Source organism: Lactuca saligna, chromosome 5 (assembly GCF_052625555.1).
Source record: "Lactuca saligna cultivar CGN05327 chromosome 5, ASM5262555v1, whole genome shotgun sequence".
NCBI lineage: Eukaryota > Viridiplantae > Streptophyta > Magnoliopsida > Asterales > Asteraceae > Lactuca > Lactuca saligna.
This window is the reverse complement of record NC_136421.1, coordinates 250,192,296-250,264,384: the sequence shown is the minus strand read 5'-3', so window position 1 is coordinate 250,264,384 and position 72,089 is coordinate 250,192,296. Positions and strand designations below refer to the sequence as shown.

Below are 72,089 nucleotides of genomic sequence, written 5' to 3'. Positions count from 1 at the left end.
AAGTCCTGGATCGGGAAGTGCTTCGCTATGAAGGACCTCGGAGAGGCTTCCTATATTCTGGGAATAAGGATAGTGAGAGAACGAAGTAAGAGACTAATTGGACTTAGTTAGAACACTTACTTAGAGAAGGTACTAAAACGTTTTAGTATGGAAAACTCATAGAAGGGAGAATTACTGATACAAAGTAATGCCAAGTTGAGTAAGACTCAAAGTCCAAGTACCGAAGCTGAGATAGCTGAAATGAGCCGAGTTCGATACGCTTCCGCAGTTGGCTCAACCATGTACGCTATGACTTGTACTCGCCCTGATGTAGCCTTTGCTTTGAGCATGGTTAGTTGATATCAAGGGAACCCTGGCAGAGCTCATTGGATTGCGGTGAAGAATATCCTTAAGTACCTTCGGAGGACGAAGGAATGGTTTTTAGTCCTCGGAGGGAGTGATGACTTGAAGGTGCAAGGGTATAGTGACGCCAGCTTTCAAACCGACAGAGACAACTACCATTCGCAGTCGGGCTGGGTCTTTACCCTGAATGGAGGAGCAGTAACTTGGAAAAGTTCCAAGCAAGAAACCGTAGTTGATTCAACGTGCGAATCAGAGTACGTCGCAACGAGCGAAGTATCGAAAGAGGCAATATGGTTATCGAACTTCATTGAGGATCTTGGAGTAGTACCTACCATAATGGAGCCCATGGAGATTTTCTGTGATAATGAAGGAGCGGTTGCCTTGACCAAGGAACCGAGGGATCATGGTAGATCTCGACATATCGACACAAAATATCATTTTGTAAGACATCGTGTAGAAGAAGGACAGCTCGTGGTGAAGAGGATATCATCAGAAGATAACCCAGCAGATCCGCTTACGAAGGGACTGAGCAGGGTTAAGCACTTCCAACATGCTAGGAGCATTGGGCTGAAGGATGATATTAGTATAGATTAGATAGTTTTAGAAACGTATAATAGATAAATGTAATTAACATTTGATGATTAAGTAAAAGAGTATTATTTATAAGTAAAGTTACTGTCCTATGTTAATCATTTAACTATTGTTTCAATTTGCATGTTTTGACTTCCAGAATAATTGAGTTTATTAAGAATAATCAAATTATTCAAATTGTCCGCAATCGTTCATATGTGGGAAGTAGATATGAATGAAGATTGTCATGAATCGGTGTGTAGATTGTCTAAATGGTTTTATACATAGCAAAGGGTTGCTGCAACGTTCATGAGTGCTTATGAACTAGTTTTGAGCATTGGAACAAACCCGCGCTTGCTGGAATCACCTTATGGAATGTAATATAAAAGGTGATCACAAGACGATAATATCATATAGTCTTAAAAACTAGATATATGGTTTGTTATTTGTTAATTGATTGTACATTGATAATGCGAAAACGCATCAGTAACTCGGTGTTATAAAATGCATTGTTGTGTATAGTTGATTAATGAATAAGTAAATGCATATAAGTCAAAGTTTATCTGTAACTTTTATCCTAAGAGGGTAAAAGCGATATCTCGGGCGCTCGATGATTTGATTTGACTTATGTGCCGAGCCCGGTCAGAACTGAATTGATGTGTTCGATTAAGTTCTATGTCAAATAAATCGGAGATTGAGAAACCAAATGCTAGACAATTGTTTCCATGAGAATTTCTGCATGATATCTATACAGAGGACTGTACAATCCCTTATCTAAAGGACAAGATTGATTATATCAGAGTTTGACAGCATCTTTGAGAGCTACGATTGCAAACCGGATTGTAGTTGTGCATATAGTTATTAGACTTATCCAAGTGGGAGACTGTTGGAATAGTGTCTTAGGCTGCAACTATATTAGGCAAGTATTTGACCCGATTGTGCATGGTCCTTTTGGGTTTCCTTCACCATAGAAACTTGACAGGGTGATTTATTATGAGAGAATAAATATTATTAATATATTATGAGAATAATATAAGGAATGATAACATTATTATTTGATTGATATAAGTCATAAATTAATTAGGAATTAATTTGGTGACTTAAAGAGATTAATTAAATAAGAGGGTATAAACTGTCAATTGTTTGATAGTTACACTTTGGGCTGTAAATCCTTCATGGATAGGGTTGGACGATTTCTAGGGCTTGGGATAAGCCACAAATCGTCCAAGGGCTTATCTTGGAAAGGATTTGGATTGCTTTGAGTAAAAGTTATCCAATTAGGGTTTAAGGGTGAAACCCTAGGAGCCTTACAAGTATAAATAGACCTCTTGAGGTGGGGAAATCGGCATCTGTGTCTTTGGAAGAACCCTGGCCGATTTTTGTCCTCTCTCCTTTTTCTCAAATCATCCTCCTTGCTAGTTGGTGTTTGTAAGCCATTAGAGGAGTGACATTTGTGACTCTAGAGCTCCAAGAACAAAAAGATCAAGCAAGTGTTTCAAGGTAAACTTCTAACTCTGATTTTGTATTGTTCTTATACCTTATTAGCCATTAGAAGTCGTGGATTGAATGCATGTTTAATTAAAGAAACCTAGATCCAAGGATTAGGGTTTGCATGTGCACATAAGAACGTTCATATGGCCAAAACCCATCAAAGCCTAGGATGTAAGCAGCATAATTCAGTAGCAGTAAAGTAACTTGGTGGAGTCAAGGCAGTTCTTGAGGAAAGTACGGGTAGATGTGGAAGGTAGTATGGGCCCGTACTACTGAAAGCAGAGGATCCGTACTCGAATCAAGGAAGGCTGAGATGAGACCTAGAAGCTTGTAGTAGCAGCGATCCCTTGAGATATTTCAGTGTACATACGTTTGCCATGATATGTTTTCAGAATGGTGGTTTTGTGACCTAGACCAGCAGCCGGCAGTTCAGGTGCCGGAGAGGGATCCGGATCAGGCTCGGGAGTCGGGAATCTAGATGAGCAGACTAGAGAGTTTTTCACTTCCGAGGTGACCCGTATCATTCTTGAGTAGACTCGAGTGATCTTTGGTTCGATCAAGGAGGGTATACTAGAGTTGATGGAGGAGAGACTAGGAACATTTCATGCTGAGGTGGCGGCCATGATGGGGTCGCGCACACTTACATTCCGGGAGTTACAAGCATGTGGAGCTCCAGATTATCACAGGGCACGGGACCCCATAGCGAGTACTAGATGGTTGGCAGATGTGGCCAATGCTTTCCGCACGAGCAGGTGTCCCGAGGGGGACAAGGTCAGATTAGCGTCCTGTCTTCTGAAGGACAGGGCACGAGATTGGTGGGAGGAGGTTGGACATGTCATTGGAGATGACGTAGCGTTGGATGCTATGACCTGTGCTGACTTTACTTCCAGGTTCAATGTTGAGTTTGCACCGGTTATTGAGGTGAAATAGTTATCCAGGGAGTTTCAGGATCTCACCCAGACTACAGAGACATTGGCGGAGATTACCGCCAAGTTCAGGTAAAAGGGTGCTACTCGTTCCTCAGTACGCAACTGATGAGGAAATGAAGAAGGCCTGTTATCATGAGATGATACAGAGTGACATCCGTCAGTTTGTGAGCCAGTCCAACTGTAAAACGCTAGATGACATGATTGCTAGGGCTCGAGAGAGAGAGAGAGATTGACCTTGAGATGGAGAGAAAAAGGAAGCCGGAGGCGGCTTTGGGTTTAGGGAGTTCGGGAAAAAAGCCCAAGGTTTCAGATCACAGATCCAGGAGTCAGCAGAGCCACGGTCAGTGTGGCAAGTGTGGTAGATTGCACGACGGGGCGTGCAAGGCAGGGAGTTCCAACTGCTACAAGTGCGGTCGGACTGGGCATATGAGCAGGGATTGTACAACCACTACTACCGCCATTGCGGCAACAGATCTGATTTGATTCCAGTGCAATCAGAGGGGGCATAAAAAGTCCTAGTGTCCGAGTTTAGTTGCTGCAGGGAAGGTGTCAGCATCTGCTCCTGCTACTTTGAGGATTATAGACGGCCGCCAGGGCCGAGCTAAGATGCCAGTGGCGAAGAGTAGAGCTTTTCAACTGACAACAGAGGAGGCGAGAGCGACTCTTGACGTGGTGACGGTATGTATTTTCCCCTTATCTCTGCATTTATTATTGATTGTTTCTTATGGTTATATGTTTAGTATAGGGTCGTTCTCAGTTAACGGAATTTTAGCCACAATATTGTTTGATTCGTGGGCTACCCGATCATTCGTCTCTCTTGTGCTTAGTAAGATGTTTAGCAGAGCTCCAGGGGATCTAAATTGTCCACTTGAGGTTGAGATAGCAGCTAACAGGACCATTAGGGTGGCGAGAGTACACAGAGGATGTTCTCTACAATTATTCGATGAGCAATTTCCGGTGGACTTGGTCCCTATTCCCCTGCGAGGGAATAAGGTTATAGTAGGCATGGATTGGCTGAGCCCCAATAGGGCAGTGATAAATTGTGAGCTATAGTTAGTGAGGGTTGATATGGGCATATTTAGTTATAAAAATCATGCATTATCTTAATACTCTTTGTTAACTTTATCTAAAATAATGAACCAAAGGTGCTTAATTAGCTTAAATATTTCATTTTCAGTAACAAAGACATGCTCGGGTGGAAAAGGAAGCGGAACTAGCTATTGGAAGCTTGGATCGTGGATTTTGAAGAAAGAAGGATGTTGTTGGACAGCTTGACCCCTCGTCAGTGTTTTGGCTTCCAACTTGAATTATATGCATTTTGGTACCCGGATGGTTTGTTGTGGTAGTTTTGGAATTCTCCTGTGGCATTCACATGCTCTGCATCTTCTTAAAGGATGGGACACATATCCGTAGGATGTCCCATGGTTGCGCATATTCCACAAACCATCACTTGTGGAGTTTGTCCCATGGCTAGCTTTTGGATGACAGATGTTAGATCTTTTATTTGAGACTCAAGATTCGATGTTCCCACTTCATTAACTTTATGTTGTGTGTCTCTCTTCATGTCTTGGCGAGGGCCAAAATGTTGTGAATTTGCGGCTATGGTGTTGAAAAGTTGTCTTGTTTGTTGTGGGGTTTTACTAAAGACATCTCCACCACTTGAGGCATCAACTAGTCTTCTCTCCATTGGCAACAATCCCTCATAGAAGTGTTGAATGAGGAGTTGTTCCGGAATTTGGTGTTGTGGGCAACTATAGCACAAGTTGTTGAACCTCTCCCAATAATCATGGAAAGTCTCATTTTGACCTTGGCGGATTCCACAAATCTCATTTCGAAGACTTGAGACTCTTGAGGCGGGATAAAACTTGTCGAGGAAAGCTCTTGCCATGTCGGTCCATGAGTTGATCGACCCCGGTGGAAGATAGAATAACCAATCTTTTGCTCTATCGGCCAATGAAAAGGGGAATGCCCTTAGCTTAATTTGGTCATCGGTTGACCCTTGTGGCTTCATGCTAGTGCAAATAATGTGGAACATCTTCAAATGCTTATGAGGGTCTTCATTCTCCAATCCATGGAAAGTCGGTAGGTGATGGACTAAACTTGACTTCAACTCCGAGCAACCTTCCAAAACCGGGTAATTGATACCGGTTGGAGTTTGTGTAACATCGGTCTCCATCATTTGCCTCAAAGTTCTTTCGGGAACTTCTCCTCCGTCCGCCATTTCAATTGGTTCAATAATGGGTGGATTTTGTTGTAGGGGTGGTGTTTCGGGAATTTCTTGGCGAAGGTCGGGACAAGAATCAGGATCTATGTCGCTTAATGAAGCGGTTTCGACCTCCGGATCCCCGTGAGGATTAGAAGTTTGACCACGTTCAATTCGCTTCTCCTTCGCCAAACGCCTTGCTTCTTTTTCGATTTCTGGATTGTAAATCAAGTCACCTGTACGCTGAGATCTGCGCATAGAGAAATAAATTGATTAAAAATAAACCAATCCCCGGCAACGGCGCCAAAAATTTGGTGGTTGTCGAGGCCAACACAAATAATAACCCTAATTATTACACACTAAAATAGTGTATAGTGGTAAAGGGATCGAATCCACGGAGACTGGTTCAATTTGATAACTCTATGAAAAATCTCTTTGTAAAATACTTGGAATATGACAATAAATTAAAAATGGGGGTTTTGATGTTTTGAAATACTTGAAACAAACTAGAATTAACTATTATTTAAATAGATAATTGCAACAAAAATAAGAATTTGATGTAAAATCAATAAGGGAAAGATGGTTGACTTAAAGTTTTCTCACTTTGACTTTTGATGAACATATCATTAGAATTCAATGGTGCAATACTTGTTTTAAATCCTCAATTTGGCTATAGTAATCCAAGGAGCTTGAGATTACCTAGACTTTTCTTAATTGTTGAAATGGCTAGAGAAGCTCATAACAATTTCCTTAGTCAAAGTCACTAATTCCAAATAGCATGTAATTAGTGAAAGTCAACTAGCATTAAGAACCAAAAAGTCACCAAATCCAAGAGGGGTCAAATGCTTTCACCACCATGTTGGAGGAAATGTTTTTATGATTGTGTGAAGCAAAAACAACACAAAAATCATTTGTTGCTTGCTAATTTGAGGATCCTTTACTTAATCAAGAAATTAGCCAACTAATCACCACAAACACATTTAAACTCATGAACTAAAACATACAAGTAATGATAAGATGTTAAAACACAAAACATTTCCATAAAGATTCAAGAACATGTTCATGGATTCTTCAACATTCAACAAAAGTTCAAAGGATTAACCAAAAGTCAACCAAGATTAGCTTAGCCAAGCATGGCTAAACCCAAAGAAACAAAGTTAGAGAAATTTGTACCAAACATTAAGCAAGAATCAAGAGGTAAAAATATGATGTTATTCAAGGGTTCTTGGCCTTCAAAAGTCTCCAAAACTCCAGAGAGAATCTTCAAAAATCGGATGTCCAAGAGTATGCAAAAGATGGGCACCAACCTTCCTCAAATAGCTCAAAAGAAGAATTTCCGAAACTACCCCTGCAGGGCCTTGCGCAACCCGCGTGCTGCTACGCGGGTGGGTTGCGCGGGTGGTGCCTGACATGGGCTTCTTTGAGATTTTGGGCCTCTAAAGCATATCCCACTAGCCCAGATCGAATCCAATCACCTCCTAGCCCATTTTCTTCAAGTTTTTCTTCATTTAAAGCCCAATTTGACCTCTCCAAATCCTCCAAAGCTCGTGAAGTCGCCCGATTAATAATTTTCATACGCTTGAATGTTCCCCCGCATCTTGCAAATTTAAAGTTTATTTCTCTCCAAGTCTTCAAATAATCATCAAGATCACTCCATGCATCATCTCCACTACCCATCAAGCCCAACGTCATTTTTGTCTACCAAATCTCATCGCCTCCTATACGTCCCGAACACTCCCGCTCCGCTAGACCCGAAAACCTACAATTATGCTCACAAGATTCGAGAGTACCCGAAATAGTCATAAAATAACAAAAAGGAAAATATGCATGGAAATTATCTAAATTATGAATGAAATATGCTAAAATAAACTATAAAAAGAAGTAAATAAAATGAAGCTATCAAATCACCCCAAGCTTAAACCTTACTTGTCCTCAAGTAAGACAAGACTAAATGAACTTGGGATGAACTACCCTAGAAATAAAAAGAATGGATAGAACCATGGAACCTGTTCGACGTTAGTCAACATGGTCAGAATTGATTTCGCTGCTATCTCACAACTTTTTCATCCGATGACAATGGAACCATAAACCACAGCCAGGACAACTCCTTTAGGTGAGTAAGGAGGGATGAGCAGTCGCAGCCTCAATGGAACATGTATACAATGAAGAACATCTGTAGTAGGGAGAAAGCAACTGGATGGGCTCGGGTGGAGCTCTTCTTTAAGTGCACACTCTGATCTCACATCTGCCGGTTTCTCTCATGTGTAACTAGGTTTAATCGCTCGGGCACCGTTGTAGGAATCAGTTCACTTAGTGTTGGCCCAAACCTCCTGTAGTATCCGACTCGACAGTCTCTCTAACATCACCAATTTGAGAGAAAGAAAAAAAAAATAACAACTCGATCTATATACAATAAAACAGATCTATACAAATGAATATCAAACGTCGGGTGACTAAGATGTTGGGAAATTTGTTCAATAATTGAATCGGCCACCTATCTAAGATAGTTGCAACTGAAAATTTGCATGCTTCATTTTGTTTTTGTTTTTTATTTTTTTTGTTTTTTGTTTTTTTTTTTTTTTGTTTTGTTTTTTTTTTTTTTAATCAAGTAAACCCTTTGACTCAAAATTTGGTTCCCAAAGGTGTGTAGGTGGAACCGAAAGGGTAATGATATAATCCGAATGGCCTAAGTGTGAAAATGACCATGTGTGGAGCATAAAGATGTAATGTAAGCTCCTTTTCAAACTTGTGGTTTTTCAAAGATAATGAAAATGTCCAAATGTGGACTAAAAGACTCTCTAAATTCTAAGAAAATCGCAAAAAGATATGGTGATGTAAAGAGACCGGATATGGATTCTACTCGGGGACAAGCACCAATGCTTTATCCTAACAGTTCAAACATGATCAAGTGTGATCCTCTCCGCGGTAGTGACCGCAAGGCTAAGAACACCCATTGCTATAGTATATCCTACAGTTGTTAGTATTGTATGCATAATTCTTTATGAAAACTACCTGTCCATGATCACTTACCCCTTTAAGCTACCAGCATCTGATCCCAAGTATGAAATCCCAAACTGCAGCTAGTGGTCCCGGTTCGATGGGTGAGATAGCAACAAGATCCTGGACCAATAATGATACAATAACTATGAACCTGTTCCATGGCATCCAAGAGAGGTGAGAATAAACAGACAACAAAAATGCATGAATGCTAATGTCTTAAGCTAAATGTTATGCAAAAATAAAAAGTAGAAAAGAAGAAAATAAAATCTTTTTAAATTTTAATAAAATAAAAAAAATGAATGCAAATTAACTTAAACTAATATGTTATGCAACCTAACTAAAAATGCATGAAAAAGAGTAAGAAAAAAAAAAGGGAAATGCCCCACCCCAAGCTTAAGAACAAGCATTGTCCTCAATGCTTAAGGAAAGGGCAGAGAGGACCTAAATCGGGGGGTCGGGCGGCGGGAAATGCCCGTGGCGATGGTGGTAGTCCCACATATCCTGGAGCTGGCGGGAAGTGTGAGAGGAGGACTGCTCCAATCGATCAACACGACTTGCCACATCTAGGATGGCTCTCGAATTCTCTTGCGTTTGGGCGTCGATACGCCGCACCGTGGAGAACATTGTGGTAAATTGGTCAAAGAACGTGGGGGGGAAATATGGTGGGACTTCGTGTCCCTCCTGCTGATGCGGCTGGTCAAAATGTTGTGGAGGGGCCTGGAACTGATCATGCTGAAACATCGGCTGCTGCATCGAGGGCTGGTCAAAATGGTCCTCAGCTTCGGGCATCTCGTCGTCCTCTTCATCATCTTCTTCCTCTTGTTCCTCTGCGTCATCACCCTCATCATCACCGAATTCTGGGAATACACCTGCTTGGGTCAATTGATCTGGAGGAAGCCAAGTGTCGGGGTCGCCTGTATCGAATGAAGAACCAATCCAACTTGGCAGGATGTAAACCGGGGCTTTGTCAGCGTCTAACCAACTGTACGTGCGGGTTCCCCGATCGAGCAACATCTCCATCCGGATGAGAGTGTCACAATCTAGCAGGAGGTTCGGTGGGGTGTCGACAGGTATGTACTCGGGATCTGGGAAGTCTAGGCCGACGGCTCGACCTATGATCGTGATAAGTCCCCCGATGAAAATTTCCCCTGAGGAACGTTGGCGTATGGAGTCACATTTGTCTAAAAAGAAGCCTGAAAAACTGAGGGAGAGTGCACGCCTCATACTTCGGAGGAAAAATAGCTCACATCTGTTGATTTGACCGGGCTCGAGACGCCCGAAGATACTCGTCGTAAGGACTCGGTGAGCAATTCGCCAACAGGGGTGAACGATGTGCTTGGCTCGCTGTCGGCTTGGGTTGAAGGTTGGGAGACCGGAAATTTGCATCCAAAAGTTTGCATCAGGGCAACGTAGAAAATCTTGGTACTATTGATTTTGGGGGCTGATGCGGAATGGATCGTCTATACCCATGATAGAAACAAGCTCTTCGTATGTGAGTCTATGATGCTCCCCTTTCAACTGGAATGTGAGGACTTCTGTGTCATCATCTCGTGCATATGTGCTAAGAAATTCCATTGTGGGTTCCTCGTAAGTTCTGTCACAAAGTCGAAGAAAACCACGCCAACCGAGTTTTATGAACAAATGGTATACACCATCATGCACCCCAAGCTTTTTCATGGACTTTTTATGTTAGAATTTTGTCGGCCGGATTGCGCGACCCCGAAGATTGGAGCGATAGGTTTTGATCTCAGCATTTGTAAGGGAAGGATCGCTTCCCTCTTCTCCTCTTTTTTTTCGTTTACCGGCTGCTTTGCGTGATGGACCGGCGACATCCTTTTGCGGGTTAGGATCGATCGATGATCCATGGGTGCGTGTCCGAGCCGTGGTTTTGCCCATTTTCGAAATCTACAATATCAAAAACAACTTCACCAACGTAATCCCTCACCTCACCACTCTCAAATTAATGCAACTATCTTTAGACTGAACACAAAAAAAAATCCAAGAAATAATGACACCCAACTTTTGACAATGTAAAATGATTTCAACAACACCACTCGGTTAATTTGATAATCCCAACAAAAATTCGGCAGCAATACGAGACAAAATGAGAAAATCCCAACCAAAGTTTAAACAATTTTTGAACAAATTCCCAAGCAAATTAACCAATCTCAACCTTTCTCAAATCAATGTTTCCAAATAAACCGGGCAACAACTAACGATCTTAGGCAATTTCCAAAGCATAATTGGATGCAATTATCGAATTGAAACAATGCAATGTAATAAAAACCAAGGAAAGAGAATACCCGTATTATCCCAAAATTGAACTTGAGCCCGGAATCCGCTACCGTGCACCCCAAGCTTTGGTTATTCGTGGGTGCCTAAACGCAAGACTTGTTCATTGAAGGGATATTTTCAACTTGATTTGTGTGAAAAATCCGGCGGCGGCTCGTGGTGGCTCAAAAATTATGGGAAAATTTTTGGTGAGATTTTGAGGTTTTGTTTGGTTAGATGTAAAGATCCCTGAAAAAGAAACACTTTGGTGGTGTCGGAATTGCGAGAGGTGGTAGGAGTTGGCCGGAAAATGGCCGGAAAGTGGCGAGTTGGGTGGTGGTGGCGCCCCTAGACCCGGCGATCGATCGGAGTAAACTTCAGGTGGGGTTTGTAGAGCATGGAAAATGGTGAAGAATGGTGGTGGTCTCGTCGTATTCCGACCGGTGGAACTCCGGGAAATCAAATTTTTGTGAAAAGTGGGTGTATGTGTTCTTGAGAGTTTGAGAGAGAATGAGAGGGTTTTGAGAGAATGAAATGAAGAAGGAGAGTTGCTGGAGGTTTTCAATCCATATTCAAGTGTGGTCAACACCCGGTCAATGTTGGTCAACTCATTAAACCACCTGGTCAACGAAAGTCAAAGCTGGTCAACAAATTATGGGATGATCGTCAAGGCAGCACGCGGGTCGCGCAGAGGGGGCGCGCGGGTCGCGCATGTCATGCAGTTTGGTGCTTATTTTTTGTTGCATGTTGAAGACCAGCCGCGCACACCAGTCGCGCAGACCCCTGCTCCTGGAAATCGATTTTTCTCTGTTTTCTTCCGTTTCTTCACAAGTTCTTGATCCCAAATGCCCCAAACACCTAGGAACTCTTGGTTTCTTCAAAAATGACTTCAAAAGACACATCAAAACATTTTCAAAACTTCTTTATTCGGATGTAGAAACACGAAAGCATAAAGCTTTTCCAAAAATGCCTCTCTTTAACGTCTTAGGCGAGACGTCCTTCTAGCTTGGTTCAACACTCCGGGACATCCAAGTGGATGACTTCAATAACACTTGCATTAAAACTTTCATAGAATGGCTTTAATCGGTGCCCGTTAACTTTGAAAATATGTCCCATTTCTTCACTTTGGATTTCCACCGCTCCATGGTCAAAAGTCTTTATTACAACAAATGGGCCAATCCACCTTGATCTTAATTTTCCCAGGAATAACTTCAACCGTGAATGGTAAAGTAAGACCCTATGTCCCGGTTCAAAATTCTTCCGGGTGATGGACTTGTCGTGGAAGAGCTTCGTTTTCTCCTTATAAATCCTTGCGTTTTCATAGGATTCGTTTCTCAATTCTTCTAGCTCTTGGAGTTGAAGTTTCCTATGCCTTCCAGCCTCGTCAATGTCGAAGTTGCATTTCTTGACCGCCCAAAATGCTCGGTGCTCTAACTCGACGGGAAGATGACAAGATTTTCCGAAAACTAATCTGAAGGGCGACATTCCAATCGGGGTCTTATAAGCGGTCCGATATGCCCATAAGGCATCGTCAAGTCTCAAACTCCAATCCCTCTTTGTCGGATTCACCGTTTTCTCTAGAATAGACTTCACTTCACGATTCGAGACCTCCGCTTGCCCATTCGTTTGAGGGTGATAGGCAGTGGAGACACGATGAGTCACGTGATACTTCTTCAATAGAGCCTCCATCATTTTGTTGCAAAAGTGCGTCCCTCTATCACTAATCAAAGCCCTAGGCACACCAAATCTCGCAAAAACATTAGACTTTAAAAACTCGATAACCGTTTTGGCATCGTCCGATCTTGTGGCTTTGGCTTCAACCCATTTAGAAACATAGTCAACCGCGAGTAAAATATAAACGTTGCCAAATGACACGGGAAATGGGCCCATAAAATCAATCCCCCATACGTCAAAAATTTCACAAACAAGGATTGGATTTTGGGGCATTTGGTTCTTTTGCAAAATGTTTCCCGTCCTTTGGCACCGCTCACAACTTTTGCAAAACATATAACAATCGTGTGACATGGTTGGCCAAAATAATCCACATTCAAGGACTTTTCTCAAAGTCCGGCTAGGTCCGAAGTGTCCCCCACAAGCAAATTCATGACGGAATTGCAAAATGGATTGGTGCTCTTGTTGGGGCACACATCGCCTAATGATTTGATCAGGACAATGTTTCCATAAATAAGGTTCATCCCACACATAGTATTTTGCATCACTTTTCAACTTGTCTTTCTGAGCACGCGTGAATGTGTCGGGATACCTTTTTGTGACCAAAAAGTTAACGATATCGGCATACCAAGGAATAGATTGGGTAAGGGAAAAGAGATGCTCATCCGGAAACTCGTCCCGCAATGGGAGAGGAGTTTCATTTGAAGTGATCCGACTTAGATGATCGGCAACGAGGTTCTCGCATCCGCTCTTGTCCCGGATTTCAAGTCAAATTCTTGTAACAGTAGGATCCACCGGATGAGTCTCGGCTTTGCATCTTTCTTCGTCATCAAGTACTTAAGAGCTGCGTGATCTGAATACACTATGACCTTGGTACCAAGTAGGTATTGTCTAAATTTCTCCAAGGCGAACACTATGGCCAATAGCTCCTTTTTCGTGGTAGAGTAGTTGCTTTGGGCATTGTCTAGTGTCCTTGATGCATAACAAATCACATGGGAGGCCCTCCCATTCTTTCAATGCATCTTTTTAAAAATTTTGTGAGATTAGTCAAACATTCTTGAAAAGAGTTGCCATGTACCGTGAAATCATCCATAAAAACCTCAATTATGTTTTCAACATAATCTGAAAAGATACTAACCATACAACGTTGGAAAGTGGCCGGGGCGTTACACAATCCAAATGGCATTCTCCGGTATGCAAAAGTACCAAATGGGCATGTAAATGTTGTCTTTTCTTGGTCCTCTGGTGCCACCGGGATTTGGTGAAAACCAGAGTACCCGTCTAGACAACAATAATAGGATTTCCCGGCTAACCTTTCTAACATTTGGTCAATGAAAGGCAATGGGAAATGATCTTTTCGTGTGCTCGCATTGAGTTTGCGGTAGTCAATACATACTCTCCACCCGTTTTGCACACGGGTGGGAACCATCATACCTTTGTTGTTCTCGACCACCGTGATTCCCGTCTTCTTTGGAACGACTTGCACCGGACTCACCCACTTGCTATCCGAGATTGGATAGATCATCCCCGCATCAAGAAGATTTAATATCTCTTTCTTCACAACTTCCATCATTGGTGGATTTAGCCTTCTTTGCGCGTCTCTACTTGGCTTGCATTCATCCTCCATTAAGATCTTGTGCATACAAGTGGAGGGGCTCAAACCCTTGATATCTGCAATCGTCCAACCCATGGCTTCTTTATGCTCCTTCAACACCTTGAGGAGTTGCTCTTCTTCAAATTCGGTTAAATGAGTTGAGATGATAACCGGAAGGGTTTCATTCTTTCCCAAGTAGGCATACTTCAAGTGTTGAGGTAAGACCTTTAATTCCAATTCGGGTGGTTGAACAAGGGATGGAGACAATTTTGTATGAGTTGGGGACAATTCAATTTGCTTGACATCTAATCTTGTGGATTTTTTCATTTCCATTTTATTTACCAACTTCTCAAGTTCCGGATCCAAAGAATAAAGCTTTAATTGCTCGGCTAGCTTCCCACAATCGAATCCTTTGCTTAAGATCATCTCCAACATATCACCGTTAGATAACTCAAACAATTCTTGAGTAATTGGCTCAACAACATCAACAAAGTACAAAGATGAAACATCACTAGGATATCTCATGGCATCATAAATATTAAAACTTATTGTTTCACCATCAAACTCCATTGTCAAGCTTCCCGCATACACATCGATTTTTGTCCTAGCCGTCTTCAAAAACGGTCTCCCAAGCAAGATTAGAGCCGATTTGGAGGACACTTGCTCATCTAGATCAATCACATAGAAATCCGCCGGGAAGACTAATTGGTTCACTTGCACTAGGACATCTTCTAAAACACCTTTAGGAAAGACACTTGATTTATCCGCAAGAGAGATTATAACACCGGTTTCACTTAAGGGTCCGAAATTTAATGATTCATACACTGAATAGGGCATGACATTGATAGAAGCACCAAGATCAAGCATAGCACTACTAAAAGTGACATCTCCAATCTTGCAAGGAACCGTGAACATTCCGGGATCTTTGCATTTGGGTGGAAGTTTCCTTTGTAAAACCGCGGATGCGTTTTCATTCATCAAAATTTTCTCATTTCCCTTCAACTTCCTCTTGTTGGTACAAAGTTCTTTCAAGAACATTGCATATCTCAGGATTTGCTTGATTGCATCAAGTAGAGGGATGTTTACTTCCACCTTTCGGAAGGTGTCCAAAATCTCTTTCTCCTCCATATTCTTCTTTGAAGTTGCAAGTCGAGAGGGGAACGGTGGTCGAGTGGCTATTGGTGTTACTAGAGGGATGGACTTCTTTGGAACTCCGGTTGGTGCATCATTCTTGACTGTAGGTTCTTCAATGGGAATGATCTCCATTTCTTCTTCTTCTTCCCTTGGCTTCTTCTTTGAACTACTTTCTCTGGCTTGCTTGTCACTTCTCAAGGTCACCACATTGACATTTGGGTTCTTTTCGGTTTGAGAAGGGAGTTTACCACGAGATTCCAACTTGCTTATAGATGTAACTATATCTCCCATTTGTGCTTCAAGGTTGGAGATACTAGTCCTTGTCTCTTTTTGGAATTGTTGGGTACTAGTGGCTAGAGATTTGACAATGTCTTCAAGAGACATTCCGGAGCTACTTGGTTGAGATTGAGGAGATTGTTAATGATGATGTGGAGGGTGCGGTTTGGATTGACAGTGTGGTTGTTAATGTTGGTATTGAGGTTGTGGTGGTGGATAAGACGGTCTAACCAATGCATTGTGAGGCAATGGTCTTGGGTTGTAGCTTCCGTTGGGATTTGGCTTCCAACTTGAATTATATGCATTTTGGTACCCGGATGGTTTGTTGTGGTAGTTTTGGAATTCTCCTGTGGCATTCACATGCTCCACATCTTCTTGAAGGATGGGACACATATCCGTAGGATGTCCCATGGTTGCGCATATTCCACAAACCATCACTTGTGGAGTTTGTCCCATGGCTAGCTTTTGGACGACGGATGTTAGATCTTTTATTTGAGACTCAAGATTCGATGTTCCCACTTCATTAACTTTATGTTGTGTGTCTCTCTTCATGTCTTGGCGAGGGCCAAAATGTTGTGAATTTGCGGCTATGGTGTTGAAAAGTTGTCTTGTTTGTTGTGGGGTTTTACTAAAGACATCTCCACCACTTGAGGCATCAACTAGTCTTCTCTCCATTGGCAACAATCCCTCATAGAAGTGTTGAATGAGGAGTTGTTCCGGAATTTGGTGTTGTGGGCAACTATAGCACAAGTTGTTGAACCTCTCCCAATAATCATGGAAAGTCTCATTTTGACCTTGGCGGATTCCACAAATCTCATTTCGAAGACTTGAGACTCTTGAGGCGGGATAAAACTTGTCGAGGAAAGCTCTTGCCATGTCGGTCCATGAGTTGATCGAACCCGGTGGAAGATAGAATAACCAATCTTTTGCTCTATCGGCCAATGAAAAGAGGAATGCCCTTAGCTTAATTTGGTCATCGGTTGACCCTTGTGGCTTCATGCTAGTGCAAATAATGTGGAACATCTTCAAATGCTTATGAGGGTCTTCATTCTCCAATCCATGGAAAGTCGGTAGGTGATGGACTAAACTTGACTTCAACTCCGAGCATCCTTCCAAAACCGGGTAATTGATACCGGTTGGAGTTTGTGTAACATCGGTCTCCATCATTTGCCTCAAAGTTCTTTCGGGAACTTCTCCTCCGTCCGCCATTTCAATTGGTTCAATAATGGGTGGATTTTGTTGTAGGGGTGGTGTTTCGGGAATTTCTTGGCGAAGGTCGGGACAAGAATCAGGATCTATGTCGCTTAATGAAGCGGTTTCGACCTCCGGATCCCCGTGAGGATTAGAAGTTTGACCACGTTCAATTCGCTTCTCCTTCGCCAAACGCCTTGCTTCTTTTTCGATTTCTGGATTGTAAATCAAGTCACCTGTACGCTGAGATCTGCGCATAGAGAAATAAATTGATTAAAAATAAACCAATCCCCGGCAACGGCGCCAAAAATTTGGTGGTTGTCGAGGCCAACACAAATAATAACCCTAATTATTACACACTAAAATAGTGTATAGTGGTAAAGGGATCGAATCCACGGAGACTGGTTCAATTTGATAACTCTATGAAAAATCTCTTTGTAAAATACTTGGAATATGACAATAAATTAAAAATGGGGGTTTTGATGTTTTGAAATACTTGAAACAAACTAGAATTAACTATTATTTAAATAGATAATTGCAACAAAAATAAGAATTTGATGTAAAATCAATAAGGGAAAGATGGTTGACTTAAAGTTTTCTCACTTTGACTTTTGATGAACATATCATTAGAATTCAATGGTGCAATACTTGTTTTAAATCCTCAATTTGGCTATAGTAATCCAAGGAGCTTGAGATTACCTAGACTTTTCTTAATTGTTGAAATGGCTAGAGAAGCTCATAACAATTTCCTTAGTCAAAGTCACTAATTCCAAATAGCATGTAATTAGTGAAAGTCAACTAGCATTAAGAACCAAAAAGTCACCAAATCCAAGAGGGGTCAAATGCTTTCACCACCATGTTGGAGGAAATGTTTTTATGATTGTGTGAAGCAAAAACAACACAAAAATCATTTGTTGCTTGCTAATTTGAGGATCCTTTACTTAATCAAGAAATTAGCCAACTAATCACCACAAACACATTTAAACTCATGAACTAAAACATACAAGTAATGATAAGATGTTAAAACACAAAACATTTCCATAAAGATTCAAGAACATGTTCATGGATTCTTCAACATTCAACAAAAGTTCAAAGGATTAACCAAAAGTCAACCAAGATTAGCTTAGCCAAGCATGGCTAAACCCAAAGAAACAAAGTTAGAGAAATTTGTACCAAACATTAAGCAAGAATCAAGAGGTAAAAATATGATGTTCTTCAAGGGTTCTTGGCCTTCAAAAGTCTCCAAAACTCCAGAGAGAATCTTCAAAAATCGGATGTCCAAGAGTATGCAAAAGATGGGCACCAACCTTCCTCAAATAGCTCAAAAGAAGAATTTCCGAAACTACCCCTGCAGGGCCTTGCGCGACCCGCGTGCTGCTGCGCGGGTGGGTTGCACGGGTGGTGCCTGACATGGGCTTCTTTGAGATTTTGGGCCTCTAAAGCATATCCCACTAGCCCAGATCGAATCCAATCACCTCCTAGCCCATTTTCTTCATGTTTTTCTTCATTTAAAGCCCAATTTGACCTCTCCAAATCCTCCAAAGCTCGTGAAGTCGCCCGATTAATAATTTTCATACGCTTGAATGTTCCCCCGCATCTTGCAAATTTAAAGTTTATTTCTCTCCAAGTCTTCAAATAATCATCAAGATCACTCCATGCATCATCTCCACTACCCATCAAGCCCAACGTCATTTTTTTCTACCAAATCTCATCGCCTCCTATACGTCCCGAACACTCCCGCTCCGCTAGACCCGAAAACCTGCAATTATGCTCACAAGATTCGAGAGTACCCGAAATAGTCATAAAATAACAAAAAGGAAAATATGCATGGAAATTATCTAAATTATGAATGAAATATGCTAAAATAAACTATAAAAAGAAGTAAATAAAATGAAGCTATCACACACATCAAGGGTTCACACTCCTAGTGGGAGAGAGTTAGTGATTCAGGGCGAGAGGCCACAACACGGACCAGTTCTGTGTTCAGCAGCGAGAGCGAGGCACTATTTCTAGCAGGGTTGCATCGGTTATATTGCCAATGTTTTAGATGCCCGGGAGAAGGGCAAGATGCCGGTTGACGATGTTCCGGTAGTGTGAGACTACTCGGATGTATTTCCAGATGATTTGCCTGGAATACCTCCCGAGAGACAGGTCGAGTTCAGGATTGACCTGATCCCTGGTGCATCTCCGATAGCTAAGGAACCATATCGGTTGGCTCCCCCAGAGATGCAGGAGTTGTTTACGCAGTTGCATGAGCTGCTAGACAAGGGTTTTATCAGGCCGAGCAGTTCGCCCTGGGGAGCACCGATTTTGTTCGTGAAGAAGAAGGATGGGTCGCACTGTATGTGTATAGATTATCAGGAGTTGAATAAGGTAACGGTGAAGAACCATTACACACTCTCGAGGATAGATGATTTGTTTGATCAGCTGCAGGGAGCCTCTTGGTTTTCCAAGATCGATTTATGCTCCGGGTATCATCAGATGCGAGTAAGGGATGAGGATGTGCAGAAGACTGCCTTCACGACCCGGTATGATCATTATGAGTTTGTGGTGATGCCGTTTGGGCTCACCAACTCTCCAGCCTCGTTTATGGATCTCATGAACCGCATTTGTCGGCCGTTGTTGGATCGGTCGGTGATAGTATTCATTTATGACATCTTGGTTTATTCTAAGACTCAGGAGCAACATTAGGAGCACCTGAGGGAGGTGCAAGAGATTTTGAGGAGGGAGAGACTTTTCGCAAAGTTCTCCAAGTGCGAGTTCTGGTTGCGTGAGGTGCAGTTCCTTGGGCACCTCATCAACCAGAAGGGTATTTTGGTAGATCCAGCCAAGATAGAGGCCATGATGAAGTGGGAGGGCCCGAGATCTCCATCTAAGATTCGAAGCTTCCTAGGGTTGGCAGGGTACCATAGGAGATTTATCAAGGATTTCTCCAAGATAGTTGTACCGCTCACCCGACTGACTAAGAAATCGGTGGTGTTTCGCTGGGAGTTGAGAAGTAGGCAACATTTGAGACCCTCAGGCAGAGATTGTGAAAGGCACCGATCCTTACCCTGCCAGAGGGAGTAGAGGATTCTGTAGTCTACTGTGATGCTTCGATCACATGTGTGGGAGCAGTGTTGATGCAGCGAGGCCGTGTGATAGCTTACACCTCGAGACAGTTGAAGCCTCACGAGGCTAACTATCCTACGCATGATTTAGAGATGGGGGAAGTGGTGTTTGCTCTCAAGATTTGGAGGCATTACCTTTATGGGGTCTGTTGTACCATCTACACGGATCATAAGAGTCTGAGGTACCTCATGGATCAGCCGAATCTTAACATGAGGCAGCAGTGGTGGTTAGACGTGGTAAAGGATTATGATTGTGAGATCCTTTATCACCCAGGGAAGGCCAACGTAGTGGCCGACGCCCTAAGCCGCAAGGCGGCAGCGGCCCCGATCAGGGACATATGTTTGAGGATGACAGTAGTTACTCCATTGTTGGAGCAGATCAGAGAAGCGCGGGTCGAGGGCCTCAATGAGGAGAGGCAGAAGTGTGAGAGGATTATGGGTCGGGTAGCTTCCTTCGACTATAATAGTCGAGGATTGTTGACCCTTCATGGGAGAGTTTGGGTACCTTACTGGGGCAGAGTACGGCAAGTGCTGATGGACGAGGCTCATAAGTCTCGATTTTCCATCCATCCAGGAGCAACAAATATGTATAGGGATCTTCAACCCGACTATTGGTGGCCCTGCATGAAGCAGGATGTCGCCTGGTATGTGGAGAGGTTCCTGACCTGCAGGAAGGTTAAGGCAGAGTAACAGAGGCCTTATGGCAAGATGCAACCGTTAGACATTCCAGTGTGGAAATGAGAAGATATCACCATAGATTTTGTCACTAAGCTCCCCAGGACCGCACGTGGAGTGGATTCGATTTGGGTTATAGTGGATCGGTTGGTGAAGAGTGCTCATTTTATACCGATCCAGGAGAGCACAATGGCTGAGAAGTTAGCCGATATTTATATGCGAGATGTTGTGGCACGACATGGGGTGCCTATTTTAGTGGTATCAGATCGAGATGTGCGTTTTACTTCCAGATTCCAGAAGCGGTTTCATGACAATATGGACACTCGTCTCCATTTCAGCACCGCTTTCCATCTTCATACAGACGGGAGAGCGAGAGGACGATTCACACTCTTGAGGACATTCTCTGGGCATGTGTCCTAGATTTTGGTGGCAATTGGGATACGTATCTTCCGTTAGCAGAATTTTCGTATAACAATAATTATCATGCGAGTATTGACCGCCCTCCCTTCGAGATTCTCTATGGGAGGAAGTGCAAGACCCCGATCTGTTGGAGTGAGGTCGGTCAACGTGTCATTAGGAGCACCGAAGTGGTGCTCAAGATGACGGAATTGATCCAGCAGGTTCGTAGTAGACTGCATATTGCGCAGAGTCGGAAGACGAGTTACGTCGACAGGAGGCGATTAGACTTGGAGTTTCAGGTAGGCGATATGGTCCTCCTGAAGGTATCACCCTGGAAGGGTGTCATCAGGTTTCAGAAGAGGGGCAAGCTGGGCCCTATGTTCATCGGTCCTTTTAGGGTTTTGGCCCGGGTGGGTCGGGTCGCTTATTAGTTGTATCTTCCGACAGAGCTTAGCCAGATCCACAACACTTTCCATGTTTCCCAGTTGAGGAAGTGTTTGGTGGACGACTCAGCAGTTGTACCCTTGGAGGATATTCAGGTTGATAGCAACCTGAATTATATTGAGAGGCCGATTGCGATTTTGGATCGAAAGACGAAGACCTTTAGGAATAAGGTGGTTAAGTTGGTAAAGGTGCAGTGGCAGCACAGGTTGTGGTCTGAGTGGACATGGGGGGCAGAGGAGGAGATGAGGGAGCACTACCCAGAGTTGTTTCTAGATGCAGCAGCAACAAACTTCAAGGACGAAGTCTAAAATAAGTGGAAGAGATTTGTAGCACATGGTTCCTGGTATGTATTTTTAATCTAAGTATTTTTGCATTTTTGGCTAGGACTTGGCGAGTTGTAGGACCAACTCGCCGAGTAGAGACGAGATATTAAGCACGTTTAAGTTGGCAACTCGGCGAGTCTATATCCTACACTCGGTGAGTCTGCCAGTCTGGAAGAAACCCTAGATCCATGGGTTTTGCAACCTATTTAAACCAGGTTATGAGCCCCAACCTCGCCGCCTTCACCCTCAGAGGATCATTTAGCAAACCCTAACCATTCCTTGTGCATTTTGAGCATTTCTTGTGTGAATTTTGAAGTTTTGAAGAGAAAAAGGAAGCTAGATCCAAGGGAGTAGAAGGAGATCCAAGATCTTGCACCCACTACAGAGTTTATTGAGGTAATAATCAGATTCCTTCAGTTTCTATGATTGATTCTCCATTATAAGCACATTTAGGCCATTTTATCCATTTCTTAGCTTGTTTATAGTAGAGAGATCACATTGGGTTTATTATCCTTTGGATCTAGCCATGTTTCAGTTCCAAAAACGTAGATCTAACACCTTTATGGAGCCATTTTGCATGAAAGCCCTAGATCTACTCTTTTAAGTGCCTTTTGAGACTTTAAATCCTTTTTCATGCATATGTACACGTAAATTTGGAAACTTTACGTGGTAAACAAGCCTTAAGAACCTAGATCTATAAGTTGTATGGATTGGTTTTGAGTAGAATCAATTGTATAGAAGTTGCATGCAACCTACTCGGCGAGTCGTTCTTCAGACTCGGCGAGTCCGGTCGCGAGTCCTCGAGTTTTCCCCCTTTTATGTATTATGCCGAGTGGAACCAGTGAGTTTTAGGTGGACGCAGTGAGTCGAAGATCAGACTCATTCATGTAGAGACTCGGCGAGTCAATGCCTTGACTCGACGAGTCCAAGGAAATCTTCATATCCCAAAAACCGACTCGGCGAGTTGTTCTTACAGCTCGGCGAGTCACAGTCGGAGTGTTCATATGTTGAAGGAGACCTCGGCGAGTTGTTCATACAACTCAGTGAGTCGGATGCAGATTGACTAAGTGTTAGTATTAATGAGGAACTCGTCAAGTCTATGCCAAACTCGACAAGTAGTAGCGCGCAAAAATGAGAAGTGAGAGTAGGGACTCGACGAGTTGATGGCCCAACTCGACGAGTTAGGTCAAATGCATGTTGACTTTGACCAGGGGTAAAATAGTTATTTTACCCTCAGTATAGTTATCAGTATTTGATTGACTGTACTTATAGAAATTGTAGCCCAGGTGAAACCGGAGCAGCAGCAGACAGATTCCAAAACAGTTCATCCAGCAGCTAGACTACGAGGTGAGTCTTCCTTCTAGTAGGAATGGGTCTACGACCATAATGTCGGCCCGTTTAGTTAGAGTAGTTCCAGACCTTGGTCCGATGCAATAGTTAGATTGCTTGATGTCTTTTTGATTCAAGCATGTTTGTGTTATGTGTTCCGGACGTTGGTCCGATGCAGTATGGAGTAAATGCGTCTATGCTAGTTAATATGTTTATGCTATGCCATGTTATGCTCAGTTAGTTTCCGGACTTCGGTCCGATGCAGGGGACAAGGTCCTAGTCAGTTCCGGATTTCGATCCGATGCAGTTAGTTCCAGACTTCGGTCCGATGCAGGGGACAAGGTCCCAGTTAGTTCCGGACTTCGGTCCAATGCAATTTCCAGGCTTTGGTCCGATGCAGAGGGCAAGGCCCTGGTTAGTTCCGGACTTCGGTCTGATGCAGTTTCCAGACTTCGGTCCGATGCAGTGGGCAAGGCCCAATATGTGTTTATATGTTATTGTATGGTATGTGGTAGTTTGGGGGAGCTCACTAAGCTTCATGCTTACAGTTTCTGTTTTGGTTTCAGGTATTTCCGCTAGTAAGGGGAAGAGCTCGGGATGATGGCATCGCACACACCACAGCTTTAGTTTTTGTCCTGGGAGTTAATTTAGCTTTTCATAGATATGATTGATACAGTCTTGATACAGTTTTCTCATGATACCTTGTTATGGTTTTGAGATATTGATGTATGGGTTTTTATTTTATGGTATTGATCTAATGATTTTAGTAATGATTAAACAAAAAATTTTGGGTCGTAATTTGGGATGTTACATTTTGCTTCAATTTAGATCCGAGTAGGGACTCCATCGCCCCTTTGTCTCCTTTGGCCATGGATCTTCCCCCACCCCTCTTGCACCGTATCCCCTTTAATTTGTTATGATTTCTATATCCGGTTCATCTTCAAATATGGTAGTTGTGCTCTAGTTTTCTGCAAGTGGGTACAACACTAAAGCATATAACGAAGCATTGTGAAAGTCTACATTATGGGTTAGAGCGGGTGGGTTTTTTTGTAGTTTTTATTAAAGGAACCATTTTCATGTTAGATTTCATAATTAAATTTTCTTGATTGTTCCAGACATTATTTCTAGTTTCAGGTGTTCGTTTCCGGTGGTGGTGGTGTAATATTAATGGTGGTGGTGGTTGGGGTGAAGAATAGTACAATGAATTCACATATAGGATACTAGATCTAGCCGATCCTAATATTTACCAGGATACTCATTAAAGATGATGTTGTTACAATGGAGTTATTATAGGAGTATACATGTGTGATATCGCATCTGGGGAATAATTTGATTGAAGAAAAGGGAGTAATTTGATGCTCGGTTTAAGAGAAGAAGCGTTAATGGTCATCAGTATGTGTTTGTGTGTGTATATGTTGGTTTAAGAGAAGAAGCGTTAATGGTCATTAGTATGTGTTTGTGTGTGTATGTTTAACATCCAATATGAGAGAGAGAGAGAGAGAGAGAGAGAGAGAGAAAGAAAGAGTAGGGCCCAAATTAATTATTTATTTTCTTTTTCATTTTAATTAAATAAAAAACCCATAAAAAATATATCAGAAGAGCATTACAGTTATTTCAACTTTACGAGGGATCAAATCTACGTATAAACATAACCAAAAGGATCACCAATCCAAAAAAAATCGTAGTTTTGATTAAAACCCCAAAAAAATGCATACCACAGGGATCATTTTTGTAGTTTTGTCTATACTTTATTAAAGTTTAAAAAAAAAATAAGAAACACTAAAAATACTACCACTTTCTATTAAATGCTAAAAAAATCACTAATGAGGCTATCAGCTAAAAAAAAAAAAAATAAAAAATAAAAAATAAAATAAAATAAAAAAAATATGTGGCAAGATACTAGAAATACTACCATTCCTTTCAAATTAAGACGTTATGCAATTGGAAAAGGTTTATCGTCAAATAAAGAATTAATGAGGTTTAGTGTCAACGTTTTATCATGTTAATCTTCATTTTAATTTTTTTTTTCCTTACAGTTGTCATAACAATTTAGTGATGATTATCTATATTTGAATATCTTCGAAGTATACGAATAAATGATCTATCGTCAAATCAACGAAAAAAATACATGTGGTTTGTTTCGTTCTTGTTCAATATAAAATTTTGGTTTCGTTTGAATGAACAGCTCAGGTTGATTTTTCTAAAAAATTGATAAGATCCTAATTCTAATAAATAAGTAGAACTCGGCCACGTGGCATTCTTCCAGCCCCCAAAATAGAGTTTTTCCGCTCATTTTTTCTTCTATATTTACGTAAATGCCATTGAATCCGAAAATTGAATAAAAGTTCAAACTGATGTAATATATCAGGAAATTTTAGCTGTCAACTGCATTCAAAATATTCATGCATTAATTTTAAATGAATAAAGATTATGGAAATAATTTGAAAAAATATGTTAATGAATAATCAGATTCGAAAATCACGATTAAATTTGAAAGTTTGTTTATTTTGATTGCAAATCTCCCTATCTAATAAACAAAACCAACTGGACACGTGTCATTACAATCATCCATTTTTCGCCCTATGTTAAATTACTCTATTACCCCTTCAGTATCCTTTCACGTATCATTAGGTAATAGATAAAATAGGTAATTAGGTATGGAATTGAATTAGATTAGATTATATATGGAATATGGAATTTCACGTAGCATTACAAATTGAATATGGATGGAAATAATGATATTGTATCGAAATCTTTGGAATATTGAATCTAGAAATATCGATATTTTCTAATTTGAAATTTGAATATGGAATATCTGCTGTATACATTAAATCAATTCCGTTACATGCCCGATTAAGAGCATCTAAAAATGGTATGCATATCAATCAATTATTATGCGCATAACATACTATATCAATCATATTCCGCTTCAATTACATAATTCAATCTTTACGACAGTCTATGCATCTCGATTCTGCTTCTTAATTTCGAATATTCAATCAGCAATTTCAATCTTTCGGTGAGTTTCTCATGATTATATATGATTGCTTCTCAATGTTTGTGTTAATCGTATAATTGAAATTTTTTTTCTTCTTCTGCGACTTCAATTTTGCTTCTCATTGAATTTGTTAATCAAGGTTTCTATTTATCTTTGATTCAGAAGTTGTTTATTAATTATTTTCGTCTGATTTATCAAACCGTTTATATAATAAACAAAAAAGTATCAATTTCTTTTTGAAGTTCCTGTTACACTATATCCCATTTTTAGTAATTTATTCTCAAAGAACAATGCTATAATCTGTAATTTATCATCTTTTAGTTTAATTTTCTAAATATATGTGTGGTTGTCTATGTGTGTGTATCTCTTTAAAAATTCTGCAATTTCATCATTTTATGACCCCCATTTGCGAAGTTGAGTATTTATTTCCAAAAATGCGAAACTCCAGGGACAATATTTGAAAATTTCTGTTTTCTTCCCCAATTCGCATTCTACTGTGAAATACTTCGCATCTTCATTCTTACACCCTTCGCATCCCTTCGCATTAATCACCTTCGCATTTTAACCTAATTAATCAAATGCGAACCACAAAATTTTCATTCCAGATGCGAACACAGTTTAGTTCTTGAACTCTAAACTTGCGAAATCAAAACTTTCTGTTTTATGGCTGTTTATAGCATTTAACTTTTATTTTCTGTCAAATTTAGCATCTTACTTGGTTCCTATTTTTATGATTTTCCTGTTTAGGTTATGTTTTATCATTGTTTAAATCCATTACTATTGCAAAATTTTACATCGATATTTTTTTGTATTATTCAGTTCGTTCTTATATTATTAGTACTCGATACACATAATTGTAATTATTTTGTGTACTTTTCTGTTATAGTGACAATGGCAGAAAGAAAGATCACTTTCATTAGAGACTTGGACAATATGAATGATGATTACACACTAAAAGTGTCTATTATCCGGCTGTGGAAATCGCTTTCAGATGGCAACCCCACTATTGTCAGATCAATTGAGATGATACTCATGGATGAAATGGTAAAATCTACTATTTTCATAGCATTATTCAAAACCATTTTTTTTATTTGATCATTCCAATAATATTATTCAAACTCAATCATTGAAGATGTTATCTTCAATGTGGACCAATTTATATTTATTAAAAATTCCGTTTTTAACATTATATAATATTCTTACCCTATGTGAATAGTGTACAAAAATCCGAGCAAGTGTGTATCCAAGAGATTTTCAAAGGTTTGAGTCCAAATTGAAAGAAGATCAAGCTGTTTACATCCGGTCCCCCACTATCGCTCCTAACAAATACACTTTTAAAATAAGTGATGTAACCTCCAAGTTAAATTTCCATAGAAGAACAACTGTTAACGAGTGTCTACACTTTCAATCCAAAACAAAATATGGATTTTCTTTTGTTTCTTTTGAAACAATTATCTCTGCAACAGCTACATCTAATGAATCAATTGGTAATTTCCCTCCTTATTGATTGTATATTATATTTAATTCTTTAAATTCACATCATTTTCACATTCTGTATTATCATTTTGTAGATATTATTGGTGAAGTTGTTTCATTAGGAAAGCTTGATTTCCGTGATGTCAGCAAATCTCTACATAGGCTGCCTTTACAAATAAGAAACTTAGAGTAACCAAAACTTTTTTTATATTATATCTTATATCTTATATCTTATATTCATTACTTTACAACTTGCATGTAGAATTTTAGTATTATATATTCATTTAACCATTATTATTTTTGCAGAGGTTTACAGGTTAATGTTACGTTGTTTGGAGATATTGCATACCAGTTAATTTCTTATCTTGAAGCTCATAAAGAAGTTGGTCGTGTGATTGTCCTTTTGCAATTTGCAAGAATTAATGTCTATAACGGTAAATTTTTTATACCAATCAACCTTATTTTAGTCTTTTATATTACTCATTCTATTTACTATTTTATTTTGTTTCATCAGCAACACCTTCTGTGAACAGTTATTTTGAACACACACGGATGTTCATAAATGCTAATCTTCCCGAAATGGTTACATTCACAGATAGGTAACTGTACCTTTTAATAATTCATCGTTTTGTTGTTTCTGTTCAATAATTTTATAATTTTATTTTCAAACTCCTAAATTAAAAACAGCTTGGTTGGATTAAGAGGACTTCAAAACCCTTCTGCTTCTTTGACTGTTGAAAGCTCTAAATCATATTCGAAATTTGATGACTTTTTGAATAACTACAAAGTTAAAAATGTTGTCGATTTGATAGAACCACAAGAGGTATGTGAATATTTTATCTGTATTGATGTCATATTGTTTTCTATTTAACAGATAATAAAATTATAATGTTTTTTATGATCGTTTTGATTTTATTTTAGGTCGGCCAATATATCATTGTCGGGACCATTTATGGTATTCGCCAAGATATTGATTGGTATTATGATGCGTGTACAAACTGTGGAAAGAAAGTTCAAACAGAAGATTTGTTCAGTGGTGCAGATAGTGGTGATGCAAGTGTCGTTTTAAAATGCAATGGTGATAATTGTAAAAATAAGACGATCTCTTCTGTTCCAAGGTTTTTTTACATTTAAGAAAATATCAACAGAACAACTTAACTACATTATTAACCATTAAACATATTTAATGTTTATTTATCTGGGAATTTTTTATAGGTATAAAATACCTATTCGTGTGCAAGATGATTCTGGAACAATCACTCTAACTCTCTTCGATAGAGATGCTTATAGAATCGTCAAAAAACGCGCACGTGATCTTATAGATAAAATCAAACAGGTATAACGTAATTTTAATTTTTGTTTTCTTAATTGTTGTTATTTGTTGTATTTTCTTTAGTTTAATGTGCTTTTAAACATAAATATATTATATAACACATTTATTCCAGGCTGGGGATAATCCAAGATTATATCCTTACGACCTCAAATGTTTGGAGCATAAAAAGATGGCTTTTAAGATAGATGTTAACAGTTTTAATGTATCCAATAACTACAATCGGTTTGGGATACTTGGCTATACGGTTGATAGTAACGTTATCGATGCTTTGGAAAAAAAGTTAGCTGTCGAGGTATTTATATATTATTTTTATTTGTTTTTTTAATATTACTTTTTATGATGCATATTTTTTTAATGATCTTCACTAATAAATTGTAAATCTATATTGATTTAGACCTATGTCCCACAAATTATATAAATATTTAAATTTCTGATTCAGGCAGGTAGTCCTGCAAATGATGATGATACAGAAATCGCATCTCATGAAGTATCTCAAGAAACAAAGTCCTTAAAGGTTATATTATAAATTTACATTATTTAATTTTATATAATCTATTAAAAAGATTACTTTTTCTTAATATTTTATTACTAAACCTATTTACAACATTTTGTTTTAAGGATGCGATATCGCAAACAGGTGATAATTTGACCCCAACATTGCCCGACAAATTTGAAGCTACAAGTCCGTTCAAGTATAATTCCCCAACAACAGTAAAAAAAACGAAATGTTGGAGATACCATTGATGTTGATGATTATGATAATGTGAATTCATCCACCAAGGTCCCTCGATTGAATTCTAAAGTTGATGGCAACACAGGTCTATTAATACCAAAGCTTGAAAAGTAATTTGAGATTGTCCTTTTTTAATCAACAATGTTCTTGAATTTGGATTTTTTTTTGGATTCTCTTTCACAGTATTGCTCTTTGTGGTGTCTACTGTTCAAACATTGATACTTCTTGCTTTATTTTCGCTGGTATTCTATATTTTAATACGATTATCATTTTATGGTTATCATTGTAATTAGACTAATCTTCTTTTAATAAATGTGTGGCATATATGTTTGTGAATTTATGTGTAAAATAAGCAAATAAATATGTTTCTAAAGAGTCTTATCAGAAATATACTAATTATTTAACGATGGTGGTCTTGATAAGTATTAGTTCGTTTCAAGCATATACAAATAAGTATATTACATACAACTAAATTACATTACATGTATTTACAATCATATATACTAATAAGGCATATTTTTTGGTTCTGGGCAAGGATGTATTCATTTTAACCTCATAAATAATTTTTCTGATGAAATTAAAGTGATAACATAAATAAAGTACATACCTCTGGAATAATTTATGGGCAACATTTGGGGTTTCCATCAAATACACAACCAACTAAATGCCCACCAGTAACAACCAACATAACTCTAAAACGTGTGTTGTTTCTAGGTTCATCTATCACATTCAGATTTTTTTACCAATATATTTGCAATAAAAAATAAAAAAAATTACATTCAATAACATTCTACTTTTCAATTTCGTGTTATAAGATATCAGTATATTTGCTTTATAAAAAAGATGTCTCAAATTTGAATACATTCAATAAATTCCTGTTCAAAATAATGATCATTTTTTAAACATGGACATATTCGTAATTTTCACAATAAAATGGTATATTGGTGCATGCATTCTTGGGAATGTGCTTTGATATTATTTGAGGTATTGTATTAAAAAAGATTCTAATCAAGCTGTCAAATGAGATTTCTCATAATATTGAACACGCAACAGAATAAACAATGCATCAGATGTCAATTTTGCCCTTTGTCAATTCTTTTGATGAGCTCTAAAATTTCAATCATTTAAATTCCATAAATTAAGACTACAACCAACAGAAGATTATCATTAGCTCATGCAACTCCTAAACCGGATATCAATTCCAAAACTACCCCTATTACTTCCCGTCCTACCAAAAAATCGATGGATTCCGCAAGCCTTTTTCTCCCATTTCTTCCAAAACTACCCCTAATGTCACAACATAAGCTGAGAAAAAACACGACATCCTACAAAAAACATTTCAAAATAACAATAACAATATGTCGCCATTTACTACCCCTACTAAAACTACAATATTTGGTTTACATGATGAAAATACAAATAGAACTCCAAAAACAAATTTAATTCCGATTTTACCCTCCACCCCATATACTACGGGTTCTCAAAGAACAATGCTATAATCTGTAATTTATCATCTTTTAGTTTAATTTTCTAAATATATGTATGGTTGTCTATGTGTGTGTATCTCTTTAAAAATTCTGCAATTTCATCATTTTATGACCCCCATTTGCGAAGTCGAGTATTTATTTCCAAAAATGCGAAACTCCAGGGACAATATTTGAAAATTTATGTTTTCTTCCCCAATTCGCATTCTACTGTGAAATACTTCGCATCTTCATTCTTACACCCTTCGCATCCCTTCGCATTAATCACCTTCGCATTTTAACCTAATTAATCAAATGCGAACCACAAAATTTTCATTCCAGATGCGAACACAGTTTAGTTCTTGAACTCTAAACTTGCGAAATCAAAAATTCATATGTTGAACCCATATGCGAATATTAACCCAATTGACTTCAAATTGATTCACAGATGCAAACACTCGATTGTTTTACTTTCGCAAAATGAGCATCAACAACTCCACAATCGAGTTTTTAAATTCTTGCAAACAACAATTTCACAGTCCTTGACTTCGCGTTTTTCTTCACGAATCATCCCTCAATCATCAATCCAATTGCGAATCAAAACTCATATGTTCTTGCTTTATCGATTCATCGACTACACTCATACAAATGCGAACAATACTCAATTTCAAAATCGATTGAAACTTATAGCAAAGCTAAATCCAACTTCGCATTCAAAGCAGTGTTATTGATTGCATTCATGAAATACGAACAAGATAATATATTATAATACAAATATACATATTTTAGGTGGTGAAATCGTAACAGCCTAACAATTTGGTATGCAACTTTATTAAATCAATAAAAAAAAGTTATTCAAATTGGAAAAATAAATAAAAATATATCTTTTGTTGTTTTAATTAAGGAAATAAATATTTTATATGAATACTCACCTGGAAAAACGCATATTATAATTATCTAATTTAATCGTAACAGCCTACCAATGTACTTTCTTCTTGACTGTTTGATTGTTTTTTTCTGTGTGCTGATTATAATTGTCTAATTTAATGTAAATTTTTTTTTTAACTTGCAAGGTACAATGGAACATATTACTCCTATAAAGGAAATTGACTCAATCAAGGACGATTTCACAATTAAAGTTCGGATCATACGTCTTTGGACTCAAAAGTCAAGAACAATGTCTTATAATTGTCTATATCCCATTTTTAGTAATTTATTCTCAAAGAACAATGCTATAATCTGTAATTTATCATCTTTTAGTTTAATTTTCTAAATATATGTGTGGTTGTCTATGTGTGTGTATCTCTTTAAAAATTCTGCAATTTCATCATTTTATGACCCCCATTTGCGAAGTTGAGTATTTATTTCCAAAAATGCGAAACTCCAGGGACAATATTTGAAAATTTTTGTTTTCTTCCCCAATTCGCATTCTACTGTGAAATACTTCGCATCTTCATTCTTACACCCTTCGCATCCCTTCGCATTAATCACCTTCGCATTTTAACCTAATTAATCAAATGCGAACCACAAAATTTTCATTCCAGATGCGAACACAGTTTAGTTCTTGAACTCTAAACTTGCGAAATCAAAAATTCATATGTTGAACCCATATGCGAATATTAACCCAATTGACTTCAAATTGATTCACAGATGCAAACACTCGATTGTTTTACTTTCGCAAAATGAGCATCAACAACTCCACAATCGAGTTTTTAAATTCTTGCAAACAACAATTTCACAGTCCTTGACTTCGCGTTTTTCTTCACGAATCATCCCTCAATCATCAATCCAATTGCGAATCAAAACTCATATGTTCTTGCTTTATCGATTCATCGACTACACTCATACAAATGCGAACAATACTCAATTTCAAAATCGATTGAAACTTATAGCAAAGCTAAATCCAACTTCGCATTCAAAGCAGTGTTATTGATTGCATTCATGAAATACTAACAAGATAATATATTATAATACAAATATACATATTTTAGGTGGTGAAATCGTAACAGTCTAACAATTTGGTATGCAACTTTATTAAATCAATAAAAAAAAGTTATGCAAATTGGAAAAATAAATAAAAATATATCTTTTGTTGTTTTAATTAAGGAAATAAATATTTTATATGAATACTCACCTGGAAAAACGCATATTATAATTGTCTAATATCACTATTCTTCATTTTTTCTAAACTTTCATATCTTTTTTTTGTTACAAATTAAAAACTATAATTATATTTCAATTTATCACCCGTGGATTTCCACGGGTTTAAACCTAGTTCAATATATTGCAATCATTAAATCCCTAAAAATCTACAGTACTTTTCAGCAAACGTAAATATCATTTATACGGTTATTTTGTTTTTACCATTCTGCTCCATAACAATTCTGCTCCATAGAAACCACAGCAAACGTATTCTTCTTCATTCTTTGTTATTCTGCAACGCTTCAAGAATTAAATATCAGGTTAGTGTATTCAAAAATCAGAATTACCAATATTTCTATTTCCTCCATGTTCTTATTTATCTGTATCTATCACGTTCTCATTGTATGATTTCTATTCTTCTTCTTTTTTGTAATTCTTCTTAATCGTCTACTTCTTCTACCTTTTCAGTTTAAAAGACGAAAAACTAATGAACATTACAAGTTCATTTTCTTTAAAAAAAATTAAAAATAGTCTTTTTCAGATGTGCACAGTAACTTTTTTTTATGGTATGAAATTTTAAAATTTGTTTGTTTTTATCTAAATACAATCTCAAAAAAATTTAGAATTTTAAAATTTATGAGTACATTAAGTCAGTTGTTATTGTCATGTGTTGATTTTTAATTTTTCTGTTTTACTCATTGTTATGTTATCTGTTAGTGTTAGTATGTTGCAGGGGCATTTTCGGTATAATTGTCGTTTTCATGTTTATTATATATTTGTGTTCCATCTTACTATATAAACTTTTATTCAATCTAAAACATTATTTCATATGAATTATTTGTTTTTGTTTGTATTCCATTTTATTATAAAATGAATTATTCAATTTAAAAATTTATGAGTACATTAAGTCAGTTGTTATTGTCATGTGTTGATTTATAATTTTTCTGTTTTACTTATTGGTTAGGATGTTCTGTACATTTTAAAAGGTTGCTAATTTTCCTTACAATTCTATAATGATTAAATTTATTGCAGAAAATGGAAATAGGAAATAAGGTTTACCTAAATAATATTGACCAGATAGATGAAAAATCGCATATCAAGGTTCGGGTGCTTAAAATTTGGAACTTTGTCAGAAATAATAAAGTTTGTTCCATTGAAATGATCATCATGGATGAGGAGGTTTGTTGTATTGGATATATTTTTTATTCATCATTCAATATTAGATATGTTTCATGAACATAATAATTTTTAATTTTTTTTTAAACAGGGTACACAATACCAAGCTCGTGTCTTCAATCAGAATTTCTCCAGATTTCGTCATCTTTTAAAGGAAGATGAAAGTTATATAGTTATAAAACCCAATATGGCTGCTGTTACTAATGGTTTTAGTTATATAAGTCATAAACAGACCTTAACTTTGGATTGGAAAAGCATCCTAAAAAAATGTGATGATTTCTCGGGTCCGGTCAATGGATTTATGTTTGTTGACTTTAATTCTATCATAGAACAAACATGCCCAAAAGACACATTCTTTGGTTAGTCATAAAATATTAATAAAATCATTTTTTATCATTTATTTTTTTGGTTATACATTTTATTATTTAAAAATTACGAATTTAATCCTAAACTTTTATTTTTTTGTGGTATCTGTTGTGTAGATGTTATTGGACATATCGTGTCATTTAGGCTTCTTGAAACTTCAAATCCAGTACCATCCAAGCATTATATAAAAGTCACTCTTAGCAACCTAGAGTGAGATTATATTGTATTATTTATTTATTATTTATTATCTTTAATTAATCACAAATTAATATTAATATACTATTTTATGGTTTATTTAGTTCTGTACATCTGAAGGTTACTATTTTTGGAAGTCAAGCATATCAAATTTTAGAATACCTAAAAAATAACCCGACTGTTAATTTTGTTGTTATCGTGATGCAGTTTTTGAAGCTAAACATTTGGAATGGTTTGTATTCAGTCTTTATATATAGATGCTTATAATTACTGTTTTTATATAAATTTTAATAATTGGATATACATTTTTTACAGGTCTTGGTGAAGCTAAAAGTCATTTTGAAGTAACGAAATTGTTCATAAATTCTGACATTTATGAAATAAATGAGTTTAAAAATAAGTTAGTTTCCAATTGTTTTTTATTTTTTTATAATGTATTTTAACTTAAAAAAAACACAAAACCTAATATTCATGAATCTAAATTAAACATTACAGGTTGAAATGTCATGACAATTTCGGTATAACTGAAAAAAGCATAACTACACTTCAAAGCTACTCTTCTTCATATACAGATGACTTTAAGGGTAATTTTCCATTAAAAACAATCTATGAAATCACCGAACCAATTAAGGTATATTGCATTATTTTATATGTTTTACATTTTATTTTTGCATAATTTATTTTAATAATTTTTACATTTGATATGATACAGGAAATGAAGTTTTTATTAGTTGCTTCCATTGTTAATATAAGGCAGAATCTACCATGGTATTATGAAGCATGCAAAAAATGTGGAAAAAAAATTATCCCTGTTCCCAAAACCAATCATTCGTATACCAACCCTGAGGGAATTTCAGAAACTATGGTTGTCGAGTGTACAAATGCACAATGCAAAAAATCTTAATTTCAGTCAGTTATAAAGTATAGACATATTTATTTCTATTAATTTTGTCAATCTTAAAACAACACTAACAATGACATAATTATTTTTTGTTTTAGGTATATAATTCCAATTAACGTACAAGATTGTACTGGAACCATTGGATTGACTCTTTTTGATAGGGAAGCAAGGAGGTTGTTAAATATAAGTGCCTACGAGTTGAAAAAGATACATGATGCGGTATATTATTCATACCTTTAAAATCAGAAAACATTTACTTAATTTTTTTAATTTATTAAAATATATCTTACAGGCCGGAGACAGTGATGCCCTATTTCCAATGCAACTTAACGTGTTGAAAAACCGCAAGTTTGGTTTTGTTGTAGATATTACAGAATACAATGTCAACAACTATAATAACATCTACACAGTTCTCAGAGTTACAGAAGATATGTCCATTGTTTGTGAATTGGAAAGTAAAATAGAACTTATGGTATGTAATTTTTTATTGTTGAAAATTTACAATTCTTTAATGTTAAAGTACATAATGATTAACATATTTCCATTTTATTTTTTAGAGTATTCAATCTGTCTCCTTAAATCAAGTTGCTTTGGAATCCGATGATGTTGTACAGCCTGTTCAAAAGGTTTTTCATTTTATTTTATAAACTTTTAATTATATTAGTTATTTTTTTTAGGAATCAAACATTTTTTTTTAAATTAGGATGTGATCTCACAAACAGACGAAAGTTTTACACCCTCAACAGTTGATAAGTCAACGCAACAAGTCCTTGCAAAATATCAGGTGATTTGAAGCGCAACCTCCAAGAAATTTATGATGTTGATTCTGGATATGATTTAAGTTCAACTAAGGCTAAAAGAAAGTCAACCGCAGAGAAAACTCCACTCTTGATTCCAAAAATTGAAAAGTGAGTTTCTATCGGTTATAAGACACATTTGATATATTTTGATCATTTGTTTTGGTTATAAAGATATTTTAATTGCTTGGTATGATTTTTATTTTGGGGTATTTAGGATGTCAAATATTATTGGTTTTGAATATTTTTAGATACTTTTATTGTTTTAAATTGGACAAGTTAGTTGATTTTGGTTATAACTCAAATAAAATATATTGCCCCTAACTTGATAAGTATTTCATATATCGCAATTAACAATTAAGACAAATCAATCAATCAATCAATTTGTATAATAAAAATGCGAAATTCTTAGCTTTCTTCCCCAATTCGCATTCTACTGTAAAATTCGCATTCTTCATTCACCCTCTTTCTTCGCATGTTCCAGTCATTTTTTTTTTAGTTCATTCGCATTTGAGTTGTTTGTCTCACCAAATGCGAAATGAATATTAACCATAATCACCTTCGCATCTTTAACCCCAATCCATACAACCTCATATGCGAAACCCAATTTTGATTTGTATTACCAAATGCGAACATTTTCGCTTTTACACGTGAACTGCATTTGACTCCAATATTGAACAAATCACATTTCACAGTCCTTCTTGACTTCGCATTTTTCTTCACGAATCGTCCCTCAATCAATAACCCAATTAACCCAATTGCGAATCCAAAATCAAAACTTATCTGTTTTCATATGCGAACCCAACTGATTGGCTTTTCAAAATCAAATTCGCAACTCCAAATCGTTCGATTATTCGTCCCAATTCCAAAATCAAATAACAGATCCTTCGTATGATTCATTTAATAACCAAGGCTTCGTTCCAGAAAACATCGAATTTAACAGTTATTCGTTCCCACAATCTTTAACCCCCGTTTAAAATCGATCCCTATATACAAACCCAATAACCAATCGAACACATACCATTCGAAAACAATAATCATTACACCCTTCAACAGATTTGACATCGCATTTCAAAACAATCGATCTTACTTCATCTGCTTGATATATCGCAATTAACAATTAAGATAAATCAATCAATCAATCAATTTGTATAATAAAAATATTGCTATATATGTAAAGACCATATTGCCCCTAACTTGATAAGTATTTGATATATCGCAGTTAACAATTAAGACAGATAAATAAATCAATCAATTTGTATAATAAAAATTCTACTATATATGTATTCTGAATAATAAAATCTGCTATTTATGTATTCTGAATAATAAATCTGCTATATCAATCAATCTATGCCCTTAATTTGAAAACAAATAACTGAATGTATATTGCTATTTCTACTTTTTTTTTTTTATGTATTCTGAATAAAAAAATTTCTACTATAGTGTATGATATACTTTTTTATTTTTTATAACTGTCATCTTACTCTTTTCCATTTCTTTTACTTCAAAAAGACCATATTGCCCTTAACTTGATAAGTATTTGATATATCGCAGTTAAGAATTAAGACAAATAAATCAATCAATCAATTTGTATAATAAAATTCTGCTATTTATGTATTCTGAATAATAAAATCTGCTATTTATGTATTCTGAATAATAAAATCTGACCTATAATAATCAATCAATCTATTTGGTTTTTTATGTATTCTGCTATTTATGTATTCTGAATAACAAAAAATTCAATGTGTATTGCTATTTCTACTTTTTTTTTTTATGTATTTTGAATAATAAAAGTTCTACTATAGTCTATGATATAGTTTTTTATTTTTTATAACTGTCATGTTACCCTTTTCCACTTCGTTTACTCCAAAACGACCATATTGCCCCTAACTTGAAAATGTTTTGATAAATGCCAATTAACAATTAAGACAAATAAATAAATAAACAAATCAATGGCTTTCGATTTTTCTTTTTATATTTTAACATTTTTGTTAACAAAGCAATTATTTTTTAATTGCAAGGTACAATGGAACATATTACTCCTATAAAGGAAATTGACTCAATCAAGGATGATTTCACAATTAAAGTTCGAATCATACATCTTTGGACTCAAAAGTCGAAAACTAAGTATATTGCTATTTATGTATTCTGAATAATAAAATCTGCTACTTATGTATTGTGAATAATAAAATGTAAACAAAATTTATATCTTTGATTCTCTAAAATTAATTCATACATTTTTGTAATGGTTGCAGCATATTTACTTATCTTCTGTAAATAACCTATATTCAACCAACTATTTCCTAATATTCTATACTCCCTTTTTAGATGAAATTTGAATATTAAACTAATTTTTAGTTGTAATCTTTTAAATTCCAAAAAATCAGGAAGAAAATTATATCTAATAAAGATCCAACAACAATAAAATCATATAATCGTAATCTTTTTCCAATATTCAAGCATATAACTTTACCTCAAAACGTGAAATCCAAAATTTTGAAACACCTCATTCGTCTTCTTAATGTTCAATTGTTTCTGCGATTTTTTTTTCATTAAGCTTACATCAAACTGCTTCATTAAAGTTGTAATCCTCATTCTAGTTCTACCTGCAAGATTTCCATATCCATATGTCAGGTTAGTATTATCAGTTTAGATCACTTTGTTTTCTCTATGAATTTATGGTTGAAATTTACAACAATAATCAATATGCTGGAATAGATGTTTTTCTAATTGTAAAAAAATAATCTTGAATAGATACATAAGATCAATAAGCAATTTATAATCATCACAATTATCGTGTATCACACAATTTTACCTTCATTGATTCCATGGAGATCTAGGGTTTTAACCCCTGATATCATCCGAACCCACGATTGGTTGAAATTAGGGAAACAGTAGATTTAAATCGAATAAACCCTAGGTTGGAAATGAGGATGATGAGTCATGATGCTCATCAGGGAAATAATTGATATCAGGTAACTTTTTAAAATCTTCAATTTACTAATTTTTTTAAAATATATTATAAAAGAGTAAATTAATATTTGCAAATTTTGTTAAACATTTTAATAAACAAATTAATAAAGGTAACTTTTTAAATACATTTACTTTATTATCATTATTTATTTAATTCTAACTAACTTCAATTGTATTATATAAACATATTATGTACATAATTTCACATTTCATTTCCTAACCTATGTCTTCTTATGCAGAAAACAACAGTAACATGTACCACATGCAGGCCAAAGAGAAAAGAAGACAAAGAAAAATATATTTGGAAAATAAAAGATCGAAGAAAATAAAAACAATATCAAACGTTCCAAGTATATCATTACAGCATCTCTTCAAAAAAAACCATTAACTATAACCGTATTAGTATTTTATATTCCATCTTTTACTGTTATATAGTTGAATACATATATTTAGAAGTTTTATAAGTTATTTCTATTTGCAGATCAATCAACCAACATTGTTCGTCAAACTCAAAATGTCAATTCATTTACAACACCTGCAAAGCATAACACAACCATACAATACTGTCCTTCCTTTACAGATGTTAGAACTCCATTTTCTAACATTACAAATGTTATAAATCCGTTATCTAACATTACGAATGGTAATTATTTATGGTTTTTAAAATATACTATTATCCATTATGTAAATATTTATTTATTTAGTTAACTAATTTGTTTTTATTTTATTCAGATAACATTAGTTTCGATAAATATATCACTTCCAAGTTAGCAAAGAAAAGACAGTACCATGTACTTTCAAATGATATGACATCAAAAAATGCATCTACAGTAACAACTTCTTCATCATCAATCAAGTTAAATCCAGGATGTCATAAATTAAAAACGAAGACAAGACATTTATCCCCTATCCCATTGATTGATTTGACAGAAGATGTAGAAAATATACATCAAGTGAACAATGAAAATCGTATAGTTGGTATCTCAAATGGTAATGAAAAAATAAAATCCATTTTACATTTCAGATACTATGTTCTATATAATTATAAAATTCATTGATATTTTATTCAACGCTTTTATTTTACAGAATATTTGGATCATGGTGATCAAGATGTTGTATGTCAAACATGTCGTGCAAAGTTATGGAGAAATGAATCCATTAGAGGTAAAGAAAATGGGAACACGGATTATTCATTATGTTGTGGTTACGGCAAAGTTCAACTTCCAGACTTAAAGAATGCACCCCCTACTTATGAAAGAATGTTTCGAAATATGGATTCAAAAAGCAAACATTTCATGAAAAACATTCGACGTTACAATTCAATGTTTTCTTTCACGTCGATGGGTGGTAAAATTGACTCTTCAATCAATAGAGGAAACGCTCCTTACATTTTCAGATTGGGTGGTCAAAATTATCATAGTATTGGAAGTCTTTTGCCAGCAAAAGGATCGGAACCAAAATTCTCTCAGTTATACATTTATGACACTGACAACGAAATTACAAATAGACAAAGATGTTTTCGGTATTTTCTCAAACTTCTTATTCATAATCTATTATTATTATTATTATTATTATTATTATATATATATATATATATATATATATTATGTATATATTACTAATATTATGTATAAATTTATTTATTTTAGTGGTGAAAAAGATCAATCAACATCAACTGATAGTGATATTGTTAAAGATATTAAGGTGATGTTGGATTCAAATAATGTCTTGGTTAGATCTTATAGAATAGTAAGAGATACTTTTCAAAAAAATCCAGAAGTTGATATGAAATTACGACTTATCGGGAGAAGGGAGCAAGATGGAAGAACATATAACCTACCAACTGCTTCTGACGTTGCTGCTTTAATAATTGGTGACATTTTGGATTCAATCGAAAAGAGGGATATCGTCGTTCAAACAAAAAATGGTTGTCTACAACGTATCAGTGAATTGCATCCTTCGTACCTTCCTCTCCAATATCCATTGCTATTTCCATATGGGGATGATGGTTATAGTGTTGACATTCTTCATAGAGGTGTGTCATTTACGACCAACAACAAGCGTGCGAAATGTACAATGAGAGAATATTTCGCTTATAGGATTCAAGACAGAGATCATTCGTTCTCTCTCATACTTAATTCAAGAAGTTTGTTTCAACAATTTCTGGTAGATGCCTATACTATGATGGAAACGGAGAGAATGTACTACATACGTAGGCAACAACATGTTCTTAGATGTGATTCTTATGAAAATTTACGTAACCAAAAAGCTCAAGGAACGACTGATATCTCGAATGTTGGCCAACGTGTCATATTACCTTCATCCTTTACCGGAGGTGCACGCTATATGCTGCAAAACTATTTGGATGCCATGTCACTATGTAAATGGTTTGGATATCCTGATTTCTTCATAACCTTTACGTGTAATCCCAAATGGCCTGAGATTAAAAGGTTTCTTAAGGATACTTCACTTCAACCAGAAGACAGACCTGATATACTATGTAGGTTGTTTAAGATCAAGCTTGATGCATTCATTAAAGACTTAAGGGAGAATCAAATTTTCGGCAAAGTTCAAGCATGTAATTAAAACTATATTTTTAATTTTTTTATAAAACATTGATCTTATTATTATATTTTAAAAATGTTTTGATATCTAATCACATTCTCTTTTATTTTTTGTCAAATTCTTTTATAGATGTTTATACCATTGAATTTCAAAAAATAGGTTTGCCGCATAGTCATATATGTCTATTCATGCATTCTGACAACAAGCTACCAACTGTTGAACTTATCGATCTAATAATTTCAGCAGAGATACCAGACAGAATTGAAGATCCTGAATTGTATTCACTTGTAAATGAGTTTATGATTCATGGTCCATGTGGAGCTGAAAATATGAATTGTCCATGCATGGTGGATAAAAAGTGCTCTAAAAACTTTCCAAAACAATTCATTAATCATTCGTCTGTTGATCAGAATGGTTTTCCGTTATATAGGCGAAGAAACGATGGTCATTTTGTAGAAAAATCAGGTGTAAGGTTGGATAATAGAAATGTTGTTCCATACAACAAATATCTATTGAAAAGATATCAGACACATATTAATATTCAATGGTGGAATCAGGGATCTTCTATAAAGTATTTGTTTAAATACATAAATAAGGGTCCTGATAGAGCTACAGTTGCTGTTGTACCAACCAACAATGAATGTGAAAATAATGATGCGGTCGATGAAATAGCTGAATATTACGATTGTAGATATTTATCAGCATGTGAAGCATCATGGCGAATTTTTAGATATGATGTTCATTGCAGATATCCTTCTGTTGTTAGACTACCTTTTCATCTTCCTAATCAACAACAGATTGTATATGGCGAAGATGATGATATTGATGATGTTCATGACAAACCTTCTGTTGCCGCTTCAAAGTTCACAGCTTGGATGGAGTGTGATGCAATCGACAGTGAAGCACGAAAACTCACATATGTTGAATTCCCTATAAAGTTTGTTTGGATATTAAATGGTCGGTTTTGGAAGCGAAGGAAAGTAGGAAAAGCCATCGGTAGAATTCATTCAGTTTCACCTAAACTAGGTGAAGCATATTTCTTAAGGATTCTTTTAAATAAAGTAAAAGGACCAACATCATTTGATGAAATTCGCACGGTAAATGGAGAAACACATTCTTCTTTTAGAGATGCCTGTTATGCACTCGGGCTATTAGATGATGACAAGGAATACATTGATGCAATTAAAGAAGCAAGTCATTCTGGATCTAGTTTTTATCTACGCTTTTTATTTGCTACATTGTTGATGTGTAATAGTATGTCTAAACCAGAGATCGTTTGGGAAAATACATGGGAATATTTGGCAGATGGAATTCTATATAGCCAACGACGAAGATTTAAGTCAGCAGGTATTACATTTTTTCTTGTTTTTTAAAATTAATTTATTTTTATTTTTCAACACCCATTAAATAATTAGTAATGAAATTATTAAATATCAACCACGTATTTTATTAATTATTTAATATTTTCGTGCAGAATTGTCTCTCAGAGTAGATGAACTTAAGAACTTAACTTTGTTCGAAATACAACAAATTTTACTTCGAAACAACTCTACTCTCAAAAACTTCAAAAACTTCAAAAACATGCCATACCCAGATGTTGAATCCGTTTCTTCTTCAAACAATCGACTTATCACCGAGGAACTAGATTACGACATTCCCGTGATAAAGAATGACTATGATCGTATGTTTCTTGCATTAACAAATGAGCAACGAAACATTTTCCTAAACATCAAGAGTGCTATTCAACAAAATAAAGGAGGTGTCTTCTTTGTTTACGGGTATGGTGGAACGGGTAAAACTTTTTTATGGAAAACAATATCTGCAGCAATTAGATCTGAAGGAAATATTGTATTAAATGTTGCTTCAAGTGGTATTGCTTCCTTATTATTGCCCGGTGGTAGAACAGCACACTCTCGATTTATAATTCCATTTGAGCTTACAGAGGATTCTTTTTGTAACATAAATCCAGACGGTGAGTTGGCAAGCTTAATAAGGAAAACCTCTTTGATAATTTGGGATGAAGCACCTATGGTCCATAAGCATGCATTTGAAGCTTTAGATCGAACTTTGAAGGATTTATTAAGGTGCGTAAATTCAACCATCTCAAATATTCTATTTTGAGGGAAAGTTATTGTCTTTGGAGGAGATTTTAGACAAATTCTATCTGTTATGCCGGGTGGCAGTAGACAGAACATTGTAAATGCTTCTTTGAGTTCTTCATATTTATGGGAACATTGCAAAGTCCATAGATTAACAAAAAACATGAGGCTAACTGTTGGAAGGGATCAATCAGATATAGGAAAAATAAGAGATTTTGCAAATTGGTTGTTGGATATAGGAGAAGGAAAACTTGGTGGTCCGAACGACGGTGAAACGATTATCGATATTCCGGATGATATTCTCATTAATGATTCACATGATCCTATAGGTTCCTTAATTGAGTTTGTATATCCTTCAATTTTAGAGTACTATAGCGATATAAATTATTTCCAAGAAAGAGCGATACTTGCTCCAAAAAATGAAGTTGTCCAGGAAATAAACGACCATTTACTTAAGAAGTTTCCAGGAGATCAAGTTGAATATTTAAGTTCAGACTGCATATGTGAATCCGAATTTCTCCATGATCAATTTGATGCAAATCTATACTCTCCTGATGTATTAAATGGACTCAAAGTATCCGGTTTACCAAATCATAAATTAGTTTTAAAAATTGGTGTTCCAGTAATGTTACTGAGAAATATTGATCAGAAAAACGGCTTATGTAATGGCACAAGACTACAGGTGTTATCATTGGGCAAACGTGTTATTGAGGCACGTATAATAACTGGAACTAATATTGGAAATCGGACTTTTATTCCAAGAATGTCTTTAACTCCATCAGAAAAAAAGATTCCCTTCAAATTCACAAGAAGACAGTTTCCTTTGGTTGTATGTTTTGCAATGACTATTAACAAAAGTCAAGGACAATCGTTGTCAAAGGTTGGTCTGTTTCTGAAAGATCCAGTTTTTTCACATGGACAATTGTATGTTGCCTTATCTAGAGTTCAGAGTAGAGAGGGATTAAAATTATTAATTTTAGATAAAGATGGCAAACTCACAAATAAAACTTCCAATGTTGTTTATAAGGAAGTTTTTCGAAATTTGTAGCCAACTTTTTTGTAACGTCGTTTTATTCAATTTTAGGAAATCACACTTAATCCATCATATTACTGTATTTTTTATAATGACGTATTGTTGTATTTTATGCTAATTTCATTACACACATTGGTATTGTATCATCTGCATATGTCCAATTAGAATGATGAATAAAAAAAAATAGTTTTCAAAAATCTTCATTCCTAATTAAATACTTCCCATTTAGTTAATAATTAAATAATTACCAATAAAAAAATTATTTAAATATTCAATATTACAATTTATAAGTTATCAGAATTATTGATATAATATTTTATTAAATAATTAATTTTTAAATTCAATTCAAAAACAGCACCCGTGGGTTCCACGGGTTTTAACCTAGTTGGAAAATATAAATAAGACAAAATTTCAAAAATGTTCCCTGTGGGTTTTAAAAATATCAAGTTTAATCTCTAAATTCAAAAAACATCAAGGATCGTCCCTGTGGTTTCAAAACTTTTAACAAATGGTTATTCTCGGTAACTCCGTTAGCTTTTGGCCGTTAACTTAAGGGTATTTTCGTCATTTTACTATGACAAGGACCATTTATGAAACTTTGTCTTATATATATATAATATAAAGGGGGCCCACCTCTCTCTCTTTCTCTCTCTCTCTCTCTCTCTCTCTCTCCTAATTGGAAAATTGGGGAAAATTGACTCGTTCATCCACCCGACTTGTTTACCCCATTCCATTTTATCTTCATAGAAACAGGTCATAACCTTAATTGCTTCTCCAATCGCTACTCGATCATTTGGTTTGTGTTCGATTGCAAGTGACCCTGAAGGTCTACCATGGCTGCCTTTTCCTCATAATTCAGGAATCAATCTTCCTTCAAATTCAGCAACAGCAATCGAGTCGATCAAATAGGTGGAATCTCCGAAGAGTTCTGGATGCGTGAGACTAGTGTTCGTTCATGGGGATGTAAGCTTTCTTCTTCTTTTTTGCTCTGGATAGACAGACTTTGAGGAAGGTAGAAGGAACAGTTGGTAAAATAGTGATTTGGGGTGTACTTCAACCTTCCCCCACTACATCTCGTTTCTTTTCGAGAATGAATAAAACCCAGGAGCTGATTAGCTTCCGGGTTGGTTTCCAAATACGACGGAACAAGAAATCGGAAAGCTGCTTGTTCGTTGGCGTCGTTGAAAAAAGCTTTACCTTTTTGTGCTAACTCTTCTTCAAGCTCATCGAAGAGTTTATTGTATGTCGCTTCGAATTCCGTCATAACTCTGCTTCAGGATGCTTTGGGAAGATTTAAGCATGAAAAATATCAATTTTTGAATAGAGCATGCTTGGGCTCTGATGGGTCAAGATACGAGAGGACATGGTGGCCACCGGTAAGTTAGTGGGTTCGTCTTGGGTACATCAAGATTCGGGTTGTGGAGAGAAGGGAAAGCTAAAAATGACGGAATCGGGTTTTCCTTTCGAATCAAAGTGAATGGAGAAGATGGGCATTCATATGACCTGGAAGTATGTATGTGTGTTCTTCAGATATGGGGAAGAAGAACAATTTGGTGGGGGTTTGACTTTCTTTTTATGTGTGTGAGAGAGATGTGGGATCCTTTATTTAAATATATATATATATATATATATATATATATATATATATATATATATATATATATATATATATATATATATATATATATATATATATATATATTAAATAAGACAAAGTTTCATAAATGGTCCTTGTCATAGTAAAATAACGAAAATACCCTTAAGTTAACAGCCAAAAGCTAACGGAGTTAGCGAGAAGGACCATTTGTTAAAAGTTTTGAAACCATAGTGACGATCCGTGAGGTTTTTTGAACTTAAAGATTAAACTTGATATTTTCGAAAACTACAGGGACCTTTTTTAAACTTTTGTCTATAAATAATTAATATGTGTTTACTCTTTCACATTATTTGCATTCTGAATATTTTTGATTTTACGTAAGAAAGTCTTTTGATTTATTTGTAAGAAAGTCTGCAAAACTTCGAAAGAGTCCAAACATAATAATATTGTATAATAATTATAATATCATCGTATGCCTATTAAAATAAGACATGTCTACGAGTAATGACCAGTGTTTTAAAAGGCGCATCATGACGTGCGCTAATACATGCCATGGCGTGAAGCATGTCGTCGTTATGAAAAGCTTCATCACGTTGTTCTTAGAAGTGACGTGTGTTAATGCGTGATATGACGTATCACAGCGCGTTATGACATGTTATGACGCGTGTTTTTTTGTTTGAGACACGTTTTTTTTTACTTTTTGTTATCTTTTTTTTAATCGAAGATACATATATTGTGTTTTTTGTTAATTTTTTGTTATTACTTTTTGATATAATATTTCTAAAAAAATAATTATACTTAATATAAATTTATATTTATGTTGTAATATAATAATAAATTTATACTAAACCGTCACATTATATCATGCCTTGAAAAATGTCATGACTCGCCATGACTCGTTAAGCTTGAGGTTTAACTTTGCTGTCACGTCATGTCTCACATCATTTAGAATCTTGGTAATGGAACATATAAGAAACATAATTTATAGGAAATATAATATAAAAAAAATATGGAATTTATTAATTATAAAAAAGTTGTTTATAATTAAATACTAAATGCATTTAATATGAAAGATGGTTTTTTTATAGTTAATAATACATTAATTATCTCCACGGATTTACATGTGAGTTAAGAAATATAATCATAAAAAAACCGTAGATGAACACACGGTTTCACGCGACAAATAAACTTAGTAATTTAAATTATATTGTGTGAATTATATTTTTTTTTTATATTACAACCATCTATTAATTTGAATTAAAAAATTCATATCTTTTACTAAAAATATCTTAAATTATATAGAACACAAAATGTGTACACTCTCATATTATAGTTTCCTCTTTTTGTCGTTTCGGAAGGTGGTGTTATTTAAAAGTTAGTTGCCTTGAATGAGTACAAAACGAGTAGAAAATTTGACATTTTAAATATCTATGGAGAATATGCACTCTGTTTGTATTTGTATGCCGACTATACTTTTCCAATTATTGGCATCTTCATTTTTATTTTGAGATTTGATAGAATTTATAAAAGAAAATCCATTGGGTTTAGAGTGTTAGATATCTTATGTATTATACCTTTTAGCAAATAACTTAATCTATAAAAGAAAATCCAAATGAGTACATTTGGATCATATCGACTTTAATTATTAGTGGGGTGTTTATTTGTAAATCGAAAAATTGAATCTTAAAACTTAAAAATCTTACCAATTTTCAAGTTAACCAAGCCGATATTTTTGACCTTTTTAGCTTGATTAACATAACCGGTAAAATCTTTAATTTTTCGGTTCGGTTACGGTTTATGTTTTTTCTATGAACCGTAAACCAAAAAACCAAAATTTTATTTTCTAATTTTTAAAATATTAACATTTAAGTTAATATCAAACTATTTCTTAAAAGTTTCCAATTACAATTAATAATTGTATTATTATTTATATTTGTTGGTTTAAACCAAAGTTGTTATCATTAACATTTGTTATAAATATCCATAGTTTTATTTATTTTATTATTATTATTTTTTTGGGACGGTGGATATAAATATACATAGATTGATATAGATTAAAATTATCATTTGCATTTATCACAATTTCACATAAATAACTAAGTATTTTATTATAATTTATCTATTAATTAAAAAAATACGTTTTTGTATTAATCGATATTCCATATATATTTGATAATTCATCCAAATTTCATTCTAATAGAAGTAACGATATAAGTAAACAATTATATGGATTCAGACCGTTCCAAACATATTTTGGGCACAGGATGAGAGAAAAAAATAAATCTTTAAAATACATAAATGTCATCAAGCTTTTTTATAATAACTTAATAATTAAAAGAAAATTAATTGTGTTATCTTCTAAATATAATAAGTTTTATAAAAATTTTGAGATTTTAAAAAATGGGCTGAGTATGGACGCCTCCCTATCAATCCATATAGACCCCTAATTATTACCTCTCGTACAACGTAATGCCAACATTTTTCAAATATTGTTCCTACTAACATGTAACCAAATAATCTTAATTCAATACAATTAATAAATATTCATCGATGCTTTGTCTAAATATATGAGATAATGACTTAGGAGGGTAATAAGATTTCCAGCTTATCCGTATTAGGTCACTAAGGTTTTTTTTTTGTGCATATTAGACTAATATGGTTGTTATTACTGTTTAGAAATAGTCATTTTACCGGTTAAAACCGGTAAAATGATTAATTCTAAACGGTAATAACAACCATATTGGCCTAATACGCACAAAAAAACCTTAGTGATCTAATACGGACAAATTGGAAACCTTATTACCCTCCTAAGTCATTAACCTTAAGTATTTAGAAAATATGCTTACTAATCAATGTGACTGACTTGTTTGACTGAAAATAGTTGCTTGCATTTAAACTTATCTCACAACCCTTCCAGAACTTCTAAGTCCCAAAACTCATATGATTGATGATCTTCATTACATAAATATGCAATATTTTATTAATAACTTCTTTTTTGTCATTTAAATGTTTACATGAACACATCCATATGTACAAAAACAATCTCACTTTGATACCTTCCATCAGTGTCTACATTTGATAACGAATGAAAATGTAAAACCAACACGAACTTTGCGAGGATGTCTATTATCAATTATTTTATAAAAAGCAAAACCACAACATGAACTAAGAAATTGAAGTTGCAAAATGAATAAAAAAATCAGCACATAAATAAATACGTACATATTATATACAACACATAAACGGAAGTTTATAAAGCATGACACTTAATAACAGGAAAAGTAAAAAACTTAAAGGAGATTTTATAGAAAGAAGGATCACCCTTACTTGCCACAAATGGTTGAAGACATCAACAAGAAGATCAATCTAACCATAGAATCCACATGTTGTCAGATAATGACTTCAGTAGATGAACTACTGAAACGTAAGAATTGCAATTGAACTCTATTAGCATTTGAAAAGGGAATCAGGGTTCCAGAGAAGACGATGAAGGGTTCATTTTTTTTTTTTTGGACCATTTCTTGATTTGTGTGTGTCATCCTTGCGCAGGGGCCATGCTAATCTTTTTTGAATCGTTCCAATTTTATCGGATGTCTCCAAAGGGACGACTATAGATGAAGAGCTTCGCCATATAGAGGAGTAGCAGGTTATATGGGACGATGCGGGTTCTAAACGAAGTAGTTTACTGTTGATGGTCATATATTCTCAATGTCTTTAAAATTAGGGTTAATGACTTAGGAGGGTAATAAGGTTTCCAGTTTGTCCATATTAGGTCACTAAGGTTTTTTTTGTGCGTATTAGATCAATATGGTTGTTATTACCGTTTAAAAATAGTCCTATTTAACCGTTAAAACCGGTAAAATGACTATTTTTAAACGGTAATAACAACCATATTGGTCTAATATGCACAAAAAAAACCTTAGTGGCCTAATACGGACAAACTGAAAACCTTATTACCCTCCTAAGTCATTATCCCTAAATATATACATGGGATGAGGGTAATGAAACTCACTTTTTTTATTGGATGTTTGTAAAGGTACAAAAAAATATTGAATTATTTTGTTATCGGTAAATATAATCTATTTTTAATTTAACATATTTAATTTTATATGTGTATACAATAGATTTGAATCATCAACTTTAAATAATGTGATATATTTGAGCTAGAAACTCTTTGGTAGCATTGAATTTGTAGATTTTAATGTATTTTGATTTTTATTATTTTATATTTAACAAAACTCTATAAAAAAATTTCTATAATGTACTAAACTATATAAAGTTAAATATAAAATATTTGAATATTTATTCAAGAATTAAAGAAATATCATGTTAAAGGGTACCTTCTTTGATTATTGAACTTTAAATACATCATATCATATCATCATAAAATATCATACTATATTATAAAAGAAATATATTTTTTCATTACATCCATTTGAAACTCTCAATTATTTATATTTCTACATAATATACTTAATTTATTAACTTAAATATATTGTTAGTTATAAACATTATCATAAATTGAAGACTTCTTGAACTATTAGTGTGATATATTTAATTTGGTGACTTCAATATAATGTTAATAGTATAACCTAAATTAATATATCAAATAAACTTCAAATTATATTGTAAAATTTAACACCTAAGGTAAAATATCAAATAAACTTTTAAAAAATCCATCCTATATTTTTTAAAATAATTAAAAAGAAAATATTAAATACTATAAACGTAAAAGAGCCTAATTGAATTTAAAAGTCGATTTAACTAAAATATCTCCAAAACTATTTTTTTATAATAACTAAAATTCAATTAAGTTGTTTTTAAATTAATTTACATTAATAGTGGTTGATAATTTAAATAATCACCATGATGAAATTAAAACATTGTCAAATAATTTAAAAATTCAAAAATCATAACAGTAGTTAATTAAAATAGTTAAGAAATATAACTAATTGTATACACCCGTAAGTGTAGACCATTAATTGATTTGATTTTAATAAGTGATATTTTTATCTATTGTTCAACTTAATTGTAATTTTATATCATCTAAATATAATAAGTATTATTTTATAGTTAATATAAACAACATAAATATTTTCAATAACACATGATTACTAAAAGTTTAACTGACAAGGTTATTCCGCTCAACGCGAGTATATTCCTCTAGTTGAATATAAAGGCAATATCTTGTAAAGGTAGATTTTCATCGACTGAATAACAACTAAGTTTGTCATGCTATTCAACTCTGTATTGTGGATGCTCTAAGTGAATTTTTAGATAATGTAAGATAAGTTTGGTGACCTTTACCAACCACATTTAAATTTTAGATGGTGTTAAATGCCTCGATCTTTTGGAAAAGAATGCCAAACTTCTTAAAGTTGTGTTCTTCTATTTTTATTGGTCCCTAAACTAGTTTTTGTTCATAACTTTTAGCTTACCTATGGTAATTTTTTAAGATAAAAGAAATTCTAGGATTGAGATCTGGGTAGTCTAAGCTCATTATAAAAAGAGACGGATAATACAACTGGTTTTTTAGGTCGGTCTTCAGTTGGGGAACAATCATCATGGGTGTATCATCCTGTTTTCCGTCATTTCTTATTTCAGGGTCGTAAGCCGAAAGTCGATTGTGTAAAGGCTTTGGGGCTTAAGGAGGTAATGTTTACCTTTTTAAAATAAGGCAATGATGGTTATGAGATCTAAACCTTTAAATTATGTTTTGGGCCAAAGGGTAGAACGGGAAAAATCATAGACCGGGTTCTATCATGAAATATGAATTTTTGTTCAAGAAGTTTTTAGTCCAAGATATTTAGATAATACTGTAGAGCTCTTCAACCCTTTCTGTGGATGTAAAGATCATCGAAATCAAAATTGAAATAAAGAAGTTATAATTGTTTGAAGTTAGGAAGGTTTTGGGCTTAGTCTAGTACGTTGAGTGTAAATTGAGTACATTGGGCATACTAAGTATGCTGAGCATAAATTGAGTACGTTGGGTGTACGAGATCAATGCCTAAACCCTATTTTCGTGGTTTGAGCCCTATTTAAGCTCCTTAACTTCCCCACACCCATTCCATTCTTAGCCTCCACCTCTCCAACACCCTCGCTTGAAACCTTAACCCTAGTTTGAGCATTGTGAGCAAAAAGAAAGCATTTTTAAGTGCTTTGGAGTGTTCTTGGTGAACCTTGGAGAAGAAGGAACTCATTGAAGAAGTGTTGGTTAAATTTGAAGCATGTAGATCCATATCTTGTTCACCTTGACCTTTCGTTTGGAGGTATAAAGCTTGAATCTTGATGATGCATTTGTTAGATCTAGCTAGTTTTAGATGTTATGAACTTTTGATCACTTTAGTGCATAAAGTTTAGATCTTGAAAGTTTGTGACCTTGTTATGGATAAAGTTGGAAAACATTATCCATCTAACCATCATTATCTAAATGTTGGAAACTTGGACCTAATATGAAAAAGATGCACTTTTGATCCTTTATATAGGGTCCAGTTTCGGTGAGGACTCAAAAAATGATAAGGACTACGAGGACAATCCTCCACCACCCGTTTCGTCAATGGCACAAACGTCAAAGCTAATACTTTTGCGTAGAGCGTTCGCATGCAACCTAAGTTTATGGTAATTAGTACGAATTAATCACATGTGACAAACATCCATGGAACGTTGCTTAAATGGGTTTATTATTTATTTTCGTTTATTTTGGTTTTTTTTTTTAATTTAAAAAATTCAAAAAGTTTTAATAGATATATACTCGGTTTTAATGGTTTTTAATTTTTTTTCATCTTTTTAAACTTTTTATTATTTTTTTCTTTTTTTCGTCTTTTTTCCTTTTTTTAATATCTTACATACATACTTGAAGATACTAGTATTTTTGTTTTTATTTTTCAATTTTTTGGTTTCTTTTTTTAAAGTTTCTAAAAATAATATTAATGATCATAATAATATTTTCCGTCCATACTGTTTTTGAATCATATTATTTTTGGATTATAAAAATTTGAATCATATTATTTTGAATCGTAGTAGTTTAAAAAAAATCATTTTTGAATCATATGATTTTGGATTAGTAATATATTCAATTAAATATAGTTTTTGTTCAAAAAAAAATTCGAATCATTATATATTTTGAATAATTTAATTTTGAATTATAAAAAATATAATTAAAGATTATAAAATATTTGAATCTAAATATTTTTATAGCATAACAAATTTATGATCATAAACAAATTGAATAATTTTTTTTAAATCATAAATATTTTGAATCGACATATTTTTTTTATCATACTATGTTCAATATTATTTTTAAAAAACAAGTAATTCTTAAAATTAAAAATAAAAACTTCAAAACATATTTTTGAAAATTTCTTTTTACAAAGTCACTAATGTAGATGCATCCTTTAAATTTTTATGATTTTTGAAGATTTTTTTTCTAAGTTTTTTCATATTTCCTTTTCAAAGGAAAAAAAGTTATTGCAAAAAAAACAACAACAAAGTGAGTGGGAAAAAAATCTCACCAAATGACGTTGTTTTTACATGTGGCAGAGATAGAAAAAAGAGAGGAAGAAGGAAGGGTGTAACGCCCGCAGATTCAGACTAGTCAATTTAGAGATAATTAGCGTCAAAAATAACTTTTTGATGAAAGATTATTTAGAATGGCTATTCTTAACCAAGTTATAATATATGTCACAAGGGTTCCGTACATATAAAAAACGCCGAAATCTGAGTTATAACGAAGAAGTTATGATCCGTCGAAGTTTTACGGCAAAACCGGTACGACACCGCGTAACGTAAAAAGTGAATTTTTGATAAATTATTTTTTATCCTTAGAGATCTAAATTAAATTTGTATTATACATTAAACCGAGAGCGTGCGTAAAAAGAACATCAAAATCTGACTTCATATGAGGAAGTTATGATTTTTCTAAGATTTCGCATAGCAGTATACTGTCCGGAATTTGGATTTCAGATCGAGCGACTTTTAGTAGACACAACCTAAATGAGAATTGAATATCTCATTAATAGGGGCTCAACGATAAAAAGACAGTCAAAAACGGAGTCCGTATGTAGAAGTTACGAATTTTACACGGTCGTTTAACAGTGTAATCTTCTCATATTATTAAATTTAAAATCGGTCAAGAATTAGCCAATGGACTCAAAAGAAGAGTTGTAGATCCTATCAATACCTATGCGTGGATATAAATAACATCAAAAATGGAGCTCGTATGCCAAATTTACGGGGTTTAGAAGTTGGTAGGATGCTAATGCAAAAGGGGTGACATGGCACAATATAGACCACTACTTGTCCTCCACCAGAATGGTGACAATTGACACCTACTCAACGAGTTGGAGGCCTAAAACTCGTCGAGTTGAGAAAAAATTCATATATAAATAAAGGTGCGAGAGTTGCTTCATTCCTCACACCAAAAACTCATTCTTTCTCTCTCTGACTTCTCTCTAAACCTCCTAAAATCCTCCCAAAGCCCTAGTAACCTCAAGGTGATAGAGGAAATACTCGGAGTGCCCAAAGGCTCTAAGAAAAAGAGCTTTTTGGCTCGGTAGTTCTGCCCTGTAGAGCCCGCTTCCTCACTAAACCCCCTGTTAGTTGAGTTATGCTTACCGTACTTTAAGTATAACTTATGTTTACGTTCATTATCGTTATTATGAACCTATAAACAAGATTTATTAGTGATTCCAAGTTGTTATACTAATTGATCTACATACGGGGATGATGTCTAGGATGTGATTTCGTGAGGTGTTTAAAGTTGGATTTCCAAACAGTATACTTCGTATACCAAACGGACCCTACCCCCGCTATGATCCTACCTGGTTGTTCCTTACTTGATGGATCATGAAAGTAGACTTTGATTTAATGATGAATCTAGACTAATAATTAGTCGCAACAAATATTAGACTAAGACTTAACAATAATAATGCTAGATTACGTCAAAGGAAAAGACAATTGCTAGAAGCGAAGCACTGCTTGAATTTCGAGTCCTCACTTTAAAGTGAGTGCATAGTTACTTTCATCTTACACACACACACACACACACACACATATATATATATATATATATGACGTATTTAATATAAATTACGTTCTATGTGTGTATATTATCTATGTTCTTGATATCTATGTTGAATGAACAAAATATACATGTTTTATTCGATTTAAACTGTATACGTATTTTATATCTATAATTATGATGGGTAAGAAGGGGGTAGATTAGAGATGAGATGAGATGAGATATGAAAGATGAGATGAATGAAAAGAGATAAAAGATGATATAGATGATGAGAGGTGAAAGATGATGAGAAGCGATGGCCCAAGCGATAGCCCAGTCATTTAGTAGAATATAGATGACAGCCACAGACTATTCTAGACAGTCCGGTGGAACACTAGCAGGCTCGGAACCTGTAGTTGTTGTGAACAATTTGTTCAACATATGTACTCTAAAAACCTTGGCAAGTATGTATTTAGAGCCTTATAAACAAACATTGGCAGCTATGGACTTAGTGCCTTACAACTGAACATTGTTAGCTATGGATTTAGTACCCTATGAACATTGGCAGCTATGGACTTAGTGCCTAACAAATAACATCGACAACTATGGACATAGTGTGTGTTAGATGAACCCTGATAGTGATGGACTTCGTATCTATTCCTTAGGAATGAATGAATGAAAGAATAGATGATTCTTAGGGTAGATCCTTAAGAATAAAGAATATAACGAGGATGGGTAATTGGGTTAATTGTTTGATGATAAAACATAATAACTTTATTATTGTGGGTTGAAAACCCTATGTACTCACCAGGTTTCCCAACCTGACCCACTTAGTTAATTTGTATCAAAGGTGTCGATACGAAGCCACATTACACTGAGAGATTAAAAGAGATGTGGATCACTAGTGTAAATGAATGTAAGGATAGTTTATGCTTATGTTTCTATATTGACGTTGGCATCCCAAAGTTTTAATATAAATAAAATACATTTCTTTGGAAATGTTTTGATAATATATTTTTCAAGTTTTTTCTGAGAACAGATTTTGCAATATTATTCTTTAAAATGAATACTCTGATTTTCAAATAATCCTAAATATTTTTTTAAAAAGATCGTGAATTTGGGGATGTCGGGGGGGGGGGGGGGGGGGGGGGGGGAGATTGCGTGTTTGCTTGCTTGCTGGAGATATTTTTTTTCTCTCTTTCGTTTTATCTGTTTAACCTGCAAAAAATTAACATTAGTCAGGAATTATCAATATCCCATACTTAATTATGAAAACGTCATATTGTAGCATTCATAAAATTCATGAAAATTTTAAACTTTTAAATAAACCCAAAAACCATCATTGTTTACAAATAGTTTTCAAAACAAGTTCAATATCTGAGTAATTCCAAAATCATGAAAACAAAACATGAGGAGGTGCACAATCACGCCTTCTCTTTCCCGCGATCCTCTGAGGTACCTGAAACGTAATCCAAAACTATAAGCCAAAAGCTTAGTGAGTTACCCGAAATTACCAATACATGACAAATATCACAAATATAATAATAACATGCAATGGGTCCACAGCTAACATACTAGATTACCCCTAAGCTCACAACATAATTTTGGCTTGCCCCCCGGGCCCACAACTTATGTATGGCTTGCTCCTCGACCTAATCGGTCCTTTGACTGAATACCACTAAGCCCTCAGTACGAGTCTGGCATGCCCTTCCCGACCCTCAACTCATATCTGAAATGCTCATGAGCCCTCAGTATGAGTCTGGCATGCCCTTCCTGGCCCTCAACACATATATGGTATGCTCTAGGGTTTGTTGGCTATAGCACAGAGCAGTACAACCTCAACCCAACTCACACAATATGTCGACATATAACAGATAAACAGACAGTATCACAGCTAGTCCTATATATCTACAAAACTAGCATGCATATATATATATATATATATATATATATATATATATATATATATATATATATATATATATATTCCATACTTGGCATATAAACAATATCATGTTATCAAACCAACGGGCCGACCTTGGTGCCTTCGACCCAAAAGTAAATTGAGGAAAACTCACAGATGGGGCCCGACTCTGAATGTTAGCTCTCAACATAAATGCCTACAACCACCAAGTGACCAATTCCATCAAAATACCAATAATACCTAGAATACCCTCAAAAGTCAAACTTGGTCAAACATGGTCAAAATCCATGTCAACTAGTCAAAGTCCATAAACCCACCGAGTCAAGCTAGCTGAGTTATCTCGAAAATGGTTGAACCATGAGAGTATGTGAGGTGTACTATGGAGGTACATGCAATGTACATGAGGCTTCGCAGAAACCACCATCGGGGCGGCTGATCGGGTATATGGGGCATACGCTAGTCTACGTGGGGCGTACCCTCGCGTATCCATTTCCCTCCTTAAGTGCTTAATGGCTTTAGCACTTGAGCTTATACTTCAGATCAAGGTCCAGAGGCATACTAAGGTCAGAAAGTTCCTAACTTTATGATTTTCCACGTCTAAAAAGTCCTTAATGCAAGGTCTTAATCCATTAAGACCTTCTACAAGAAGCATGGAGCCAAACTACCTAAAGGGACCTCATTTTTATGGCTTAGAACCCTTCTTAGGGTCTAAAAGGACAATCCAAAACGTCCAAAATCAAACATGCATAACAATGGGAATTTTGGGACAAAAAGAACATCATAAAGCTACCAAAATGAGATCCAAGAAAACAAAGCATAAAGGTATCAACTTTTTACCTTCCGGAGCTTCACAAGAAGGTGATGATGCAAGTTCCACAAGCTTGCTTCAACTTCTTATCTCGTTGATGCAACTCCTTCTTCCTTAGGCACACAAAGAACACACTTTTAGCTCAAAACACTCTCTTATGCAACTAGGGTTTGCTAAAAATGATTCAAGGGCTTGGGGGTTGAAAGGATGAGGCTAAATGATACATAAAGGTGCTTAAATACCCTTACAAACCCTAAAAATTAGGGTTTCACTCGGACATAAGTATGACCAACATACATATGTGTACGCCCAGCATACTAGGTCACACCCAAGTATGCTTAGCGTACTCACATGTACGCTCAGCGTACACATCATATCCTAAAATTACCATTTTGCCACTAGGGCTTCTTAGGGCTATATTCTTACAATCCAAGGACCAAAATGACATAATTTGAAACCAAAGGAATGATTTGAAAATACCTAAGAATCGAGATCTTACAAATCTCCCCCACTTGAACTAGACTTCATCCTCGAAGTCTGTTATAGAGAACAAATCTGAGTAATGCTCCCGCATCTCAGCCTCTGGCTCCCAGGTCCACTCGGAGCCCCTCCGATGCTGCCATCATACCTTTACCAAAGGTACTTCGTTGCTACACAAACCCTTTACATTCCTTTCTAGAATAGCTAATGTTCTCTCAATATAGTTCAGGCGCTCATCAACCTGAATATCATCAAAGGACACTACTCCATCCTCATCCAATACGCACTTTTGCAACTGCGAAATATGGAAAGTACTGTGAATCTGACTGAGCTCCTCAAGAAGATCCAATCTTTAAGCGACCTTGCTAACCCTGGAAAAAATCCGGAATGACCCATTATACCAGGGACCTAATTTCCCCTCTTCCTGAAGTGAATCACACCTTTCCAAGGTGAGACCTTCAATTACACCATGTCGCCGACCTGAAATTCCAACTCGGATCAGCGCCGGTCGGCATAACTCTTCTATCGACTCTGAGCAGTCTACAATCTATACCGGATCTGCTATATCATGTTTATATTTTGAAGGACTACCTTGGTCTACCCCATAACCCTGTTACCAACCTCACCCAATAGACCGGGGTAAGACATCTCCGCCTATACAGGAGCTCAAAAGGCGGAGCACCAATGCTGGAGTTAAAATTGTTGTTATAGGAGAACTCCGCAAGGGGTAGGTAAATGTCCCAGCTCCCACCAAAATCAATAACACAGGCCCACAACATATCCTCAAGGGTATGTATCGTCTGCTCACTCTGGCCATCAGTCTGCGGATGATAATATGTGCTGAAGTGCAACCTCGTACCAAGTTCCTCATGGAACTTCTGCCAGAAACGGGAGGTGAACCGAACATCACGGTATGAATAAATGGATACCAGAACCCCGTGACGAGCAACGATCGAATATACACATCGACCAACTTTTTGGGCGAAGAGCTCTCCCGAATCACTAGGAAGTGGGCACTCTTGGCCAATCAATCCACGATGACCCAAATATCATCAAAACCCTTTACTATCTTCAAAAACTTGGTGATGAAGTCCTTCAAAATATGCTCCCATTTCCACATGGGAACCTCAAGAGGCTACATCTTGCCATGCGGCCTCTGATGCTCAACCTTTACCATTCTTCAAGTTAAGAACCTCTCTACTTACCATATGATCTCTCTCTTCATACACAACCACCAATAACTCAATCTCAAATCCCGATACATCTTGGTGGCCCTTAGATGGATAGAAAAACGATACTTATGAGCCTCCTCCAACACAATCTTTCTGACCCCTCCTAACATAGGAACCCATACTCGACCACAAAGGGTCAACAATCCTCGACTACCAGGAACAAATCTGGCGATCGCACCCCTGATCCTCTCAATCTTCCAGTTCTCTTCCCGAACACCCTCGGCCTGAGCCTCCCTAATCAATCTGAAAAGTAATATCCTCATACATGATACCCCATCTGAAGACCCAACCGACTACGGCTCAAAGCATTCACCACCACATTCACTTTACCCGGATGGTAATGGATCTCGCAGTCATAATTCGTGACAACGTCCGGCCACCTGCGCTGCCTCATGTTCAGGTTCAGCTGATCAATAATGTGCCTCAAACTCTTGTGATCCATGTAGACAGTATAACAGATCTCATAAAGATAATGCTTCCAAATCTTGAAGGCAAAAACCACTGCCCCCAACTCCAGATCATGCGTGAGATACCTCATCTCGTGCGACTTCAGCTGCCACAAAGCATATGCTATCATCCGTCCTCTTTGTATGAGGACCGCCCCAAACCAGTGATGGAAGTATCATAGAATACCAAGAAATACTCAATTCCTTCTGGGAGGGTCAATACCAAGGCTTTACATAATCTCTGCCAAAGGGTCTCAAATGTTGAATGCTACTTACGATCCCACCGGAAATCCACCCCCTTCCTCGTCAGACGAGTGAGGGCTACTGCAATCTTAGAGAATCCTAAATGAATCTACGATACCCTGCCAACCCTAAGAAACTCATGATATACGAGGGAGATTTTAGAACCTCCCACTGTATCACCACCTCGATCTTGGCAAGATCGACCAATATCTCGTCTTGGTTAATAAGGTGTCCAAGGAACTAAACCTCTCGTAACCAAAACTCACACTTCGAGAACTTAACATAAAGTTGTTCTCACCACAAAACCCCCAAAAGCTCGCAAAGATGATCCTCATGCTGCTCTCTAGTCTTGGAATATACCAAGATATCATCAATAAACACAATAACCGAACGATAGAGCCTCGGCCTGCATACCCGATTCATCAAATCCGTAAATACTGTAGGCACATTGGTGAGCCCGAATGACATCACCACAAACTTGTAATTGATTGGTTTTGAGCATAAGAAACAGTCCATATGTGTACATGCATCCCTAAATTATAGGATCTATGATTTCTCTATTGGACATGCAAGTATTGAACACAAAACAAGAAACCCTAGGAGGTATGTATAATTTTCTAAATTAATAATAAACTAGGGTTAGCATACATACCTTGATTGTTATATTGTAATAACAATGAAATCCTTGAAGATGTTGTACTTGAGAGCAAGTGTCAAAAGTGTAACACCTCTAATGGCTCACAAACACACTTAGCAAGAGGATGAGAGCAGAGAGGAGGAAGATACTTCAAAATTTTGGCTCTTCTAAGGGTTAGAATGGCATGGATGAAATCAGGAGGGGTTGAGGCCCTTAGCTTGGAGGCAAAGCTAGGGTTTTAAGGAGGAAACCTTAATTCCCTAGCTTAAGGCCTAAGCAACCCTTGAACCCTAATCCATAAGGACTTGGAAGAAAATTCTAGGGCCTCCCTAGAAGTTTTCGTCCAATCTTCTTTAGGGAGGTCCAGGAGCCCAATTTCACAACTATCAATAAATTGCTAAATAGCCCCTGCAATTTTAATTAATTCCTTGAATCCCAAAACTAATTCCAAATTAATTTCGGATTAAATATTAATAAAATAACACAATTTCTAACTAATATATTATTTTCATAATACATTAATAAATCATTTTAAATTTATTATTCCAAATAATAAATTCTTCCTCTTTCTCAATGGTCATCTTGTTTAGTTGCTATATGATGGCAACCCAAAAGGACTATGTTACTATCAATTCAAGTACATATCAATTATAGTTATGGGCTTAGGCACCTAATCGAATAGTCTCCCACCTGGATAAGTCTAATAACTATAGTTGCAAGTATAAATTCAAAATTGACTCGCAAATTGTAGCTCTCAAAGACATTGTCGAACTCTGACCTAGTCAGTAACGAGTCCTAAGATAAATGATCATATAATCATCTGTTCTGCAAGATATCATGTGGAAAAATCACATGGAACATAATCATTCTCAATGTCTAATAGTTTGTTTCCCGATTCCTGTTTTGTAATGACAAAAAATGACATTTGAACACATCAATTAAGTTCTAATCGGGCCCGGCACATATGTCAACACCAAATCATCAAGGGGCCGAAAATATCGCTTTTCCTGTAAGGGAAAAAGGAACAAATAAACTTTGACTTATATGCTTGTACTATTTACTCATCAAATCTTGCATAACAATATGTTTTATAACATCTACTAATGCGTTTATGCATTATCAATGCACAACCAACTCGTAAGCAACAACTCATATATCTCCATTTAAAGATTGTACGATATTATCTTCTTAGAATTACTCGTGATAAATTCCATGAAGTAATTCCCTGAGCATGAGTTAATCCAATACTTAAATCCCTATTTCAAAAGTACTTATGAATGCTGCAGTAAACCATTGTGTAATAACGTGAATTTTCAAAACAAAATTTTCAATTCTTAAAACATGTTTTCATCCAAATCAAGTCATAAAATCCAATGTATCATAACATAATACAAATCATATATATCCCAAGATCATAAATATATCCTCCGATAGTGTGTACATATCATGCCGGCGCCTTCCCACGGTCCTCACTAGTACCTGAAACACATAACACAACAACTGTAAGCATAAATGCTTAGTGAATCCCCCAAAATACTACTTACTCACATACTCCCTTCTAAGCCATGACCTTCCGGTCCATGTATCTCAGGGGAGTTCTGTCCCAACCCGGGAAACCTTCCGGTCCTACCTGCGTCGACCTTACGGTCCACATCACAATGCTTTCCAGCCCATAACTGTTGGGTTATGAGCATTCTAACACTCCTAAGTGTACATGCAACCCTAAATACCTTGGATCTATGTTTTCTCTATTATACATGCAAATACGAACATCCAAGGTATTATCCTAATCTAGCATACAAAACTATCAATATAACAAGATAGAATACATACCTCTTTGATGTAGAATGTCGTCATGAAGCTTGAGTGCCTAGTGCCCCAAGTGTGACACCTCAAATGGTTCACACAACACCAAATACACTTGCAATAACTTGAGAGAATTCTACACTTCATGAAAATCGACTAGCCCTCTCTAGAATAATACTAGTGATGATTTTGTCAAGAATAATATCTTTATATAGTGTTACAATTAGGGCAAACCCTAATTGTCATGACTTTCGTTTCCTTGGATCCATGGGTTCAAATACACCATGGAGCATCCATGGAGCATGATATGGGTTTTAGCCCAACTAGATAATCCATGGAGCATTAGCCCACTATACAAGTATGGATGATTTACACAATCAACCCATATATTTAATTAGTCTTCTTTTGATCACTTAATTAATCCTAGATTAATTCTTGATCAATACTAATTAAATAATCTTATTATTCTTATTATTAATATACTAGAACTTATAATATATTAATAACCATAAGTGTCTTATTTCTCTCATTATAGTCTATCCAAGTGCATGATGGCATGCAACCCAAATGGACCATGCCGGGTCGGGTCAAGTCTTACCAATTATAGTTATGGACTTAGACATTAATCCAACAGTCTCCCACTTGGATAAGTCTAAAACTATTATTGCGTATGACTTCAGGAACCAACTGACAATCGTAGCTCTCAAAAGCTTCTGTCGAACTCTGACCATGTCGATAAAAGCTGACCTTTGTCAATGACTTGTTCATTAGATAAGGGATCATATATTCCTCCATTCTAGATATCATATGGACTGAGACATGGATTATAATCATTCTCTCTGTCCATTTGTTGTTTCCCGATTTCCGATTTATGATGACTGACTAATTGAACAAATCAAATCAGTCCTGGCCCAGCCGAGCACTTCCATTTGTCATCATCAAATCATCGAGGGGCCCACAGATATCGCTTTTATCCCGAAGGTAAAAGGAATGGATAAACTTCAACTCATATGGCTTGTTCTAGTACTTGTTGAATCATACACAAAGGCACGTTTTATAGCACTGAGTTACCAAATGCGGTTTCGTGTAATCAATGTACTATCAACTCATAGTAACTGTTGGATTAATGTCTAAGTCCATAACTATAATTGGTAAGACTTGACCTGACCCGGCATGGTCCATTTGGGTTGCATACCATCATGCACTTGGATAGACTATAATGAGAGAAATAAGACACTTATGGTTATTAATATATTATAAGTTCTAGTATATTAATAATAAGAATAATCAGATTATTTAATTAGTATTGATCAAGAATTAATCTAGGATTAATTAAGTGATCAAAAGAAGACTAATTAAATATATGGGTTGATTGTGTAAATCATCCATACTTATATAGTGGGCTAATGCTCCATGGATAATCAAGTTGGGCTAAAACCCATAGGATGGTCCATGGATGCTCCATGGTGTATTTGAACCCATGGATCCAAGGAAATGGAAAGCCATGACAATTAAGGATTTACCCTAATTGTAACACTATATAAAGATCTTATTCTTGACAAAAATCGGCCACTAGTGAGAGTAACAAAAGGGCTAGCCGATTTCATGAAGTGTAGAACTCTCTCAAGTTATTCTAAGTGTTTTGATGATTGTGATTCCATTTGAGGCTTCCACACTATTGGGGCTAGGCACTCAAGCTTCATGAAGACTTTCTACATCAAAGAGGTATGTATTCTATCTTGTTACACTCATTGTTTTGTATGCTAGATTAGGATAATACCTTGGATATTCTTATTTGCATGTATAATAGAGAAAACATAGATCCAAGGTATTTAGGGTTGCATGTACACTTAGGAGTGTTAGAATGCTCAAAACCAAACAGTAACAACTCATATCTCTAGGTTTGAAGAATATAAGATATTATCGTCTCATGATCACTCGTGATAAAACCCATGAAGTGATTCCAATGAGCACGGGTTGAATCCAATACTCATAACTTATGAGCACTCATGAGTGTTGTAGCCATTTGTCCAACACCTTAGACCTCTACAAGCCAACCCATGACAGTCTTAATTCATATCTACTTCCAACATATGACCAACTGTGGATGGTTTGAATAACTTAGTCATTCCGAAAGAATAACCTAGTTTATTCGGGAAGTCAAAACATGCAAAGTGAAACACAATAATAATTGAATCCAATATGGTATCAAAAGTCAAAACCTATGAACATAAATAAAACAACTTTTATTTATCACCATATGATTACACATTATTCATTGTATACTGTTTCAGCTATCAACTTTATTCTTGAATTTAAAACAATAGTTTTCCCATGCTCCAAGCATGTACACTATGCTTTCTAAACACTAGTCATGCCATACACCAAGTATGCATACTATGTTTGTGTATGATCTTTACTTTGTGAACTAGATCAATTGAACATAACTTCAATGATTCTCTTTTCACACTCCCAAATCCTTACTGTAAATACAAGAATTCCAAATTCATGTCATTTACTGAAATCTGTTAGATTCTAAACTTATATGCATTGATCCTCTTGTAATGATTATGCACAAAGTTAGAAAGACTTGGCAACAATCATTACCGAGTATTCCAAAGGAGATCAATTCCTTGGAAATATCCTTCTTGCATTAAGTTTCCTTAATCTTACACATATTGAAATTTCTGACTTTGAAACATTTCCAGATTCATTTTGACTATCACTTCTGAACAAGAGTTGCCTCCTTACAACAGATTATGTCAATATGGTCCTTCCAGAATTATCACTATACTTCCAACTGTCCTTGAGCAACCAATCTTTGGTAAACCTTAGATTGTCCTCGACAATTGTTTAATCATTTTAGTTATATCCAGTTCTAAACCTTTTCCCTTCTTAATGCCCCAGGCATTTGGAAAATTTTTAGAAATGATGAATCTAGCACATGTAATCGATCCTATATCCGAAGCATATGGGACACGATTCATGATGTCTCACATAAAGACTAAACCAGTCTTTTGCTATAACATTTCCATTTCTATTTGCCAAGTTCTCATAATTGGATTATGAAAAGGGATGTCGTAATCATAATCGAATTTAAGAACGCAAATAATGGACCCATATACAGAATTTCCTTATGTTGAGCCATTCCAACATGAAATTCATATATATTTCCTTGACTAAATGATTAAGACCTCACGATCTAAGCTTATAGATTTGAGATGAAGTATAATTTCCTCTCCCTTAATTATAGCAAAACAACTTTTTACCAATTGAAACCTTTTGTTTTCTATAATTAACATTGCTAACTTGCAATACTTTTCATAATTATCATGCTCCCACTAACATGATGATCATTAGCATAACACTTATGCTCCCACTAGCTTTGACATGTACTCAGAAAGCTCGACTTCTAGAAATCAATACTTTATTGACTTTCTTACCAAAGTTCAGATTTATGATACTAGATTGTTTTGATAAGACGTTATCAAAAACATACACCTTCCCTTAGATAGCACACTTGTGTGTCTAAACAATTATGAAGAGGGATGCCGTAATCATAATGCTTAGACCTTTTTGCCACTTCTCACAAGTCCAGGTTAGTCTGCCGGTAAACTACACACGCTCCACTAACGACTTTGAGAATGCAAACATCACAATTGCTATCTAGCTAAAATCTACTTAGTGAAAGTGTTTCCTCACCATCATTTTCATGAATCGGAGAGAAACCTTATGACACTTAGATTTAATGGTGTATGTGTTCTTATCCATGTGAATTGTCAAAACCATAGTCACAAGACAAGGATAATGACAAATCCGAACTCATATGGACTGAACTCAATCTTAACTTCTTGTCACATGGCAGCTCAAGGGCCTACCATTGCTTCCAAGTTATTGTGCAACCAATTGAGAACTCTAAGAACTCATATGCAAAGCCAACTTTGATTGGAATGGGCACATAATATGTCAACACGATAGGCTATAAACCTTAAGTCGTGTGCTAGTGAAGAACTTCAGGTTTTATTCTTGATTAGTTCTTGAGACTTTCAAGACCTTTAAGACTCCCACTGTCCTCTTGACCTATAAGACTCCCTTGTCAAACATCAAAGAGATAGTGCGGATTCTACTCAAGACAAACACTTCACACAATTGGCCTTAGTTGGTCTTTGTTTTATCCAAAACATCACAGCTTACCAATTTCAAATGTACAAGAGTAGAAAACTTTTACTCTTACATTTGATAAGTGTTTTTAAACCTTCTTAAAGACATGTCACTCAAATTACAATCTTGGAGTATGACTCTAAGACTTGTATTGGAAGGAAGTATGACTCATCTTCTTGATTTAACCAATTCAACAATTCAAGATCCCTTCTTCTTAGTCATAAGAATGCACTAAGACTTCCTTAGAGAACTAATTTTGATATGGTTTCTTAATCATTAAGATGATCACAAAGCTGATACTAAAGTACTCTCCCATCTTTTCAGATTTGAGGAACTTCTATCCTTCTGCCTAATTTGATTCTTCTTATTCGCTCTGCCATGCATTGGAACCTTTTCCAATGTCTCAGAGTTACACTTAAGCTTGTAAGTATAATCATATTTACTGAGCTTTAGTAAACTATGACGAATAGCCTTATATCTTTTGTGGTGGACTTAATCAGTGCACATGACTATGTACTCGATCCCTTAGTCCATTACTTGACTCACACATCCATGTGAACAAGTAATTAGTCTTAATTTTTCCAATACTTGAAAGTTCTCATTCATCATGCTATACAACTTGCATGGTTCCAAGTCCCGGTCCAATTGAGACTTTGGATGATGAGAATCTTTCCTTATTTGGTAAATTTAGACATTACCACAAATGAAGGAATCAATTTCATATTTCCACTCTTGCTATTAATTGAATCATATAAGCAACAATTTTTCCTCAAATGCCATTGTAAGGATATTTTAAAATAACTAAAATCAAAAATTTTCTTTTATTTTAAAACTATGCGGAAAAACTTATCCTTGCAATCCATATGAAAAACTTGTTGTTATCTATTCCTAAGCAACATCTCATAACTCCTAACAAGTAGCTCAAGAATCCGATTTTCAAACTACGCGATAGAAATCCATCTATGCGATCAGATCAACATATTCTTTCTTTAAGTTCCTTTACTTTTCTTTGACTTTTAAAACATTACCATGTGACCCAATCACATCATGTATCAGGAATCTCAGAATAGAAACTTAACAGAGTTAGATTAGTGGACTTTACCTAAAGTAGAGTCAACCTTATTGACTTTAACATCCTTAGGTAAATTTGGCAGCTTCGCAACTAATGACCCTTCCTTTGCCAATATAAACATATGGACCCTTTGATAATGGTACACGAGACTATTACAGACTTAGCCTTTTCTCTTTACCATTTGGTCAACCTAGTTGACTATGGTTAATCCCTTTCCTTGGGAAGAGAATGCTTTTTTAGTATTTCCTGTGTCACTATTGTCAATTTCCATCAAGTTTTGAGGAAGTTGATCTTAACAAATAGATAAGATCATTAAGGGTCTTGTCATAGTCTATTTCATAGGTGTTCCAAAAGAACTCACTATGTGATTTAGAAAGTGATTGAACCACCAACTTTCTCAAGACTTTGACACCCAACTCTCTCGGCTTGTCAATATGTGACTACATCTCCAAGATGTGACCACACCTAGACCTTCACTTGCCAATAGGGTTCGAGTGACCTTAAACTTTTTAAGAACTTGTGGGGCAGGGAGAATAATTGGAGGAGGTGAAAGAAGTATGATTTCCATTGGAACATCATCTTCATTTAGGAAAGCTAGTTTCAAGAGATTTGGGAAGATCATAAATCTCTAAACCAGACATGTTTTGGGAGATATTCAAGATAGTTGATCTTAAAGTCCTTAATATAACACCCAATATGAAATATTAAGGCTAGGACCCATCAAACTATTTTATAACTTAGAAGAGGTATGCCGTAATCCAAGCTATAAAACAATTTGAAGGTAGGTGAATGACGATTCACCAATTTCCACCAAGATAAACGAAATGTATTATTAGGTTTTAATTGGATTTGAAACTCCTAGATCTTTTTGAGATTCATTGAACTGTTCAATGGCATGTTTCAATCTCGAGTGTGCCCTTTAGGTTTTGTGACTGGGATGCCGAGGATCACAAAACAAGGTGTGAAGTAACCATGCAAAGTACTTGGTACCCTTAAGTGTTTACCCCTTAATCGATGTGCCGGTTAACCACACACGCTCCATTGATACTACGATAAATATTAAGTCACCCTTCACCTACCTTGTTAAGTCCAACTTAGTGTGCCGGTTAACCACACACGCTCCACTAACGACTTAGACAAAGTGTAAAGTGTAATTTCATGGATTATCACCTTATTCACATTTTCCTAAGTAACTAAGATTGGGTATTATTAAGAGTTTAGTTACTTAGTATTTATCATTAATACTTTTAATGAAGGGATAATTATAGTCCTGTGAAACCCGTTCGGCTAACGACCCTCCACCAGTCAAGCAAGCGGTGGGTGAGAGTGGACACCCATTAAGTTGCCATTTTATAGGCAACAACCTTATACCCACCTTATAGACCGGCTTCGTGAATGAGGCGTACTAGCGGTAAGACCGACTTTACTCTTATACATGTATATATTATTAACTTATAATATTATAAAGTATAAGGGTTGAATTTTAACTTTTAAAATTCTAAGGGCTAACTTGGAATTAAAGTATTCATAAGAGAAAACTTTACAAATTCCAAAACTTGAGGGCAAGTTTTGAAACTATTCAAAACTAATTAATTCCATAACTTATGTGTTTAAAGTAGTTTTAATCCAAAAAACTCTTCAAGTTCCATAACTTATGGAAGACTTTAAACTAATAAAAGAATTAACTTTTCTTTATTTTTATAACTTATGGAATTAATTGAGGTTACACTTTTACTCTTTAATGAAGTGACTCTTGAACTTCCATAACTTGAGGACAAGTTATGGAGTCATAAAAAATATTCAATGACACAAGACTCTTCATTTTGTAACCATTACCAACTTTTATGTGTTTTATGAGTCTTTAATGTGACTCTTCATGTAACTTGAGGACAAGTTACACAAACACATTTTATACTCAACTCTTAGATTAAAATGGATTGAAAGCAACTATTTCAATTAACTTTTCTATTAATCTAAGCAACTCATAAGAACAAGATAATTCAAATCAAACTTTTTCATGTAATTAGTATAAACCTTAAACTAATACAAAACACGAATCTATTGACAATTATCTTTGAAAATGGATTAGCATGAACATTACCACATTAAAAAACAAGTTTATAAGTTCGAAAACAACTTAGGGTAATGTTCCTAGTCCATTTCTAGCCAAAAACCTAGAAAATATGCTGTCCGGGGGTCCAACTCGTCGAGTGCATGAACCAACTCGGCGAGTTGGATCGAATTGATCACATTTTAGGCATGGACTCGCCGAGTCTCCTGATGGACTCGCCGAGTCTGATGATCAAACAGCAACAAATTCGTTTTTTCAGCTTCTATTGCAGGTATAACAAGAAAACAAGCCTAGGCTCTGATACCACTGTTGGGTTATGAGCATTCTAACACTCCTAAGTGTACATGCAACCCTAAATAACTTGGATCTATGTTTTCTCTATTATACATGAAAATATGAACATCCAAATATGAACATCCAAGGTATTATCCTAATCTAGCATACAAAACTATTAATATAACAAGATATAATACATACCTCTTTGATGTAGAGTGTCTTCATGAAGCTTGAGTGCCTAGTGCCCCAAGTGTGACACCTCAAATGGTTCACACAACACCAAATACACTTGGAATAACTTGAGAGAATTCTACACTTCATGAAAATCGGCTAGCCCTCTCTAGAATAATACTAGTGATGATTTTGTCAACAATAATATCTTTATATAGTGTTACAATTAGGGCAAACCCTAATTGTCATGACTTTCCGTTTCCTTGGATCCATGGGTTCAAATACACCATGGAGCATCCATGGAGCATCATATGGGTTTTGGCCCAACTAGATAATCCATGGAGCATTAGCCCACTATACAAGTATGGATGATTTACACAATCAACCCATATATTTAATTAGTTTTCTTTTGATCACTTAATTAATCCTAGATTAATTCTTGATCAATACTAATTAAATAATCTTATTATTCTTATTATTAATATACTAGAACTTATAATATATTAATAACCATAAGTGTCTTATTTCTCTCATTATAGTCTATCCAAGTGCATGATGCCATGCAACCCAAATGGACCATGCCGGGTCGGGTCAAGTCTTACCAATTATAGTTATCGATTTAGACATTAATCCAACAATAACATATATGCCTTCCGGCCCATAACATAATGCCCTCCGGCCCATATCAAGCATAGCATACATAGCACATACAAACGGTTAACTTATTCATATACAATGCATACAACTCATAACATATCCGACCTTCTGGTCACACATAAATACCCTTCCGGGTACAGTATAGTGAGAAGACTCACCTCGTAGAAAGTCTAGAATCTTACGTGCTCGCTATCTCCGAATCTCGAAACAAAGACCCAACCCCGCCTAATCATAACGAAATATCATTCTAATTAATATAGACTTCTAAGACTAGGCTTCACCCTTATTATTATTCCTCAGAGGGATAA

The 72,089-nt window shown here is 35.4% G+C and overlaps 2 protein-coding genes, 1 long non-coding RNA gene and 1 other non-coding gene across 4 annotated transcripts; 3 read left to right on the top strand and 1 right to left on the bottom strand.

Moving 5' to 3' along the window:
• The first annotated feature begins 26,841 nt into the window (after nt 1–26,841).
• LOC145046504 (replication protein A 70 kDa DNA-binding subunit B-like) lies at nt 26,842–34,435 on the top strand. Its single transcript, XM_078994789.1, has 16 exons — nt 26,842–26,994; nt 27,167–27,437; nt 27,522–27,615; nt 27,733–27,860; nt 27,941–28,025; nt 28,114–28,249; nt 28,348–28,544; nt 28,642–28,762; nt 28,872–29,051; nt 29,199–29,273; nt 29,378–29,470; nt 29,541–29,602; nt 29,676–29,734; nt 34,062–34,069; nt 34,130–34,283; nt 34,365–34,435. The coding sequence occupies exons 1-16, from the start codon at nt 26,842–26,844 to the stop codon at nt 34,433–34,435; spliced, it is 1,887 nt and encodes a 628-aa protein (XP_078850915.1).
• A 1,426-nt stretch (nt 34,436–35,861) lies between these two features.
• On the top strand, nt 35,862–36,357 carry LOC145047468 (uncharacterized). Its single transcript, XR_013682239.1, has 3 exons — nt 35,862–35,954; nt 36,028–36,207; nt 36,293–36,357. It is a non-coding gene; the product is annotated as an uncharacterized LOC145047468 (long non-coding RNA).
• A 2,802-nt stretch (nt 36,358–39,159) lies between these two features.
• Nucleotides 39,160–46,111, top strand: LOC145046503 (uncharacterized). The gene is made up of 9 exons (XM_078994788.1): nt 39,160–39,166; nt 39,987–40,148; nt 40,238–40,483; nt 40,592–41,027; nt 41,155–42,083; nt 42,200–43,417; nt 43,545–44,042; nt 44,193–44,881; nt 45,956–46,111. Exons 1-9 carry the CDS (start codon nt 39,160–39,162, stop codon nt 46,109–46,111), a joined length of 4,341 nt encoding a protein of 1,446 aa, XP_078850914.1.
• Nucleotides 46,112–50,302: 4,191 nt separating this feature from the next.
• LOC144998959 (U6 spliceosomal RNA) lies at nt 50,303–50,405 on the bottom strand. The gene has a single exon (XR_013660491.1). It is a non-coding gene; the product is annotated as a U6 spliceosomal RNA (small nuclear RNA).
• Between the last annotated feature and the right edge of the window lie 21,684 nt (nt 50,406–72,089).

Excerpts from the sequence above, each read along its gene's own strand:
- LOC145046504 (XM_078994789.1), top strand. The coding sequence starts at position 26,842 with ATGGCAGAAAGAAAGATCACTTTCATTAGAGACTTGGACAATATGAAT. Across the intron at positions 27,438-27,521 it reads TACATCTAATGAATCAATTG|ATATTATTGGTGAAGTTGTT; the intron begins GTAATTTCCCTC and ends ATCATTTTGTAG. Across the intron at positions 28,250-28,347 it reads ATTTGATAGAACCACAAGAG|GTCGGCCAATATATCATTGT; the intron begins GTATGTGAATAT and ends ATTTTATTTTAG.
- LOC145046503 (XM_078994788.1), top strand. Across the intron at positions 40,149-40,237 it reads GTTATCTAACATTACGAATG|ATAACATTAGTTTCGATAAA; the intron begins GTAATTATTTAT and ends TATTTTATTCAG. Across the intron at positions 40,484-40,591 it reads CAATGAAAATCGTATAGTTG|AATATTTGGATCATGGTGAT; the intron begins GTATCTCAAATG and ends TTTATTTTACAG.